At 45.2% G+C, this 72,089-nt stretch overlaps 1 protein-coding gene across 2 annotated transcripts; it reads left to right on the forward strand.

Annotated features, from left to right (window-relative positions):
• The first annotated feature begins 17,967 nt into the window (after positions 1–17,967).
• On the forward strand, positions 17,968–28,012 carry LOC143766342 (uncharacterized). 2 transcript variants are annotated; one of them, XM_077253957.1, is made up of 7 exons: positions 17,968–18,108; positions 23,098–23,247; positions 23,377–23,556; positions 23,630–23,753; positions 23,837–23,934; positions 24,769–24,859; positions 25,744–28,012. In XM_077253957.1, the coding sequence occupies exons 1-7, from the start codon at positions 18,061–18,063 to the stop codon at positions 27,180–27,182; spliced, it is 2,130 nt and encodes a 709-aa protein (XP_077110072.1). In that variant the 5' UTR covers positions 17,968–18,060; the 3' UTR covers positions 27,183–28,012. The 2 variants fall into 2 exon arrangements, with proteins under 2 accessions (XP_077110072.1, XP_077110073.1); XM_077253958.1 differs by lacking the exon at positions 17,968–18,108 and adding an exon at positions 21,753–22,038.
• Positions 28,013–72,089: the final 44,077 nt, after the last annotated feature.

Consider the following 72,089-nt stretch of genomic DNA (forward strand, 5'->3'; position numbering starts at 1 on the left):
GATGTCGGAGCTGTGAACTAGGAAACCGCCAGAGCAGAGAACTCCAAAGCAGACCATCGTGACTTCTGCCCCCGTTGCGTTGTTTATGTGTTTCTGCCACAGCGGAAAGGCATAAAAACGCTTAAAAAACGCATCCCCATGCAATCCTATGGGATTCTGAAGTTTTTGTTTGGCAATGGATTATTCGAGAAATGGAAGAGTGTCAACATCTGCTGAAAAAACCCTCGCCCATGGAATGGTGAGCTAAAGGAGAGGGGGAGGGTAAGGAGGAAGACCGGGCTGCGGGTACCTGTATTGAGCTGTGCCCGGAACTGTCGAGGCTGAGTCCCATGTTGCCCGTGGGAAGGAATAGAGGACCAAACAGACCCCTTGACCCAGGAAAAAGGGGCGTGTTTATGCCAGAAAAAGAGCTAAAAGCGCACGAAGCAAGTTAGTTTCCGCCCCGGCAGCGCGAGCATAAGCAGGCATGCGGTGCGCTCCGCACCGTGACAGACAGTGTGGAGACAAGCCGCGGCAGAGATTAAGTGAGCACTCCAGAGGGACAGTGTGTAGAGAGCGCAGCACGCCCAGTGACAGTAAATACCGTGCATGTACAGAGAAGGGAGGGTCGGTTACAGGACAGTAGGCCACGGTCCTTTCGCCCAGACAGTGCACGTCGGCTTTCGTTTGACCCCAGGATTGCTGCAGCTCTTGTTACTTTAGCTGCACAGGCTCATGGACTAGGGGCACAACAGGAGACCGCCCGTTGCCACTAGAAGTTGGTCCGTCGTCTGTAGGACCCCATCTGTGGATACTACCCTGGTTGTCGCCAGTACTACAACCCCCAACGGAACATCTGCGGTGGAGGAACATAAGGACAGGATAATTTTAATAATTGGACTCCTGTTATCTTACATTTTCTCATTTCAATTTAACTGTTTATCTCCCTGCGAGGAGTTAATCTTTTGTGTCAATCAAATTGTTATATTGTTAACCTCTGCTCTGCCTCCTTTGCGTCACTGCATCCCGCAACCTGCTTACAACCTCACGATATTCCTCTATGAAAATCGCATTCTCTCAAGAAGATTCTTTAACCCCTTCACCCCAAAGCCTGTTTTAACCTTCCTGAACTGGTAATTTTTTACAATTCTGAGCACTATCACTTTATGAGGTCATAACTCTGGAATGCTTCAACGGATCCCGATGATTCTGAGATGGTTTTCTCATGACATATTGTAGTTTATGACAGTGGTAAAATTTCTTTGATATGACTTGCGTTTATTTGTGAAAAAATGGAAATTTGGCAAAAATTTTAAAATTTTTTGCAATTTTCAAACTTTTAACTGTTATACCCTTAAATCAGAGAGTTATGTCACTCAAGATAGTTAATAAATAACATTTCCTTATGTTTACTTTACATCAGCACAACTTTTTTGTTAGGAAGTTATCAGGGTTAAAAGTTGACCAGCGATTTCTCATTTTTACAACACAAGTTGCAAAACCATTTTTTTAGGGACCACCTCACATTTGAAATGACTTTGGGGGGCCTATATAACAGAAAACACCCAAAAATGACGCTATTCTAAAAACTGCACCATTCAAGGTACTCAAAACCACATTCAAGAAGTTTATTAACCCTTCAAGTGCTTCACATGAATTTTTGGAATGTGGAAGGAAAAAATAAACATTTACTTTTCTTTCACAAAAAATTTCTTTTAGACCTATTTTTTCACTTTTGCAAGTGAGTGTAACAGGAGAAAATGGACCATACATTTTGTTGTGCAATTTCTCCTGAGCATGCCGATACCCCATATGGGGGGAAATCTACTGTTTGGGCACACAGCAGGGCTCAGAAGGGAAGGAGCGCCATTTCACTTTTTGAATGTAAAATATGCTGGAATAATTAGCAGTTGCCATATCACGTTTGGAGAGCCCCTGATGTGCCTAAACAGTGGAAATCCCCAACAAGTGACACCATTTTGAAAACTAGACCCATTAGGGAACTTATTTAGATGTATATTGAGCACCTTGAACCCACAGGTGCTTCACAGAAGTTTATAAGGTTAATCCGTGAAAATAAAAAAAATGACATTTTTCTCACCAAAATCTTTTTTAGCTACAAATTTTTTAATTTTAACAAGTGCAAAAAGAAAAAATGGACTCAAAAGTTTGTTGTGAAATTTCTCCTGAGTTCATTGAGACCCCATATGTGGTTGAAAACTACTTTTGAGGCACAGTGCAAAGCTCAGAATGGAAGTAGCGACATATTACAGTGCAGATTTCGCTGCACTTGTTTGAGGGTGCCATGTTACACTGACAGAGCCCCTGAGGTGCCAGAACTGCAGAACCCCCTATAAGTTACCCCATTTTACAAACCAAACCTCTCAATTAATTCATCTAGTGGTGCAGTGATTATATTGACACCACAGGTGTGTCACAGACATTTATACCATTGGGCAGTGAAGAAAAAATAATTTACATTTTTGCCACCAAGATTGTGTGTTAGCCCCAAGTTTTACATTTTCACACTGGAAAATGGGTAAAAATGGCACCAGAATTTGTCCCACAATTTCTACTGAATGTAGAAATGCCCCGTACGTTGCTGTACAGTACTACTTTGCCATACGGATTGACTTGGTAGGGACGAAGCGCTATTTGCCTCCTGGAGCGCAGATTTCCCTAGACTAGTTTGCGGATTCCATATAAAGAGCCCCTACAAAAGTAGAATCCCCCCAAGTGACCACTTTTTGGAAATTATGACCCTTTAGGAATTTATCTACAGTTGTAGTGATGATTTTGACTCCGTGGGTGTTTTCCAGAAACAGACAGCAGTTGATGTTCCGGAGTGAAAATTGCAAACTGCCGTTGTAGTGAGCAGTACGCTGTAGTGACCAGTACTTTGTGCCCAGCTCATACTTCTGGAGACACGCACCTGTAAATTAGGTGGGCTCTCATCACTACAGAAATGGCAAACATATGGGCACTAAATGTGATTTAGGCACATGGGCTCAGAAGGGAGGGGGGGTATTTGCAGGGCTGCCATCAGGGCATTACTACCCTTACTTGTGTAAGGGGCCTGTGAGCAGAGGCAAGGAAGGAGGACCTGGACTGACTGAGACATGCTGGCAGCATGTCTCACACACTTCGGACCCCACCTCTTTTCCTCCTGATAACCGGGTTCCAGGGACAGGGGTGGCACTGTCCTGCTGGTCCTACTGCATCGCTCCTCTCTGATGTGGCTGCACACTGTGCAGCAGACACGATGCCCAAGGTGCTGGGCACTGGCTCATTGCAGAGCTCGGTGCCGCCTCCATCTTCTCTCACCCTCCACCAACTCCTGAAAATGACAGCAGCAGCAAGAGATTGGAGCCAGGAAAGGTCAGCAATTCTGCGATGCTGCCTCCTACTGGCTCCAGAACTAGGGCTTCTCACTGGGCTGCAGGAGGGATCCCCGGGCCCCACTATTCCTGTAGGAGCAAGCTGCCAGCACTGCACTACACTACACTGCCCCCCTAGTACTGGTTTGGAAACTGCTGTGTAGGAAGTCTCCCTGTACTCACATCGCTTGCTGCAGTCGGGACCGGGGTAGGGGGTGACCAAGTGTCTGTGCTGGAAGAGGAAGCAGCCATCATAGTCTTCTGCTGTGCTGGGGCTCAGCCTACTGACATCTGCCCTGGCTGTCTGCTGTCCTGGGATGATGGGACATGTGGTGAAGGCCCGGCAGGATAGGTAAGTATATATAATAGTGTGAGTACGATAGTATGTGTATATAGTGTATGTAATGTATAGTGTGCCGTATATGTATTTTCTTGTTTGTAAATGAGTGTGTATGGGTATACTGCAGATGATCCATGTATATGTAATAGTGAGTGTGTATGGGTATACTGCAGATGATCCATGTATATGTAATAGTGTATGTAATGTACAGTGTACAGTATATATATGATCCTTGTATCTGTAGTATATGTTGTATGTAATGTATAGTGTACAGTATATGTATTTTCCTGTTGATAAATAAGTGTGTGAGCCTATACTGTCTGTGGTTCTAGTGTATATGTTATCAGGCCCAAAGTCATGATTAACCCTTCCTGGCAGATACCCATTGGACCCCTGGTGTACTAGACCCCCCCCTGATAAATGATCCCTGCAGGATGCTGGTATATGTGGTGCTATCAGTGTAGAGTGACTGTAGAGCGGCCATCTGCAGATGAGCGCTGCGCTCTGTGCCCTAATACCAGCACACAACGTGTGTATGTTCATGAATTATCGCTCTCAGAGTCTTATCTTTAATAACGCACCGCACCTATATTGTGTGAGCAGACGTCATATACCGGTATACTGTATGTATATATAAGTGAGCATTTTACAGTAGCCGCAAAATATTTTTTTCTTGCGTTGTGCTTTCTTTTAAAAAATTGCAGCGTGTCAATTCTTCCAGTGTTTTGTTGCATTTCTTTTACCTTTTTAAATGAATGCATCAAAAATGCACATAATGTGCGCAGCATTTTTCAACCAACACGGCATTTTTTTAGCAGAAAACCGGCATCCAAAAAGCAGTACAGGTCCTTCTCAAAAAATTAGCATATAGTGTTAAATTTCATTATTTACCATAATGTAATGATTACAATTAAACTTTCATATATTATAGATTCATTATCCACCAACTGAAATTTGTCAGGTCTTTTATTGTTTTAATACTGATGATTTTGGCATACAACTCCTGATAACCCAAAAAACCTGTCTCAATAAATTAGCATATCAAGAAAAGGTTCTCTAAACGACCTATTACCCTAATCTTCTGAATCAACTAATTAACTCTAAACACATGCAAAAGATACCTGAGGCTTTTAAAAACTCCCTGCCTGGTTCATTACTCAAAACCCCCATCATGGGTAAGACTAGCGACCTGACAGATGTCAAGAAGGCCATCATTGACACCCTCAAGCAAGAGGGTAAGACCCAGAAAGAAATTTCTCAACAAATAGGCTGTTCCCAGAGTGCTGTATCAAGGCACCTCAATGGTAAGTCTGTTGGAAGGAAACAATGTGGCAGAAAACGCTGTACAACGAGAAGAGGTGACCGGACCCTGAGGAAGATTGTGGAGAAGGACCGATTCCAGACCTTGGGGAACCTGAGGAAGCAGTGGACTGAGTCTGGTGTGGAAACATCCAGAGCCACCGTGCACAGGCGTGTGCAGGAAATGGGCTACAGGTGCCGCATTCCCCAGGTAAAGCCACTTTTGAACCATAAACAGCGGCAGAAGCGCCTGACCTGGGCTACAGAGAAGCAGCACTGGACTGTTGCTAAGTGGTCCCAAGTACTTTTTTCTGATGAAAGCAAATTTTGCATGTCATTCGGAAATCAAGGTGCCAGAGTCTAGAGGAAGACTGGGGAGAAGGAAATGCCAAAATGCCTGAAGTCCAGTGTCAAGTACCCACAGTCAGTGATGGTGTGGGGTGCCATGTCAGCTGCTGGTGTTGGTCCACTGTGTTTCATCAAGGGCAGGGTCAATGCAGCTAGCTATCAGGAGATTTTGGAGCACTTCATGCTTCCATCGGCTGAAATGCTTTATGGAGATGAAGATTTCATTTTTCAGCACGACCTGGCACCTGCTCACAGTGCCAAAACCACTGGTAAATGGTTTACTGACCATGGTATTACTGTGCTCAATTGGCCTGCCAACTCTCCTGACCTGAACCCCATAGAGAATCTGTGGGATATTGTGAAGAGAAAGTTGAGAGACGCAAGACCCAACACTCTGGATGAGCTTAAGGCCGCTATTGAAGCATCCTGGGCCTCCATAACATCTCAGCAGTGTCACAGGCTGATTGCCTCCATGCCACGCCGCATTGAAGCAGTCATTTCTGCCAAAGGATTCCCGACCAAGTATTGAGTGCATAACTGAACATTATTATTTGATGGTTTTTTTGTTTGTTATTAAAAAACACTTTTATTTGATTGGACGGGTGAAATATGCTAATTTATTGAGACAGGTTTTTTGGGTTATCAGGAGTTGTATGCCAAAATCATCAGTATTAAAACAATAAAAGACCTGACAAATTTCAGTTGGTGGATAATGAATCTATAATATATGAAAGTTTAATTGTAATCATTACATTATGGTAAATAATGAAATTTAACACTATATGCTAATTTTTTGAGAAGGACCTGTATGTGGATAACTTCAGAGCACAGGCCCGTAGTTCTGCATTCTCATATTTATCATTAACGTCATTATGTAATGGACGGAATAGTCCACACAGTAAAACCACAGTTATTTCACTATATGTAGGCTTAGAGATAAGTGTGGTCAGGGTTCACAGTGATTATCATGTCAGTTTTATAGGGTCACTGAGGTCTCTTTTTATATTTTCAGCAACTATTAGGCTAGGTTCACATTGCGTTAATGGGTGTACGCTAGCGGACTCCGTTACATGGCGAAATTGTCGCAATTAATGCCATGTAACGGGTCCGTTAGCGCACCCAATGACAGCAATGTGCTAACGGGTTGCCAACGCATCGCTAGCGCATGTCATTTTCGGCACGCACTAGCGATGTACCGTTTTTTTCTGATGGACCTCAGACGCTGCTTGCAGCGTCCGAGGTGCGCCCGAGGTCCGTTCCTCACTAGCGGGATTGGCAAACGTGATCCCTATAGATACATAGCGTTAGCACAATCCGCTAGCGCTATGTGCTAAACGGATTGCCCTAACGCAATGTGAACCTAGCCTTAGGGTATGTGCACACGTCAGGATTTCTTCAGGAATTTTTGGGGAATTTCCTGATAAAAACGCTATAATTCTGCATAAAAAACGCATACATTATGCATCCTATCATTTAGAATACATTCCGCATTTTTTGTGCAAATGTTGCATTCAGGAAAAAGAAGCAACATGTTGATTCTTTTTGTGGATTTTTTGCGGATTTCCCATTAAATTGGACTATCCGGAAAAAAACTCAAAAAATCCCCAAATAAACCCGCACAAAACACGCATCAAAAACGTGCAAAAAAAGCGCAAAAAAACGCAAGCAGATTTCTGGCAGAAATGTCCGGATTTTGTCAGGAAAATTTCTGCAAGAAATCCTGACGTGTGCTCATACCCTTAGGGTGTGTTTCCACCGTCAGGAAACGCTTCGTATTGGATGCTGCTTAGAGCCGCAGCGTCCAATCTGCAGCGTCTAGATGTTACAGCATAGTGGAGGGGATTTTATGAAATCCCGTCTCCACTATGTGCGCACGGCCGCGTCCGGCAGCCCTGGGTAATCGGACAGGCGACGCATCTTTATAGACCGCAGCATGTCTGTTTATCTTGTGGAGACGCTCAGTCTCCGCAAGATAAATTACAGTCTATGTATAGGATGCAGTGATTCCGCACGGTTCAATGAACACATGCAGAATCACCGCGTGTACAAAAGCCGGCAGCACTTTGGACGGAGCTGCATCTAAAGCGCTGCCAATCTGTACTGTGGAAACATACCCTCACATGAATGACCCAACACCACACGAGAGCTCCAGGGAGAGCGACTGCCGACACCACAGGAATGACGCCACACAGTAGGGGAGTATAGGCTTTATTATTTTATCGGGGCCGAACATTAACATCAAGAAGGGGTTGTCCTAGTAGTGGACAACCCCATTAATATATAATGCCTGTGGACCCTTTGTTGTGCACATCCTCTGTTGTTACTCCTGGAAATGTGTGTATAGCGCCTGGCCTAAGCAGACACTACCTGACGTTACCTAAAGGGCTACAGCTGCTGTACAAAGCAGTTTACTGCATGCCATACAATTCATAGAACTTCAGCTTTCACTCGATGTGTTAAATCAATCAGTCACATTGCAAAATCTGTACCCCAGGCCTAACTGACAACTAGGGGTCACCAATCACCTCCTAAATAAGATGCGTCCATGCAGTCTGATACTGTCAGCAGTGATCAGCCAAGATTAGACTGGTAGGGACACAGATAAATGGTGTAAACCATTGGTCAGTTTATTCATAGATTTTCAGGAGAAACAGCAGAGGAATTACACAATGCAAAAAAACAGTTCTATAATTGTTTCCAAGTATCCACTATCAAGGACAAGTGAAGACTGCAGAAAGGTCCTTGTTACCTCTCCTAAGAATGGTCTGATCAGTGCTGTAGACTCTTGAAAAGTCCAGAGCGTAAAAATCCTCTGCTGCCTGCACAGACCTGTTATCTGAGCACAATATGGCCTCTTTATGGGGGTAGAATTGGTTATATTAGTGTATACTTATCTCTGACTAAAGTACAGGTGTATGTCTGTATATCTTGACCATGTAATTAGAAAGTTCACTGTCCCATCAGGGATATTTATGGCATATTGATGAGATATATCATCTATGTTACATACATAAATGTCCCACCAAGGTCATTCTGAAATTTTTGGAGTCTCTATAGAAATAAATGGAAAGAGCTGCACAGCCACCGCTGGGTCTCAATTTTTTCCGTTCAACAGTGGAACATTAATCTGACATACACTATATGGTAGATCCTTTTAGTTCGTCATTATTATCCATTCACAATATGGTGGTAATATTTTGTCTGGTCATGGTGTGGTGGTGTTTGTTCCTTTTATGTGGTATTATTTGTTCACTATGTGATGGTAATATGTGGTCTGGCCATGGTGTGGCAGTATTTATTCCTTGTATCTCGTATTATATGTAGTCTGTCCATGGTGTGGTGGTATTTGTCCCTTGTATGTGGTATAATAGGTCATTATGTGGTGAAAATCTGTGGTCCGGCCATGGTGTGGTGGTTGTTCCTTTTGCATGGTATTATTAGGTCACTGTGTGGTGGTAATATGTGGTCCTGCCATGGTGTGATGATATTTGTCCCTTGTATGTGCTATTATTTGGTCACAATGTGGTGGTAATATGTGGTCTGGTCATTGTGTGGTGGTATTTGTTCCTTGTATGTGGTATTATTTGCTCACTATGTGATGGTAATATGTGGACTTGTCATGGTGTGATGGTATTTGTCCCTTGTATATGGTATTATTGATCATTTAAAAAATGTATGTGACATATTGCCTTGAAGAAAAATAAAAAAATATACCTAAAAAGAGTATTGGATATATAAAGACATTTTTAATAGGTTAGAGTATTACCGTCCCAAAAGAGTCTACCTTGTCATGGTGGCAGAAGAAAAATCTTTTTGCCAAAACAAAAGCTGTTGACTACGTATGTGATCTGGTATTCGATGGGAATTGATAATGTGTGATTGGTGAGGACGTGGTGCAGAAGAGGAGTTTTTCCAAGAGTGAGCAGTGAGATTGTGGAAGGTTCGATGGGTGGAGGCGGAGCTGGGGTGGAGCCTGAGCGGAGTCTCAAGGGGGCCCCGAAAATTTTGCCAGTATGGGGGCCTTGAAATTCCTGGTGGCAGCCCTGGGTATTTGGATTTGGGAGCGGAGAATTTGCTGAATTTCTTTTGGCGGGTAAGGAGCCATTTCGCTTTTCCAGAGCCTTTGTAATACTGGTAATGTGGAGGCCCACTATATTTCCATTAACAGATGACAGATCTGAGTGGGGACTTGCTTTTATTGTGGATTAAGTGGAAGCTTTTACATAATGTTTGGGATCACAGTTATCTGGTGTTCTGCGCTGGCCACTTACTTTGGGGTTTCCATCTAAATCTCTGAGTGGCATGCCGTGGCATGCGATTAGGGATCAGCTGACGCCGCACAGTCTGAAGAAGGCAGAGGGAGATGAGTGAGAGGCGAAGATATGCACTGTGCATGCCCATGAATCCCAGCCCCGCAGTATGAATAAAGTCAGAAGGCACTACGGGGTGGGATCTCGGGCTGCGCGGCATCACAGACGCAGTCAGCCTGACATCAAATGATGTCAGAAGATGGGCAGCGCTAACTGCGCATGCCCAAGGGATAACATTACTGAAGAAAACAAAGAAAAAAGAAACAACACCAATTGGGGAACATCCTAAATGTAAATATCCAATGTTAGAGATCAAGAAAGTAGAAAAATATAAATTTTATTTGAGTCCAAAACACACAAAACTAGAATAAAACCATTTAAAAACCATATAACAACATACCCCAATGAGAGGTAAAACCCCCCTGGGCCCCCACATACACAGTAGGTAGTAATGACATATGAACAAGATAGTACTAAATAACGAGGCTATATAAATGCTGAAAAGCAGACCACATAAGATGAGCTTTGAAACAATTACAATTGAGGGCAAATGCTACCTATAACAGTAATTCAACGCTTTCAATAGGTGCACAGTATATCTGTACTATAATAACATAGCTAAATATGACTAAATATGAGTGCCATACCAAGTCTGTAATACCAACAACAGGTTAGGTGCACTAACACAAAGCAGAAAACAAATATTAGTAAAGTACTAGACAAAAGGAAGACCAGCCGGATTTTCCTCCCTATAGTAGTCAAATAGTAGCATGCCCAAAAAAACTTCATGATAAAACGCAGTAATAAAGCTCAAAGGAGGGATAAAGCTATTAGTCCCATGGACAAATAACCCATGTGAGAGAAAATCACATAAGGAGCCTGTCCCAAAGCTGTGTATGTGTGGAAGGAGAAAAAGGGGACCAGAGGGGGTGTCAGAGACCCAACGCGTGTCGCCACAGGAGTGGCTTCATCAGGGGTGAGGGTAGAAGACTCAAACGGTGCTTTATATGCAAAAAACAAAATTGGCCTAAGTGCAAACAGCTGGGAAAGCACATAGCGTACATGTGCAAAGGACGCCATACCTGGAGGAAGCCTGGAGGCAGAACGCGGGGTCCAACAAACATGGATGGCGCTGGCTTAGTGCGCATGTCCAAACAGCGGGGACCCGGAAGTAACAGAAATATAACCGGGTGCCGTGCATTGGCTTCTAAACACTTAGACGCCGGGTATACCAATATGGACGGCGCAAGTATAAATGCGCACGCGCGAACGACAACAAGAATGCAAATAGTTAGTGAACCGCAGCGCTTTAGAGTATGGGCGCAGGGTGTACCAAGATGGCACAGATTAGGATGCGCACGCGCGAGCCCAAGACTGGGACCATTACATTCAGAAAATATGCATAAATATTGGTAAAAGAACAAAATATTAGCTACTTCACATATAGAAGCCAGATGTACGGCGCAAGTATAAGTGCGCATGCGCGAACGCCAACAAGAATGCAAACAGGTAGTAAACCACAGCGCTTTAGAATATAGGGCGAGGGTGTACCAAGATGGCCCAGATTAGGATGCGCACGCGCGAGCCCAAAACTGGGACCAGTACAGTCAAAAAATATGCATCAATATTGATAAAAGACCAAATATTAGCTACTTCACATATAGAAGCCAGGTATACCAATATGCAGCGCAAATAGAGGTGCGAACGGCGAAACCCATGAGACATAAGAGAAATCAAACTGATGGTAAGAGATAGCATTTAAAGACGTAAGCGTAAGGAATACCAGGATGGCGCAGATTAGAAAGCGCATGCGCGAACCCAAAATTAGAACCATTACAGGCAGATGATGTGCACTAATGCTGATAAGAGAACCACGCTAACGCAATGAGATGCCATCAAGTGTTGACCAAATAATATAATAACAATACACACACGTTTGAACAGCAATAAAGGTAGTCAACAGAAAGGACTACATTATGCTCATACCAAAGGGCAAAAAAAACCCTTTGCAGAAAGAAACAATGCAATTTCTGCAGGGGAATAAATGGATAAATTTTGCCCATTATATAGTCTGTTGGTGATAACCATGGTGTCCACATTATAGGCCACAGTCTGTAAAAAGGCTATTTAATATGTGATATTTAGTACATAATAAATTTATTTAAAAATAGCTTAAACAGTTGAGCCGTCAATTACAAAACTAAGTGCCTCAAGAATATAATAAGAGGGCACAAAAAATAACACAGCAGAGGAGGGAAAAAGCAACATACACGTTTGCCCACAGAAGAGAGCCTACCAGGAAGAAATGTGTGTACTGTGTATAAAGAAATAATATGCAGCACGCCCCAAAGGAACAATCCGGCTGGTCATGAACCCACTTTGGATAAAACACAATGAATATTATGTGCCAAGAGCTGTTTAAATAACACGTTCATAGGGATAGGTAAGACTGATAATGCCCAAAAAGAATCAGTCCATGGAGTGGTGCTGGGAAAAAAAACTAAAAAAAAAACACAACACACTACAATTGCTTATAAAATCCAGTAAAGAGAAATTCTTCGTTGAGGCCTTTAGGTGAAAGGCTTTGCAAGGTGAAGATCCACTTCGTTTCACAATGGAGCAGGCAATTATGTATATCGCCTCCCCTAATGTTCATCTTAACAGATTCAAGTCCCATGACCCTAAAACTGGAGGGTCTACCACGATGTTGATCCAGAAAATGTTGGGCGACTGATGTAAGAGGCTTGTTTTTTTCTTTATCCCTCCGAGCTGTCGAGATATTTGAAAGATGTTGCTGTGTCCTTCTCCTTATTTCCTGTGTCGTCTGGCCGACATAGACCATTGGGCAATCACAAAGGATGGCGTAAACCACATTGTGCGATCTACAGTTAAAGAATTCTCTTGGACGGATCTGAAATGAGAGAGTTGAAATAGAACAACCATCCTGAGCGATCATATACTGGCAAACATTACAATTCCCGCAAGGATATGTTCCGAAAGTAATGTGGCCACAATTGAGTCTCACTGTTGGATGCTGGTAGTGGCTATGGCATAAGTTATCTCTCAAGTTTTTGGCCCTTCTGGCAACCAAACAAGGGGAGTGTGAGACAAATGGAATAGTCCTCTTGTCACTCATGAGAATGCCCCAATTTTGGTCCAAGATTCCCCGAATATCTGACCACTCCCACTTCTGGAGTGTGGCACATTTGACTGATATTTAAAATCGGTATTGTTCATACAACTTTTTATAAGTTTTGTTGGCTTTATTGCAATTACCTAAGTGGCATGGATCTCTCTACTAGAGAAACGGCTTGGAGTAACAGAGCTTTGGGTCTATTTGACAATGTATCAAATACTACACTGGCTGGTCCAAATAGGGAGTCTGATTTCCATATGGTGTCTTCTAAAATTACAGATCTCCATAAGAATTTAACCAAAATCTGGTGGAACATTAGTAGCCTTGAAGAATATAAAAAAGCGGGGTTTATACCCCGCGGGCTACGTGTACAGATATTCCCTGCTTGGGAGGTAACCCCAGACTTTCGCAAAATATGGGAATCAGGGCTTGCTAAATGCTCCACCATCTTGATTGACATGTTGATTGAGCATGATCAGGTTCTGTTGAGTAAAACTAAAGATGAGATTAAAATTCTTGAAACTAAACTTAATGATTTTGACAAAGACACCTTGGTTACCCCTTTCCAGCTTAAACTAAAAACTATTATTGACACCTTTGAAAAGGATATAATTTCCCGTAAAAGGAATAAATTTCACAGGGATAAATCGGACTTTCAGAGTGGCAGAGCCTATAAGTGGGTACACCATGGTAATCGACGACCTTTCTTTGAGAACTCTGGTGATATAAGGACCACTGCGCCTAGAGAAGAAACAGCGTCCAGTGATTTTTTATCTTCAGACCCCAGCGACGCAGAAGGCGCCAGCGGAGGGGTTACAGAAAACATCACTCAGTACCGAAAGAAGGGCAGAGTCTACAGGAATTGGTCTCCAACATACAGGAGGGAAACCAGGTCCAACAACAGAAAACGTTGAATAATGCTTCTGATGGTAAGAATATGGAAGCTAATTTACAAATTATTAACCTCTCTACACATGTTTTATCGGTTCCCGAGCAGTCTGTTCTTTCTAGAGGCTTATCCTTCTCCCCTATGAATCCTCTTAATAAATTCATTTTGATTAAGGACCTTTATCTCTTCTGCCGCCAGCTTACTTTTAAACTTCTTTACCATCAACCATCTCTCATAGATACTCTTCCGGATAATGAGAAACAAACTTTCTGTGACCTTTTGGATTTGCTGGAAGAAAATGAGTCACAAGGTAGCAGCGGCAGATTAACCAGGCGACTTCCATCTCAAGCTACCCCGTCCTTCTCCTTATTTCCTGTGGTACAGATCTTTTTTGATAAGGTCTGTAATGATATTGAGAAACTCAAGTTGGATCATCTCAGGGGCAACAATTTGGGTAAGGAGGAAAGAGAGGCATTACATAACTTAAAAAGCAATGGGGCATTTGTCATACGTGAAGCCGATAAGGGGGGGAATGTTGTGTTATGGCCACATGAACAGTACTGTAAGGAAATTAGTCGCCAACTTAATAACGGCCACTGTTATACAATATTACCCTCAGATCCCACTATTTTTTTCAAGGGACAATTGGACCATGTGATCCAGACAGCTCTACATGATAATGTCATCACAAAAAAAGAAGCTACCTTCCTCACCACCCCTACTCCGGTGGTTCCCACTTTTTATGCACTCCCTAAAGTGCATAAGTCTGTGACTGAACCACCTGGCAGACCTATAGTCTCCGGTATTGGCAGCATATTTGAACGTCCATGCATCTATGTAGATCACTTCTTGCAGCCATTAGGGACCTCTCTTAAATCTTTCACCAGAGACTCATCTCATCTCATGCAGTTTGTCGAGGAATTGGTAATTCCAGAAGGATCTTTCCTTGTCTGCATGGACGTCGAATCCTTGTACACAAGCATTTCCCACCAAGCAGGTATGCAGGCTGTCAATTATTTCCTTGACAAATTCTCGGACCAGTCTCAGGCATTCGATAGCTTCCTCTTAAAGCTGTTGTACTTTACACTAGACAAAAACTATTTTGTTTTCGACAGAAAGTTCTACCGCCAGATTTCGGGTACGGCTATGGGGGCGCGTTGCGCGCCCTCATATGCCAACCTTTTTCTTGGATGGTGGGAGGAGACTATCGTCTATAACCATTCTGCCAGACAACACAGGAAATAAGGAGAAGGACACAGCAACATCTTTCAAATATCTCGACAGCTCGGAGGGATAAAGAAAAAAACAAGCCTCTTACATCAGTCGCCCAACATTTTCTGGATCAACATCGTGGTAGACCCTCCAGTTTTAGGGTCATGGGACTTGAATCTGTTAAGATGAACATTAGGGGGGGCGATATACATAATTGCCTGCTCCGTTGTGAAACCAAGTGGATCTTCACCTTGCAAAGCCTTTCACCTAAAGGCCTCAACAAGGAATTTCTCTTTACTGGATATTATAAGCAATTGTAGTGTGTTGTGTTTTTTTTTGTTTTTTTTTTCCCAGCACCACTCCATGGACTGATTCTTTTCGGGCATTATCAGTCTTACCTATCCCTATGAACGTGTTATTTAAACAGCTCTTGGCACATAATATTCATTGTGTTTTATCCAAAGTGGGTTCATGACCAGCCGGATTGTTCCTTTGGGGCGTGCTGCATATTATTTCTTTATACACAGTACACACATTTCTTCCTGGTAGGCTCTCTTCTGTGGGCAAACGTGTATGTTGCTTTTTCCCTCCTCTGCTGTGTTATTTTTTGTGCCCTCTTATTATATTCTTGAGGCACCTAGTTTTGTAATTGACGGCTCAACTGTTTAAGCTATTTTTAAATAAATTTATTATGTACTAAATATCACATATTAAATAGCCTTTTTACAGACTGTGGCCTATAATGTGGACACCATGGTTATCACCAACAGACTATATAATGGGCAAAATTTATCCATTTATTCCCCTGCAGAAATTGCATTGTTTCTTTCTGCAAAGGGGTTTTTTTGCCCTTTGGTATGAGCATAATGTAGTCCTTTCTGTTGACTACCTTTATTGCTGTTCAAACGTGTGTGTATTGTTATTATATTATTTGGTCAACACTTGATGGCATCTCATTGCGTTAGCGTGGTTCTCTTATCAGCATTAGTGCACATCATCTGCCTGTAATGGTTCTAATTTTGGGTTCGCGCATGCGCTTTCTAATCTGCGCCATCCTGGTATTCCTTACGCTTACGTCTTTAAATGCTATCTCTTATCATCAGTTTGATTTCTCTTATGTCTCATGGGTTTCGCCGTTCGCACCTCTATTTGCGCTGCATATTGGTATACCTGGCTTCTATATGTGAAGTAGCTAATATTTGGTTCTTTTATCAATATTGATGCATATTTTTTGACTGTAAGGCTACTTTCACACTAGCGTCGGGAACAACCCGTCGCTGTGCGTCGGGCCGAGGTTCCCGACGCTAGCGTGGTCTCCGCCGCACAACGGGGGCAGCGGATGCATTTTTCCAGCGCATCCGCTGCCCCATTGTGAGGTGCGGGGAGGTGGGGGCGGAGTTCCGGCCGCGCATGCGCGGTCGGAAAAGACGTTTACGACGGAGCAAAAAACGTTGCAAGCAACGTTTTTTGCTCCCGACGGTCCGCCACTGCACGACGGGTGCGACGTGTGGCAATCCGTCACAATGCGTCGCTTAATGTTAATCAATGGCGAAAAAACGCATCCTGCAAACACTTTTGCAGGATGCGTTTTTTCGGCAAAACGACGCATTGTGACGGAATGCAGTTAACGCTAGTGTGAAAGTAGCCTAATGGTCCCAGTTTTGGGCTCGCGCGTGCGCATCCTAATCTGGGCCATCTTGGTACACCCTGCGCCTATATTCTAAAGCGCTGTGGTTTACTACCTGTTTGCATTCTTGTTGGCGTTCGCGCATGCGCACTTATACTTGCGCCGTACATCTGGCTTCTATATGTGAAGTAGCTAATATTTTGTTCTTTTACCAATATTTATGCATATTTTCTGAATGTAATGGTCCCAGTCTTGGGCTCGCGCGTGCGCATCCTAATCTGTGCCATCTTGGTACACCCTGCGCCCATACTCTAAAGCGCTGCGGTTCACTAACTATTTGCATTCTTGTTGTCGTTCGCGCATGCGCATTTATACTTGCGCCGTCCATATTGGTATACCCGGCGTCTAAGTGTTTAGAAGCCAATGCACGGCACCAGGTTATATTTCTGTTACTTCCGGGTCCCCGCTGTTTGGACATGCGAACTCAGCCAGCGCCATCCATGTTTGTTGGACCCGGCGTTCTGCCTCCAGGCTTCCTCCAGGTATGGCGTCCTTTGCACATGTACGCTATGTGCTTTCCCAGCTGTTTGCACTTAGGCCAATTTTGTTTTTTGCATATAAAGCACCGTTTGAGTCTTCTACCCTCACCCCTGATGAAGCCACTCCTGTGGCGACACGCGTTGGGTCTCTGACCCCCCCCCTGGTCCCCTTTTTCTCCTTCCACACATACACAGCTTTGGGACAGGCTCCTTATGTGATTTTCTCTCACATGGGTAATTTGTCCATGGGACTAATAGCTTTATCCCTCCTTTGAGCTTTATTACTGCGTTTTATCATGAAGTTTTTTGGGCATGCTACTATTTGACTACTATAGGGAGGAAAATCCGGCTGGTCTTCCTTTTGTCTAGTACTTTACTAATATTTGTTTTCTGCTTTGTGTTAGTGCACCTAACCTGTTGTTGGTATTACAGACTTGGTATGGCACTCATATTTAGTCATATTTAGCTATGTTATTATAGTACAGATATACTGTGCACCTATTGAAAGCGTTGAATTACTGTTATAAGTAGCATTTGCCCTCAATTGTAATTGTTTCAAAGCTCATCTTATGTGGTCTGCTTTTCAGCATTTATATAGCCTCGTTATTTAGTACTATCTTGTTCATATGTCATTACTACCTACTGTGTATGTGGGGGCCCAGGGGGGTTTTACCTCTCATTGGGGTATGTTGTTATATGGTATTTAAATGGTTTTATTCTAGTTTTGTGTGTTTTGGACTCAAATAAAATTTATATTTTTCTACTTTCTTGATCTCTAACATTGGATATTTACATTTAGGATGTTCCCCAATTGGTGTTGTTTCTTTTTTCTTTGTTTTCTTCAGTGTACAATTTGACACACCTTGGGTTGATTGCCCTCTATTTTATGATATATTATGGGTGGTGCCCTCCATTCCCTTCCAGTTGCCCAAGGGATAACATTACAGCGCAGGCTCCGGGACAGATTCAAACAACGCTGAGGAGGCGGCGCCAAGGGGGTATGAATGACGACTGCGCTGCGTCTGATTAGGAAGGAAAGTCCCACCTTCCTGGTAATTTCACGGTATGAGGGGGCACATTTTATAAGTTTTTATTTCAGCGTGTGCAAGGAGCATAACTAAAAGAGCCACCTTGTCCAAATGCAGCATTAGTGCTGCACAAGGTGGCTCTTTTAGTTACAAACGCCTGGGGGGGGGGGGGGGTGACAGGTTCCCTTTAAAGTTTATTTGGCATCCCCTGGCTGCCAGATGGGGAGTGTCATGCCTTTATACAAATACATATAATCAGTTTACAATGCTTTGTAATATTGAATTGTAGTGTATTGATAACATTGAATCACTGTATTGTGATAACTTATCCAACAGTGCCATATGTTGACATTGTTCTCATTACAGCTTTACTTCCTGTTTCATTTAACCCCTTAGAGACAGAGCCAATTTGCAGCTTAATGACCGGGCCAATTTTTACAATTCTGACCAATGTCCCTTTTTGAGGATATAACTCTGGAACGCTTTAACGGATCCTAGCGGTTTTGAGAATGTTTTTTCGTGACATATTGTACTTCATGTTATTGGTAAAATTTGTTCGATAGTACTTGGGTTTATTTATGAAAAAATGGAAATATGGCGAAAATGTTTAACATTTAGCAATTTTCAAACTTTGAATTTTTAAATCAGAGATATGTCACAAAATACTTAATGAATAACATTTCCCACATGTCTACTTTACATCAGCACAATTTTGGAAACAAAATTATGTTTTTGTTAAGAAGTTATAAGGGTTAAAAGTTGACCAGCGATTTCTCATTTTTACAACAAAATTTACAAAACCATTTTTTTAAGGACCATCTCACATTTAAAATCACTTTGAGGGATGTATATGACAGAAAATACCCCAAAAGTGACACCATTCTAAAAACTACACCCCTCAAGATGCTCAAGACCACATTCAAGCAGTTTATTAAACCTTTACGTGCTTCACAGGAACTGAAGCAATGTGGAAGGAAAAAATTAACATTTAACTTTTTAGTTTCAGAAGTGTAAAAAGAGAAAATGAACCACAAAATTTGTTGTGCAATTTCTCCCGAATTCGCTGATACCCCCATATGTGGGGGTAAACCACTGTTTTGGCACAAGCCAGAGAAGGAGTGCTGTTTGACTTTTTCAATGCAGAATTAGCTGGAATTGTCGCGTTTGGAGAGCCGCTGATAAAAAAATCATTTTTAGCCCGCATTTTTTTATTGTCACAAGGGTAACAGGAGAAATTGGACCAAAAAGTTGTTGTCCAGTGTGTCCTGATTATGCTGATACCCCATACGTGGGGGGACCACTGTTTGGGCACACATCGGGGCTCGGAAAGGACGTAGTGACATTTTAAAATGCAGACTTTGATGGAATAGTCTGTGGGAGTCATGTTGCATTTGCAGGGCCCCTGATGTACTTAAACATTAGAAACCCCCCACAAGTGACACCATTTTGGAAACTAGAACCCCCAAGGAGCTTATCTAGGTGAGTGGTGAGCACTATGAACCCCCAGATGCTTCACGGAAGTTTATAATGTAGAGCCGTGAAAATAAATAATTATATTTTTTCTACAAAAATGATATTTTTATTTTCACAAGGGTAACAGGAGAAATTGGACTATAAAAGCTGTTGTGCAACTTGTGCTGAGTACGCTGCTACACCATATGTGGGAGGGACCGTTGTTTGGGCGCATGGTAGAGCTCGGAATGGAAAGAGCGCTGTTTTGGAATGTAGACTTTGATAGAATTGTCTGCGGGCGTCATGTTGCATTTGCAGAGCCCCTACTGTGCCTAAACAGTAGAAATCTCACACAAGTGACCCCATTTTGGAACCTAGACCCCCAAGTAACTTAACTAGATGTGTTGTGTAAACTTTGAACTTCCAAGTGCTTCACAGATGTTTATAATGCAGAGCCATGAAAATAAAAAATCTTTTTTTTTTCCACAAAAATGATTTTTAGCCCGCAATTTTTTTGTTTGTTTGTTCGCACGGCAGAGCTCAGAAGGGAGGGAGGGAGCACCATTTGATTTTTTGAACGTCAAGTTGGCTGGAATCGATGGTGGCGCCATGTCACTATAGGATGTACCTAAACAGTGGAAACCCCCCAATTCTAACGCTAACCCCAACACACCCCTAACCCTAATCCCAATCCTAACCATAATCATAATCAAAACCCTAACCCCAGCACACCCCTAACCCTAATCCCAACCCTAACCCCAACACACCCCTAACCCTAATCACAACCCTAACCATAACCCTAATCACAACCCTAAACACAAGACACCCCTAACTCTAATCCCAACCCTAATCCCAACACACCCCTAACCCTAACTATGACCCTAATCCCAAACCTAACCCTAATACCAAACGTAATCCTAATTCCAACCCTAACCTTAACCCTAGTCCCAACCCTAATCCCAACCATAACCCTAATCCCAACCCTAACCCTAACTTTAGCCACAACCCTAACCCTAACTTTATCCCAACTCACTTTAGCCCAACTGTAACCCTTAATTGGAAAATGGAAATAAATACATTTTATTTTATTGTTTTTCCCTAACTAAAGGGGTGATAAAGGGGGGGTTATATACTTTTTTTATTTTGCTCACTGTGATAGGGTCTATCACAGTGACCAAAATGAACCAATAGGAAAAGTCTTCCTGTTGTTGCTGGGTGGCGGTCGGCAGATCTCGGCGAGTGCACTGCGCATACGCCCGCCATTTTCTTACCGGAAGAAGATGCCAGAGGCTGTGGGGGAAAGTAGGATGATCCAGGGACACCGGGAGACACTGGTAAGTATCAGGGGGCGATCGGAGACCACATCGGAGGACAGAGAAATTAAATGGCAAATAGCACTTCTTTTGCGGTCTCCGTTATATGGTTAATAACGGCTATCGTAACTTGGGGGTCGGTAAAAACCGACCCGAATCATGTCCTCTAGGGTCTCGGCTACCTCCGGCAGCTGAGACCTCAGAGAAAATCCTACTCTGGGGAGAGCTATACACTTTTTTCACAGCGCCCATCTGGTTTTTACCTCCACGTAGCACAGTAGGTGAGTTATTTTCCCCTTGTTCACCATATATTGTATTATGTAGCTACTCTGTTCTGCATGTTTTATATCAAATCTATACAAGTAGTGCTTAAGCACAGCACATACTGTGTAACCCATGGTGGAGGTGGTGTAATGGCGCAGGCATGCATGGCTTCCAATGGCGCTAGGCCAATAGTGTTCATTGATGATGTGACTGAAGACAGAAGCAGCTCGATGAATTCTGGAGTGTACAGGGCAATACCTTCTGTTCAGATTGAACCAAGTGCAGTAAGGATGATTGGACGACACTTCTCAATTCAGATGAACGATGACCCAAAACATACTGCGAAAGCAGAGAAGTGGAATATTCTGCAATGGCCGAGTCACCACCAGATCTCAACCCCATCGAGCTGCATTTCACAGACTGAAGGCAGAAAGATCCACAAACAAGGAACTGAAGTCACTGCAGTAAAGTTCTATACACATACAGCTCCGCTCCGTACACCTCGTACACACACGGCTCCGCTCCGTACACCTCATACACACGGCTCCGCTCCGTACACCTCGTACACACGGCTCTGCTACATCCACACTGTAAACAGCTCCTGACCCCACACATAAACTTCCCCTCATCCAGCACCATGACAACCAGCACAGCAGAGTGCTGCATACACTGAGGCCCCTGATCATGTGACCCCTGACTCCTCCCCTCCTGTGACCTCATCACAGGTCCTGTGTGCAGAGCAGCCATGTATGTGGAGGGTTGAGCCTTTGCTAAGTCAGGAAATGCCCTCACCCCAGTATGACACACGGAAATGACGTCACACCTGGAAGGAGCCCATACCGTCTGCGGGTGCAGGTCGGTGCTGGAGGCTCCATTATTCTCTATGTGGAGTGTGGGTGGAGGGTCCACACCAGAACTGTAGCAGGTAAAGACCCCAATACCCACAGGTGTCCCTTCTAATTGGGGGGAAACTATCCCCTCTAATAATCCTCGGACAGTTCTGACAAACATGGAAAAGTGCCCCTTTATGGAGGTGACAGAAAGTCTGTTCACTCACTTTAGCTTCATAGTATCAGCTCTAATCCAATGGTGAGAGAGCGATTTACCCTGAAGAGTCACAGATTGTGGGGCTGTTATAAAATGTTATATTTAGGGGGTTTGTGTTGTCTCCTTATAAGAATCACAATGGTTTTGTTCCTTTTCCGCTGATAGATACAAATGACCCAACTATGAAAGACGGGAACCAAGGAAACCTGTATTACTCTTATACTATGGGGCTCCCACACAGTATAATGTTCGCATAGTACTGCCATCTTCAGTTTTATTCTGTTACTTTTAAATACCTGTTTTTGTTGTTTTTCATTTAATATATGGAAGCCTACTGGAAAATGCTAAAAATACATCATATGCAGATTGAAAAAAACACTGTACATGGAGACTTTGGCATCACATAACTCCTCCTGTCTTGTTGTTCCTACAAACAAGCTTTTCTAAAAGCCTCAAACTTCTGTGTGTGAATCAGACCTGAGATCTAACGTGATAGAAGATTACAGTGCGGGGAAGACGGGAAACATTCATATAGACGGCCGGTGGTGATGGAGTCAGTGACGGACTCTGGCCAAATATGCTTCTAGAGCCGTAGTAGTAGATGATGTCGTCCTCATCATGAAGTAGTTATTTCTCCTGTCACGTGTAATGAATATCTCCTGCAGTATTGCTAATGCCGATTCCAGTGTCGGTAAATGAGACGAGAATTAGCGTTATGGAAGATGAGTCTATGAGAAACGTATTCAGCTGCCGACTCCGAGGAAGAAACTGCTTGTTGTCTGTGGCCTAAATATATAGGTTTTATTAGTAGATGTAAAGAAAAAAACTAAATACTGTAAAATAATAAATTTCCTCATATGTTTCCCTTATTATCTCCAGTAATTGTATTATTACACAGGATTTTTTTTATGTTACATCGGCTCATCTTCTCATTCAGGTCTCTACAATATCGGATCCTCTCAGTGAAGATCTTCTATATAAGAGAATTTTCCTGATTTACCCATCACAGAAGGATATGGACAGAGACAAGATGGCGGAGAGGATATTACACCTCACCCTAGAGATCCTCTTCCGGCTTACTGGAGAGGTGAGAGATACTGATGATGTCACATTACATCATTCTTATCTATGGGAATAACAGATGGACAGAACTGGAGAGGTGAGGACTCTGGAAATGTCTGTAGTGAGATTTATTAATGTGTCTCTCCATAACCAGGATTACACAGTGGTGAAGAAGACCTCTAGTGAGCACTGTCAGGAACCTGTGTTTGAGGGATGCGAAAAACCGCTGAACTTAATCGCAGGGCCTTCACCTCACCCCCTGATACATGAGGACATCAATGACCAGAAGATCCTAGAACTCGCCTACAAGATGATTGAGCTGCTGACTGGAGAGGTGGGAATGCTGGGACATTAAACAGTAATGCTATGAAGGTATCCGGGGATGACATTGTCATTGTATGTGTCAGGTTCCTATAAGGTGTCAGGATGTCGCTGTCTATTTCTCCATGGAGGAGTGGGAGTATTTAGAAGGACACAAAGATCTGTACGAGGACATCATGATGGAGGTTCCCCAGTCTCTCACATCACCAGGTAATAAACAGGACTAAATTCACACAGCTTATAATTATCTGTATGTAAAGAATGAATTCAGTCCCTGTATATGTTTCCTCCAGTTCTATCCAGTATGAGGACAACACCAGAAAGATGTCCCCGCCCTCTTCTTCCACAGGACTGTAAACAAGAAGATCCCAGTGTTCCTAAGGATCATCAGGTAGATGGAGGGAAGGTGTCATTAGATTTCCCCTATGATGTGTAGACGGCTGTGAAGGTCTTGTGCTCAGTCTTGTTTTATTCACCAGTATTATATGTTTTATATGTAATGAGAACAATGCAGATGGCAGGCAGGGCTGCCACCAGGAATTTCAAGGCCTCATACTGGCAAAACTTTTGTGCCCCCTTGGGACTTCACCCAGGCTACACCCCAGCTCCGCCTCCATCCCTCAAACCTTCCACAGTCCCATTTGCCCACTCATAGAGAAACTCCACATCTGTATCTGTATATTTCATCCCATTATACTGCTATATAGGACAATGTCATATATAGTTGAATAATGCAGCCACATAGCAGTATAATGCATCTCATAGTATAATGCAGTCCCATAGTAGTATAATGCACTCTGTAGTATAATGCACCCCCATAGCAGTACATTGTACCCCATAGTAGGATAATGCAGCTTCACACTGTGGCTTTACAAAAACAATATATCCTAACCTGGCTGAGGTCCTGCGGTGTCCTCCACTTGATACATCTGAGTCACGTACCATTGTATGAGAGTGACATCATACACCGGCAACGTGACCATTGACATCAGCTGCCAGCTTGTTATCTCCCGCAAGGCAACAGATTTTAACTGGCCGTATGTCTGATGACACACAATCAGTTGAGCTGCTGGGGCCCGCAGAGGAAAGGCAACCTGCTGCGGGCCCCCTTTGCTCATCAGGCCCTATGCGCCAGTAAGGGCAGTAATACTCTGATGGTAGGATTAGAGCTGATCATAGATGTGACTTCTCCATCTGTCTATAACTTTTACAATGTTTGTTTCAGGGTGAAGATCTGACCCATATTAATACTACAGAGACATTTGGGAGGGGTGATGAGCGGTGTAAAGAGGAGATTCCTACATATGACTACCCAGGTGAGTAGTAACCACTAAATGCAGAGAAGTCACAGATTCTTCTCAGTCACTGGCTGTGGCTGCTTTATCTGTGATGTAGTCTGGCCATATCACAATCGAGTGATCACCATTTTGCCTCTAGACCTCAGCATTCGCCTCCATCCAAACTTTGACACATCAGCTCTACACTATTATAAAAAAAATTCTTTGAATATCTAATATTTCTTCTTATGAATAATTCTGGAGACAATAGCGCAAAATAGCGTCTTATCCAAAACAACTAAGGTTAATACAATTAGATTGTTCTCACTAGTAAGAGCTATTATTATAGCATATAGGATTATCCACTGCAGCAGAACCACAGGTCCAAAAAAGACCAGACATTGGAAAACACATGGGTGAGCATGGGTATAATCTGCACCTCTGAATAACTGAAAGTCCGGATGTGTTCACATAAAGAAGTTTGGTTTATTCTACGCGTTTCCAAGTTCTATGACTTTTTCATCAGGGTCCAGGAGTACCACAAACATACAAGTACAGACACATTACATTTTTAAATAGACAAAAAATTCAAATCTCAGCCCCAATTTTATTGTTTTATTTTTATTCTTTTATTCTCTTGCTACAAGAAAGAAAAAAAGAAAATTAATACCATGTATCAATAACATTTTTATTCTGTCACTTTTTTTCTGGTTAAACTGTGAATGCATCTTGTCTATAAACTTTGACATTGTTTGTTTGTCAGGTGATCACATTGGCGCTGAGATATGATTTTATTTGTCTATTTATTTTTAATTACGTATGTAACATAACTTGTCATGTTATGGACAGTTTACGTAGAAATGTTAACATATGTAACATTCAAGTATTTTTTTATGAAAACTAATTAGGTTTATTTTTAACAGATGACTGCAGAAGGAGATCAGACGGACAGCTGACATCTTCAGTTTTTAAATCAGATCATCCTGAGATCCCACAAGATACAATTGAAGTCAATGCAATTACTCCAGATAAACCATCATCCCTTTACAGCAAAGATCTATCATATGATCTTTTGAAACAGGTCCGTTCTTCTGATTCATTACTGACTACTAAGGAAAATCAAAGTCACAAAATAAGCATTAAAAAACCAATTGCTCCTGAGGTAAAGAAGACATTTTCTCTTTTAGAACATGGAAATAGTTTTCCCCTCAAAGAATATTTTGTTAAGCATCAAAAATTTCACACAGAGAATAGATTTTCTTGTCCCAAGTTTGGGAGATGTTTTAACCAGAAGTCAAATCTTGTTAGTCACCAGAAAAGTCACACCGGGGAGAAAACATTTTCATGTTCAGAATGTGGTAAATATTTTACACACAAATCAAATTTTGTTAAGCATCAGAGAACTCACACAGGGGAGAAACTTTTTTCCTGTTCAGAATGTGGGAAATGTTTTATCTGGAAAGCACATCTTAATATCCACCAGAGAATCCACACAGGGGAGAAGCCTTTTTCATGTTCGGAGTGTGGGAAATGTTTTAACCGGAAAGCATATCTTAATGGCCACCAGAGAATCCACACAGGGGAGAAGCCTTTTTCATGTTCAGAATGTGGTAAATGTTTTATCTTGAAAGCGCATCTTGATAGCCACTTGAGAACCCACACAGAAGAGAAGCCTTTTTCGTGTTCAGAATGTGGGAAATGTTTTAATCGGAAATCAGATCTTGTTAGGCACCAAAGAACCCACACAGGGGAGAAGCCTTTTTCTTGTTCAGAATGTGGGAAATGTTTTAACCAGAAATCAGTTTTGGTTACGCACCAGAAAACCCACACAGGGGAGAAGCCTTTTTCGTGTTCAGAATGTGGGAAATGCTTCAATCGGAAATCAGATCTTATTAGGCACCGAAGAACCCACACAGGGGAGAAGCCTTTTTCGTGTTCAGAATGTGGGAAATGTTTTAACCAGAAATCAGTTCTGGTTGCGCACCAGAAAACCCACACAGGGGAGAAGCCTTTTTCCTGTTCAGAATGTGGGAAATGTTTTAACCAGAAATCAGATTTGGTTAAGCATCAGAGAACCCACACAAGTGAGAAGCCGTTTTCATGTTCAGAATGTGGGAAATGTTTTAACCGTAAAGTGCAGCTTAATAGCCACCAGAGAATCCACACAGGGGAGAAGCCTTTTTCTTGTTCAGAATGTGGGAAATGTTTTAACCAGAAATCCATTTTGGTTACGCACCAGAAAACCCACACAAGGGAGAAGCCTTTTTCGTGTTTAGAATGTGGGAAATGTTTTAGACAGAAATCCGTTTTGGTTACGCACCAGAAAACCCACACAGGGGAGAAGCCTTTATCCTGTTCCTAATGTGGCAAATGTTTTACATGGAATTCAACTCTTTAATAAACATCAGAGAAGCGGCACAGGGAAGAAGCCTTTTTAATGTTCAGAATGTTGGAAATATTTTAACCAAAAATTGTAACTTCTTAAAACAGTTGTCTACTACTAGGACAACACCTTGTCATTCCCTATGTTTGGCCTCGTTGAAGCAAAAATACTTATACTCAGCTCCCTTGCCAGTGCCAATTCAGCAGTGTCTGGACTCATGTGAGGTTGTTACAGTATACAAGCACTGCGCACAATCAGTGCCGGCTTCACTGACCCCGCCTTCGGAAGTATTAAACATAAACAGGAAACCAGAGCTGCAGCTGCTCTCGGACTTCCTCCTATTGTTCAATTTGAAGTTGGGGACAGTGACATCAACACTGATTGGGTGCAGGGCTCACATGACATAACAAACTCACATGAGCTTCGTGAACGCAAGTGCTGACACTACTGGAACTGCATCGTCATGGAAGATTTGAATAGTTATTTTTATTTTAATAGGACCAGACATAAGGATTGAGAAAGAATTGTCCAAGTAGAGAACAACCCTTTTAAACATAAAAAAAATCCCACACAGCGAGAAGTCATTATCATACCTAGAGTGTAAAGAATGAATTACTTTAAAATTGTATTTTGTTGACTGTCAAAAATAGCTCTGACCTGGAGAAAATATATACAATGGGGAAAATAAGTGTTTGTTAGTATGCCGATCCTGCAAGGTTTTTCCAGCTGCAAAGAATGAAGAAGTCTGTAATTTTTTTTTGTAGGTACACTTCAACTGTGAGAGACATAATCTAAAAATAAAAACCAGGAAATCACATTGTATTTTGTTTGCATAATTAAATTGCATTTTATTGCATGAAAGGCCGTATTTCCAGGACGTCCCCCTGACAGCACACTGGAGGACGTCCTCCTCCTCCTTGCAGGGACAGGAAAAACAACACGAGAGGATAAAAGGTCCCACTCCACCCCCTTTCCTTCAGTGTTTTTCCTGTCCCTGAATAGAGGGACACACGAGAGCAGTGCAGCGCAGAAGATTACCGATCCGGAGAGCTCGGGGGGGATCGTGCGGCTGGGCCAATATCCTTCCCCCCACGATAATAGCCCAGGGCAGAAACTTCCCAGTGGGGAGTCCCTCTGCCCAGAGACCAGTCGAGCGGACGAGCTCCTGGGTTGAGCCGCTTCCTCCCGGTGGGGGGGCTCTCGGCTCAGTCGCCATGGCAGGACAAGAGGCGCCACATAGAAATGCAGGAGTATCCGGCAGCAGCAGGCTCAGCGTGCGTTCCACAAGGTGGAACGCGGAAGTAAGTGAGTCAGATATCTAAAACGTCACTTCCAGTGACGTCGCGGAGGTAGGTCTTCATCATATCCGGTGTCGGCGGCGTCTCAATGTGCGTTCCACCTCGTGGAGCGCGGAAGAAGGTTTAATAACAGGTGCAGACCCTGGGGTGCCGCAATATTTTGCCCAGCGTTCTGCAGAGCGAGGGACGTGGAAGGCGCCAGGATTCGAATACCTTGGCGATTTTCCGACTGCAGGGCACAAAATTATCGTGGGGCAGTCTGTGCTGGCCGAGCACATAGCTGATACGGATGCCAGAAACTAAGGGTGAGTGCAGCAGAAGCTGCTATACCCTTTATTTGTTTGTAGAGATTACACATTCACCCTGGGTGTCTCTCAACAGAGGATATGGAGGTCAGAAGTGAGGAGGCAGGGGCAAGTATGCAGAGTTACATACATACTTCCACACACACACTGAGCAGTTCCTATTCTTATGTTAAGGATAAGGAGGTCACTCAGACACCCCTCCCTCCGACAAAAAAGCCTGGCAAGGTGTCATCAAAGTCTGCTCGGTGCTCCATATGTCACGTGAAGCTTCCAGAATCATACAAAAAAGCTCTCTGCAGCTCTTGTATTTCCAAGATTGTCAGAGATGAGCAACCAACTTTATCAGAGATGAGAAGTTTAATCCGGGAGGAGGTTCAAAGTTCTTTGGCCTCAATGTCTCAACGGGGCTCGTCCAGTCCGGGTCCGGTTCGTAAGAGACCAAGAAGGGATCCAGACCAAGAGGATCCGGATGCTTCCTCAAATGGAGAATCGGAGTTTGAAGGTTCAGACCAGGAAGAAGGAGAGTTGCCGCTGGAAGAGCAAGAACAAGGAAGAAGGTATTGCTTTCCAGTGGAAGACACGGAAGAGTTGGTTCAAGCAGTAAGAAATACTATGCAGATTAAGGAAGAACCATGTCCAAAATCTAGACAAGATCTGATGTTCGAAGGTCTCACATCTCAAAAACAGACAGTGTTCCCAGTGAGCGAACACATTAGATTGATATCACAGGAATGGAAGGATGCGGTAGATTGGTGATGTCTCGAGAGTTTAAGAACCGTCTAACGTTTGACCCAGAAGAGATCAAAACTTGGGAGGAAATTCCTAAAGTGGATGTTCCTATAGCCAAGGTTACAAAGAAGACATCCATCCCCTTTGAGGATTCATCCAGCCTCAAAGATGCAATGGATCGCAAAGCAGATATCTTTTTACGTCGAGCCTGGGAAACTTCAGCGGCCCTAATAAAGACTAACATAGCAGCCACGTCTGTGGCAAGGTCCATGTTCCTGTGGATGGGACAATTGGAAGAACATTTAATTAATAAGACCCCGCCGGCAGATATAATTGCTTTCCTGCCTATTATAAAGTCGGCCACGGCTTTCATGGCTGACACTTCAGCTGAGTCGGTTAGATTTGCAGCTAGAAATAGCTCTTTATCTAATGCAACCCACAGGGCTATTTGGCTTAGATCTTAGTCAGGAGATAACGCCTCTAAAAATATACTGTGTGCCATTCCATTCACAGGTTCCAGAATATTTGGTCAGGCTTTAGATGACATTTTAGAATTTGCGTCAGATAATAAAAAAGGGTTCCCTGAGGATAAACCTAGGAAATTTCAGCCCTTTCGAAGAAGGCCTCCTCCTCCCCCTCCCACCCGCAGACAACCTGACTATAGAGAACAATGGGGATCCAACAGGGGGACCTTTAAAGGTTCCTACCCTCAGAATAGAAGGGGAAGAAGTTCCCTTTTTGGATCAAGTTCTAGACCGAAAAGACAATGACGCCATAGGTATAGGGGGGAGACTAAGCCTCTTTCTAGACAACTGAGTCTGATCTCGGACAACAGTTATGTCCTCAATATAATATCAGAGGTTTACAAAATAGAGCTGGTATCTCGCGCACCACAAAGGTATATCTCACCAACAGTAGTAACTCCAGACTCCCCAATGTTCTCAGACCTTCACAAACTGTTCAGCTCCCAGGTAATAGTGCGGGTTCCCACTCCAGAAATAGGCGCAGGTCACTATTCCTCTCTATTCTCAATCCCAAAATCGTCAGGGGAAACCCGTACAATAATAAATCTAAAACCTTTGAATGTATACGTCAAATACAAAAGATTCAGAATGGAATCGATAAGGTCAACTATACACCTTTTAAACAAAAATTTGGTAATGTGCACTCTCGATCTGAAGAGTGCGTATTATCAGGTTCCAATCCATTCATCATCTCAGGAGCTGCTGAGGTTCTCGGTGAGAGTTCCGGACCAAACCTGCCACTTCCAGTTTCAATGCCTCCCATTTGGTCTAGCATCAGCTCCAAGAATATTCACGAAATTGGTAGCAGAGGTAGTGGCTTACCTAAGAAACCAAGGAATAACAATAATTCCATATTTAGATGATTTTCTCCTGGTAGCACAAACAGAGGACATTTTGCTGCAGCACAGAGATCGAGTCATAGCAGTATTGGAACATCTAGGATGGATGGTAAACTGAAAAAAGTCACGCCTAAGACCTGAATCCCGAAAGATATTCCTGGGAGTACTCTTGGATTTTACAGCCAATTTTACAGACAATCCTTTTTGCCAAAAGACAAACAGATCTCGATAAAAAGATTATTTTAGAGTTCCTGAGGAGTCCAGTTACTATAAGATCAGCCATGGAAATTTTTGGGAAGATGATGGCCTGCATCCCTTGTGTCAGGTGGGCCCAGGCTCACTCAAGGCCATTACAAAACCAAGTCCTCACGGTATGGGATCGTCGTCGATCATCGCTGGACAGAAAGATACAGCTATCAACAACTGTAAGGTCTCTACGATGGTGGACTCAATACAGCAACCTGAGAATAGGTGTACCTTGGATCTCAACCACTTGTGTGGTAATCACCACGGACGCAAGTCAGTGGGGATGGGGAGCACACTTGGGAGGAAGATTCTTTCAGGGCAAGTGGCCCGAAGATATCAGTCATATGTCATCAAATTACAGAGAACTTTACGCGGTTTGGGAAACTCTCAGAAGAAACCGTTCCCGTCTAAAGAACAAACACGTAAAAATCTTATCAGACAACGTGACAGCAGTATCCTTTTTGAGACACCAAAGAGGCCCCAGACACAATGCACTTCAAGATCTAGCGCAAACAATATTTGCTTGGGCAGAAAACACAGTTCTGTCAATTACGGCAGTGCATCTAGAAGGATCTCAGAATATTCTGGCCGACTACTTGAGCAGAAGGAAGGATTGTCCAACAGAATGGGAACTAAATCAGGAAGTTTTTCAAATACTATGTCATCGTTGGGGAACTCCCAGGATAGATCTGTTCGCCACAAGAAAAAAATTCGAAGGTGCCCAGATTCTATTCCCTCAACCCTTCAGACATGCCAGAAGCAGTCGAAGCTTTAAGTCAAACATGGAACGAACCTCTCTCTTATGTGTTTCCCCCAATAGCGCTCATTCCAGTAGTGCTGTCCATTATTTGGAGCCATGACAACGGAGAACCCTATCAAGCTTCCGTTATGGAAGGACATCATTCACCAAGAGCCTGTATTACACCAAGATCCGGGAAGATTACACCTATCAGCATGGATCCTGAGAGGGACATTTTGAAAGCCCGAGGTCTATCTGATTAAGTAATTACAACCATCCAGGCTAGTAGGAAACCTGTGACTGCAGCCATCTACCACAAGATCTGGAAGAAGTTTTGTACGGAGAGTGGCAGGTCGGCCATGATGCCGGGAGCCTTGGATGTTCCTAGAGTTTTGAATTTTCCTCAATCCGGCTTTAACATGGGGCTTAGGCTACTTTCACACTAGCATCGTGCGCTGCACGTCACTATGCGACGTTGCGGCGCACCGACGCTAGCTGTGGAAGCGCCGCACAACGGGGGCAGCGGATGCTGTTTTTCAACGCATCCGCTGCCCCATTGTGAGGTGCGGGGAGGCGGGGCGGAGTTCTGGCCGAGCATGCGCGGTCGGAAATGCTGTAGACGACGCACCAAAAAACGTTACATATAACGTTTTTGGTGGAGACGGTCCGACGCAATGCGTCGCACTGCGTCGTTAATAAAAGTCTATGGAGAAAAAACGCATCCTGCAAACACTTTTGCAGGATGCGTTTTTTCTCCAAAACGATGCATAGCGACGTGCAGTGCACGAAGCTAGTGTGAAAGTAGCCTTAGGCCGAGTACTCTTAAAGTTCAGATCTCAGCCCTCAGTACTTTCTTAAGGTACCGTCACATTAAGCGACGCTGCAGCGATATAGGCAATGATGCCGATCGCTGCAGCGTCGCTGTTTCGTCGTTGTGTGGTCGCTGGAGAGCTGTCACACAGACAGCTCTCCAGCGACCAACGATGCCGAAGTCCCCGGGTAACCAGGGTAAACATCGGGTTACTAAGCACAGGGCCGCGCTTAGTAACCCGATGTTTACCCTGGTTACCAGTGTAAATGTAAAAAAAACAAACACTACATACTTACATTCCGGCGTCCGCTTCCCTGCACTGTGTAAGCGCCGGCCCAAAAGCAGAGCGGTGACGTCACCGCTGTGCTCTGCCTTACGGCCGGCACTGACACATTCAGTGCAGGAGGCTCTGAGCAGCAGCGCGGACGCCGGGGGACGTGACAGACATCAGAAGGTGAGTATGTAGTGTTTTTTTTTTTACTTTTACAATGGTAACCAGGGTAAATATCGGGTTACTAAGCGCGGCCCTGCGCTCAGTAACCCAATATTTACCCTGGTTACCATTGTAAAACATTGCTGGCATCGTTGCTTTTGCTGTCAAACACAACGATACATGCCGATCTGACGACCAAATAAAGTTCTGGACTTCTAGCTCCGACCAGCGATATCACAGCAGGATCCAGATCGCTGCTGCGTGTCAAACACAACGATATCGCTATCCAGGACGCTGCAACGTCACGGATCGCTATCGTTATCGTTGTTAAGTTGTTCAGTGTGAAGGTACCTTTAAGGTACCTTCACACTAAACGATATCGCTAGCGATCCATGATGTTGCAGCGTCCTGGCTAGCGATATCGTTGAGTGTGACAGGCCGCAGCGATCAGGATCCTGCTGTGATATCGCTGGTCGTTAGTAAAAACAAACAAACAGTACATACTCACCTTCGCGTCCCCCGGCGTCCGCTTCCTGCACTGACTGAGCGCCGGCCGTAAAGTGAAAGTACAGCACAGCGGTGACGTCACCGTTCTGCTGTTAGGGCCGGCACTCAGTCAGTGCAGGGAAGCGGACGCCGGGGGACGCGAAGGTGAGTATGTACTGTTTGTTATTTTACATTTTACACTGGTAACCAGGGTAAACATCGGGTTACTAAGCGCGGCCCTGCGCTTAGCAACCCGATGTTTACCCTGGTTACCCGGGGACTTCGGCATCGTTGGTCGCTGGAGAGCGGTCTGTGTGACAGCTCTCCAGCGACCAAACAGCGACGCTGCAGCGATCGGGATCGTTGTCTGTATCGCTGCAGCGTCGCTAAAGGCCCCGTCACACATAGCGAGATCGCTAGCGAGATCGCTGCTGAGTCACAAGTTTTGTGACGCAACAGCGACCTCAGTAGCGATCTCGCTATGTGTGACACGTACCAGCGACCCGGCCCCTGCTGCGAGATCGCTGGTCTTGTCGGAATGGCCTGGACCTTTTTTTGGTCGTTGAGGTCCCGCTGACATCGCTGAATCGGTGTGTGTGACACCGATCCAGCGATGTCTTCACTGGTAACCAGGGTAAACATCGGGTTACTAAGCGCAGGGCCGCGCTTAGTAACCCGATGTTTACCCTGGTTACCAGCGTAAATGTAAAAAAAACCAAACAGTACATACTCACCATCTGATGTCCGTCAGGTCCCTTGCCGTCTGCTTCCTGCTCTGACTGAGTGCCGCCGTACAGTGAGAGCACAGCACAGCAGTGACGTCATCGCTGCGCTCTGCTCTCACTGTACGGCGGCACTCAGTCAGAGCAGGAAGCAGACGGCAAGGGACCTGACGGACATCAGATGGTGAGTATGTACTGTTTGTTTTTTTTTACATTTACGCTGGTAACCAGGGTAAACATCGGGTTACTAAGCGCGGCCCTGCGCTTAGTAACCCGATGTTTACCCTGGTTACCCGGGTGCTGCAGGGGGACTTCGGCATCGTTGAAGACAGTTTCAACGATGCCGAAGTCGTTCCCCTGATCGTTGGTCGCTGGAGAGAGCTGTCTGTGTGACAGCTCCCCAGCGACCACACAGCGACTTACCAACGATCACGGCCAGGTCGTATCGCTGGTCGTGATCGTTGGTAAATCGCTATGTGTGACGGGGCCTTAAGTGTGAAGGTACCTTTAGATTATCCATTGGCCTCCCACCCTTGGATAATTAGATTTGTGAAAGCCATTCAGAGATTACGTCCTACTTTAAGACAGTTAGCACCTACATGGGACTTAAATCTGGTCCTCAGGGCTCTATGTAAAAGCCCTTATACTCTTGAGGAGGACATGCCTATTTCAATATGTACTTGGAAGACGGCCTTTTTAGTAGCAATTACAACGACTAAACGCGTGGGCGAAATTCAAGCTCTGTCAATTAAAGATCCATACCTTCAGGTCCATGATGACCGTATAGTACTAAAATTATATCCATCATTTATCCCTAAAGTAGCCTCAGTAAAAAAACGAAACCAAGAGATAATTTTACCCTCCTTTTGTGAAAACCCTTCTAATATAAAGGAACAAGCGTTACATTCCTTGGATGTCAGACAGGCAGTATTAAACAATCTAGAGGCCACTAGTTCCTGGAGGAAGGATTCTAACCTTTTTGTTTTGTTTGGGGGTAAGAATAGGGGTAAAAAAAACTTCCAAAGCTTCAATAGCTAGATGGATAACGACTGTAATTTCAAAAGCCTACTCATCAGAAGGGGTAGACTGTCCAACAGGGATTAAAGCTCATTCTACTAGGGCTATCTCAGCATCATGGGCTGAATGGGCAGGGGCATCCCTAGATCAGATTTGCAAGGCCGCAACTTGGGCCAGGGTAAACACCATCTGCAAGCATTATAAACCTGACATATTAGCAGCCCAGCAGACATCATTTGGGAAAAAAGTTCTCCAAGCAGTTGTCCCACCCTAAAGGAGATTTCTTGGGTATTCTCCAGTGTGCTGTCAGGGGGACGTCCTGGAAAATGGGTATTATACCTACCGATAATTCGGTTTCCAGGAGTCCATCCTGACAGCACCGTTATTTCCCCCCCTATGTATACTATTTCATGTACGGTAATATGTTGGTTAAAGGGCCACTGTCACCCCCCTCCAGCCGTTATAAACTAAAAGAGCCACCTTGTGCAGCAGTAATGCTGCATTCTAACAAGGTGGCTCTTTCAGTTTTAAGTTCAAGTATACCCCCCAAAAAACGATTTGATACTTAGCCATAATTGGTGTCTCTAGCCACGTAGGCTGGTCCTCCCTCCCCAGCTCGAAACGCTCCTCTGCCGTCACTCACATCTTCTTGGTCTTTCTGCGCCGCCCCCTCAGCACTGTTTACGTTTTCAAACCGGCGCCTGCGCTGTGTAGTACTGTTCTGCGCAGGCGCAGTAAGCTCTGGCCGTCTGCCGTCCAAGCCAGGCTTTCACACTGCGCCTGCGTGGGCAGTGCGGCCCCCACCTTTGGAATCCCAGCCCGCACTGTGTTATGCATTATGCACAGTGCGGGGCTGGGATTCCTGGGCATGCGCACAGCGTGTTGCATCCTGTCAGCCCGGTCCCCCGCCTTACTGCTTCTGGATACAATATACAGATCGTGCCTCCTCCTCCTCTAGCAATCGCCGGGCAAGAAGCAACTTTGGAAACTTGCAGGCACAGTGTGAATTGTGAAAGCCTGGCTTGGACGGCAGACGGCCAGAGCTTACTGCGCCTGCGCAGAACAGTACTACACAGGGCAGGCGCCGGTTTGAAAACATAAACAGCGCTGAGGGGGCGGCGCAGAAAGACCAAGAAGATGTGAGTGACGGCAGAGGAGCGTTTCGAGCTGGGGAGGGAGGACCAGCCTACGTGGCTAGAGACACCAATTATGGCTAAGTATCAAATCATTTTTTTGGGAGTATACTTGAACCTAAAACTAAAAGAGCCACCTTGTTAGATTGCAGCATTACTGCTGCACAAGGTGGCTCTTTTAGTTTATAACGGCTGGAGGGGGGTGACAGTGGCCCTTTAATAAAGATTTTAATTTGCATCTATCCATGGTGTGGTACTTGTTAAAACACTGAAGGAAAGGGGGCGGAGTGGGACCTTTTAAGCTCGTGTTGTTTTTCCTGTCCCTGCAAGGAGGAGGAGGACGTCCTCCAGTGTGCTGTCAGGATGGACTCCTGGAAACCGAATTATCGGTAGGTATAATACCCATTTTTCAGACTAAAAGATGCACCTAGGTTTTAGAGGAGGAAATAAAGGAAAAAAAATTGAAGCAAAAATTGTGGTAAATTTTTTTACTTAACCCCTTCACCCCCAAGGGTGGTTTGCACGTTATGGACCGGGCCAATTTTTACAATTCTGACCACTGTCCCTTTATGAGGTTATAACTCTGGAACGCTTCAACGGATCCTGGTGGTTCTGACATTGTTTTCTCGTGACATATTGTACTTCATGATAGTGGTAAAATTTCTTTGATATTACCTGTGTTTATTTGTGAAAAAAATGGAAATTTGGCTAAAATTTTTAAAATTTCGCAATTTTCCAAATTTGAATTTTTATGCAATTAAATCACAGTGATATGTCACACAAAATACTTAATAAGTAACATTTCCCACGTGTCTACTTTACATCAGCACCATTTTGGAACCAAAAATTTTTTTGTTAGGGAGTTATAAGGGTTAAAAGTTGACCAGCAATTTCTCATTTTTACAACACCATTTTTTTTTAGGGACCACATCTGATTTGAAGTCATTTTGAGGGGTCTATATGATAGAAAATACCCAAGTGTGACACCATTCTAAAAACTGCACCCCTCAAGGTGCTCAAAACCACATTCAAAAAGTTTATTAACCCTTCAGGTGTTTCACAGGAATTTTTGGAATGTTTAAATAAAAATGAACATTTAACTTTTTTTCACACAAAATTTACTTCAGCTCCAATTTGTTTTATTTTACCAAGGGTAACAGGAGTAAATGGACCCCAAAAGATGTTATACAATTTGTCCTGAGTACGCCGATACCCCATATGTGGGGGTAAACCACTGTTTGCATGACAGAGCTCGGAAGCGAAGGAGCGCCATTTGACTTTTCACTGCAAAATTGACAGGAATTGAGATGGGACACCATGTTGCGTTTGGAGAGCCACTGATGTGCCTAAACATTGAAACCCCCCACAAGTGACACCATTTTGGAAAGTAGACCCCCTAAGTCACTTATCTAGATGTGTGGTGAGCACTTTGACCCACCAAGTGCTTCACAGAAGTTTATAATGCAGAACCGTAAAAATAAAAAATCATATTTTTTCACAAAAATGATCTTTTCGCCCCAATTTTTTATTTTCCCAAGGGTAAGAGAAGAAATTGGACCCCAAAAGTTGTTGTACAATTTGTCCTGAGTACGCTGATACCCCATATGTGGGGGTAAACCACTGTTTGGGCGCATGGGAGAGCTCGGAAGGGAAGGAGCGCCGTTTGACTTTTCACTGCAAAATTGACAGGAATTGAGATGGGACGCCATGTTGCGTTTGGAGAGCCACTGATGTGCCTAAACATTGAAACCCCCCACAAGTGACACCATTTTGGAAAGTAGACCCCCTAAGGAACTTATCTAGAGGTGTGGTGAGCACTTTGACCCACCAAGTGCTTCACAGAAGTTTATAATGCAGAGCCGTAAAAATAAAACTAAAATTTTTTCCCACAAAAATAATTTTTTAGCCCCCAGTTTTGTATTTTCCCGAGGGTAACAGGAGAAATTGGACCCCAAAAGTTGTTGTCCAATTTGTCCTGAGTACGCTGATACCCCATATGTGGGGGGGAACCATCGTTTGGGCGCATGGGAGGGCTCGGAAGGGATGGAGCGCCATTTGGAATGCAGACTTAGATGGAATGGTCTGCAGGCATCACATTGCGTTTGCAAAGCCCCTAATGTACCTAAACAGTAAAAAACCCCCACAAGTGACACCATTTTGGAAAGTAGACGCCCTAAGGAACTCATCTAGATGTGTTGTGAGAGCTTTGAACCCCCAAGTGTTTCACTACAGTTTATAACGCAGAGCCATGCAAATAAAAAATATTTTTTTTTCCACAAAAATTATTTTTTAGCCCCTAGTTTTGTATTTTCCCAAGGGTAACAGGAGAAATTGGACCCCAAAAGTTGTTCTCCAATGTGTTCCGAGTACGCTGATACCCCATATGTTGGGGTAAACCCCTGTTTGGGCGCACGGGAGAGCTTGGAAGGGAAGGAGCACTGTTTTACTTTTTCAACGCAGAATTGGCTGGAATTGAAATCGGACGCCATGTCACGTTTGGAGAGCCCCTGATGTGCCTAAACAGTGGAAACCCCCCAATTATAACTGAAAATCTAATCCAAACACACCCCTAACCCTAATGCCAACCGTAACCCTAACCACACCTCTAACCCAGACACACCCCTAACCCTAATCCCAACCGTAAATGTCATCCAAACCCTAACCCTAACTTTAGCCCCAACCCTAACCCTAACTTTAGCCCCAACCCTAAATGTAGCCTTAACCCTAGCCCCAACCCTAACCCTCACCATAGCCCTAACCCTAACCCTAGCCCTAACCCTAGCCCTAACGGGAAAATGGAAATAAATACATTTTTTAAATTTTTTTAATTTTTCGCTAACTAAGCGGGTGATGAAGGGGGGTTTGATTTACTTTTATAGCAGGTTATTTAGCGGATTTTTATGATTGGCAGCCGTCACACACTGAAAGACGCTTTTTATTGCAAAAAATATTTTTTGCGTTACCACATTTTGAGAGCTATAATTTTTCCATATTTGAGTCCACAGAGTCATGTGAGGTCTTGTTTTTTGCGGGACGAGTTGACGTTTTTATTGGTAACATGTTCGGGCACGGGAGATTCTTTGGTTGCTTTTTATTCCGATTTTTGTGAGGCAGAATGACCAAAAACCAGCTATTCATTAATTTCTTTTGCGGGAGGCGTTTATACCGTTCCGCGTTTGGTAAAATTGATAAAGCAGTTTTATTCTTCGGGTCAGTACGATTACAGTGATATCTCATTTATATCTTTTTTTTATGTTTTGGCGCTTTTATACGATAAAAGCTATTTTATAGAAAAAATAATTATTTTGGCATCGCTTTATTCTGAGGACTATAACTTTTTTATTTTTTCGCTGATGATGGTGCATCGTGGCTCGTTTTTTGCGGGACAAGATGACGTTTTCAGCGGTACCATGGTTATTTATATCCGTCTTTTTGATCGCGTGTTATTCCACTTTTTGTTTGGCGGTATGAGAATAAAGCGTTGTTTTTTGCCTCGTTTTTTTTTTTTTTTTTTTTTTTTTACGGTGTTCACTGAAGGGGTTAACTAGTGATATAGTTTTATAGGTGGGGTCGTTACGGACGCGGCGATACTAAATATGTGTACTTTTATTGTTTGATTTTTTTTTATTTAGATAAAGAAATGTATTTATGGGAATAATATTTTTTTTTTATTTATTTATTTAGGATTTTTTTTTTTTTTTTTTTTTTTACACATGTGGACATTTTTTTTAACTTTTTTACTTTGTCCCAGGGGGGGACATTACAGATCGATGATTTGACAGTGTGTACAGCACTCTGTCAGATCTGCGATCTGCTGTGCAGGGCTGCAGGTTTACCAGCGCCTGCTCTGAGCAGGCACTCGGTGAGCCACCTCCCTCCCTGCAGGACCCGGATGCCGCGGCCATCTTGGATCCGGGACCTGCAGCGAGGAAGGCGGTAGGAGACCCTCGGAGCAATGCGATCACATCGCGTTGCTCCGGGGGTCTCAGGGAAGCACGCAGGGAGCCCCCTCCCTGCGCGATGCTTCCCTATACCGCCGGCACACCGCGATCATGTTTGATCGCGGTGTGCCGGGGGTTAATGTGCCGGGGGCGGTCCGTGACCGCTCCTGGCACATAGTGCCGGATGTCAGCTGCGATAGTCAGCTGACACCCAGCCGCGCTCCCCCCGTGAGCGCGGCCGATCGTGCTGGACGTACTATTCCGTCCTTGGGAAGTAGGGCCAACCCCACATGGACGGAATAGTACGTCCAATGACAGAAAGGGGTTAATATCCCCTATGCTGGTACATATGGTCCCCTCATCCCCTTCCTGATACGCATGGTCCCCTCATCCCTTTCTTGATTTGCATGAATCCCTCATCCCTATCATGGTATGCATAGCCCCCTCATCCCTATCCTGGTAGGAATGGTCCCTCCCATCCCTATCCTGGCAGGAATGATCGCCCTCACATTCCTATCCTGGTATGCAGGGCCCCCATCTCATCCTAGTATCGTTGGCTCCCATCCTTATCCTGGTATTCAGGGCTCCCCATCTCGTCCTAGTATGTATGGCTCCTCATCCCTATCCTGGTAGGCATGGCCCCCTCATTCCTATCCTTGTATGCATGGCCCATCCCTATCTTGGTATGCATGGCCCCCATCTCATCCTAGTATGCATTGCTTTAATCCTTATCCTGGTATGCAGGGCCCCATCTCGTTCTAGTGTGCATGGCCCCAACTCTATCCTGGTATGCAGGGCCTCCATCTCGTCCTTGTATCCATGGCCCCATCGATATTCTGGTATGCAGGGCCCCCATCTCGTTCTAGTGTGCATGGCCCCAACTCTATCCTGGTATGCAGGGCCTCCATCTCGTCCTTGTTTCCATGGCCCCATCGATATCCTGGTGTGCAGGGCCCCCGTCTCGTCCTAGTATGCAAGTCCCCATCCTTATTCTGGTATGATTGGCCCCCTGTTATGGACCTGGTGGTTAGGAGCACCTGGAATGACCTGATAGTCAAACTGCAAAAATAGAGCGAGCTCTGGGAAGTGGGAGCTCTGCTGACCGCAACCCTAATCCTATTATCACACACTAGAAATAGCCGTGGATCGTACCTGACTCTGCCTAGACGACTCTTCACAGCCTGAGAGGTAACTACCCCTAAAGAGAAATATAGCCTCACCTTGCCTCAGAGAAATTTCCCAAAGGAAAAGGGCAGCCCCACACATATATTGACTGTGAGTTAAGAGGAAGGCACAAACATAGGAATGAGACAGGTTTCAGCACAGGAGGCCCGACTTACTAAATAGACAGAAGATAGATAAAGGGATCTTTGCGGTCAGCACAAAAAACTACAAAAAGCCACGCAGAGTGAGCGAAAAACCACTGCACCGACTCACGGTGCGGTAGGTGCCACTCTGCAACCCAGAGCTTCCAGCTAGCGAGACAATATCATGATAACTAGCTGGACAGAAACTTAGCAGGTACTCTGAAATATATTAGCACACAAATGAACAACAAAATGAGCTTAGCAGGGACTTAGCTTCTGCTGAAGTAGACAGGTCATCAGGAGATCCAAGTGAGATCTGAACCAGTACTGATACATTGACAGCCGGCATCAAGTAACGATCTGAGCAGAGTTAAATAGAGGAACCAGCCCAGTCCCAAACGATGCAGCTGAGGAAGCCACTTCCAGACCAGCAGCTCCACTTTCAGCCACCAGAGGGAACCCACAAACAGAACTCACAGAAATACCATTCCTGACCACAGGAGGGAGTGCGAGAACAGAGTTCACAACAGTACCCCCCCTTGAGGAGGGGTCACCGAACCCTCACCAGAACCCCCCCGGCCAATTAGGACGAGCCAGATGAAAGGCACGAACCAAATCGGCAGCATGGACATCGGAGGCAAGAACCCAGGAATTATCTTCCTGACCATAGCCCTTCCATTTGACCAGATACTGAAGTTTCCATCTCGAGATACGAGAATCCAAGATCTTCACCACATACTCCAATTCTCCCTCGACCAACACCGGAGCAGGAGGGTCAACAGAAGGAACCATAGGTGCCATATATCTCTGCAACAATGACCTATGGAACACATTATGGATGGCAAAAGAAGCTGGAAGGTCCAAACGGAATGACACAGGATTGAGGATCTCAGAAATCCTATAAGGCCCAATAAAACGAGGCTTAAACTTAGGAGAAGAAACCTTCATAGGAACATAATGAGATGACAACCAAACCAGATCCCCAACACGAAGTCGAGGACCAACACGGCGACGGCGGTTAGCGAAACGTTGAGCCTTCTCCTGTGACAATGTCAAATTGTCCACTACATGAGTCCAAATTTGCTGCAACCTGTCCACCACAGAATCCACACCAGGACAGTCCGAAGGCTCAACCTGCCCAGAAGAGAAACGAGGATGGAAACCAGAATTACAATAAAAAGGTGAAACCAAAGTAGCCGAACTGGCCCGATTATTAAGAGCGAACTCAGCCAATGGCAAGAAGGTCATCCAATCATCCTGATCAGCAGAAACAAAGCATCTCAGATAGGTCTCCAAAGTCTGATTGGTTCGTTCAGTTTGGCCATTTGTCTGAGGATGGAAAGCAGAAGAAAAAGACAAATCAATGCCCATCTTAGCACAAAAGGACCGCCAAAACCTCGAAACAAACTGGGAACCTCTGTCCGACACAATGTTCTCCGGAATGCCATGCAAACGAACCACATGCTGGAAAAACAACGGAACCAAATCAGAGGATGAAGGCAACTTAGGCAAGGGTACCAAATGGACCATCTTAGAGAAGCGATCACAAACCACCCAGATGACCGACATCCTTTGAGAGACAGGGAGATCTGAAATAAAATCCATGGAAACATGCGTCCAGGGCCTCTTCGGGACCGGCAAGGGCAAAAGCAACCCACTGGCACGAGAACAGCAGGGCTTCGCCCGAGCACAAGTCCCACAGGACTGCACAAAAGCACGCACATCCCGCGACAAGGAAGGCCACCAAAAGGACCTAGCCACCAAATCTCTGGTACCAAAAATTCCAGGATGTCCAGCCAACACTGAACAATGAACCTCCGAGATAACCCTACTAGTCCATCTATCAGGGACAAACAGTCTCTCTGCAGGACAGCGGTCAGGTCTATCCGCCTGAAACTCCTGTAGAACCCGCCGCAAATCAGGGGAGATGGCAGACAAAATTACCCCCTCTTTGAGAATACCAGCCGGCTCAGAAACTCCCGGAGAATCAGGCACAAAACTCCTTGAAAGGGCATCAGTCTTCACATTCTTAGAACCCGGAAGGTATGAAACCATGAAATCGAAACGGGAGAAAAACAGTGACCATCGAGCCTGTCTAGGGTTCAACCGCTTGGCAGACTCAAGATAAGTCAGATTCTTGTGATCCGTCAAGACCACCACGCGATGCTTGGCGCCCTCAAGCCAATGTCGCCACTCCTCGAATGCCCACTTCATGGCCAACAACTCCCGATTGCCAACATCATAATTACACTCAGCAGGCGAAAACTTTCTAGAAAAGAAAGCACATGGCTTCATCACAGAGCCATCAGAACTTCTCTGAGACAAAACAGCCCCTGCTCCAATCTCAGAAGCATCAACCTCGACCTGAAAAGGGAGCGAAACATCTGGCTGACACAACACAGGGGCCGAAGAAAAACGACGTTTCAGCTCCTGAAACGCCTCAACGGCCGCAGAGGACCAATTCACCACATCCGCACCTTTCTTGGTCAAATCAGTCAGTGGTTTGACAACACTAGAAAAGTTAGCGATAAAGCGACGGTAAAAATTTGCAAAGCCCAGGAATTTCTGAAGGCTCTTTACAGATGTAGGCTGAGTCCAATCATAAATGGCCTGGACTTTAACTGGATCCATCTCGATAGTAGAAGGGGAAAAAATTAAGCCCAAAAAGGAAACCTTCTGAACTCCGAAGAGACACTTAGACCCCTTCACAAACAAGGAATTAGCACGAAGGACTTGGAACACCATTCTGACCTGCTTCACATGAGACTCCCAATCATCCGAAAAGACCAAAATATCATCCAAATATACTATCATGAATCTATCCAGGTACTTTCGGAAGATGTCATGCATAAAGGACTGGTATACGGATGGCGCATTAGAAAGCCCGAATGGCATCACCAGATACTCAAAATGGCCCTTGGGCGTATTAAACGCGGTTTTCCATTCATCACCCCGCTTAATACGCACAAGATTATACGCTCCTCGAAGATCTATCTTGGTAAACCAACTAGCCCCCTTAATCCGAGTAAACAAATCAGACAATAGAGGCAAAGGGTACTGAAATTTGACCGTGATTTTATTAAGAAGGCGGTAATCTATACAAGGTCTCAGAGAACCATCCCTCTTGGCCACAAAAAAGAACCCTGCTCCTAACGGTGATGACGACGGGCGAATATGCCCTTTCTCCAAGGACTCCTTTATATAGCTCCGCATAGCGGCATGCTCTGGCATAGATAGATTGAAAAGTCGGCCTTTAGGAAACTTACTACCAGGAATCAAATTAATAGCACAATCACAATCCCTATGCGGAGGCAGGGCACTGGACTTGGGCTCATCAAATACATCCTGGTAATCCGACAAAAACTCAGGTACTTCAGAAGGAGTGGAAGAAGAAATTGACAACGCTGGAACATCACCATGGGCCCCTTGACAACCCCAACTGGACACAGACATTGATTTCCAGTCCAATACTGGATTATGGACCTGCAGCCATGGCAAACCCAACACGACCACATCATGCAAATTATGCAACACCAAAAAGCGAATATCTTCCCGATGTGCAGGAGCCATGCAAATGGTCAACTGGGTCCAGTACTGAGGCTTATTCCTGGCCAAAGGCGTAGCATCAATTCCCCTTAATGGAATAGGATGCTGCAAGGGCTCCAAGAAAAAACCACAGCACCTGGCATACTCTAAGTCCATCAAATTCAGGGCTGCGCCTGAATCCACAAACGCCATAACAGAGTAGGATGACAAAGAGCAAATCAAAGTAATGGACAAAATAAATTTAGGCTGTATAGTACCAATGGTGACAGACCTAGCGGACCGCTTAGTGCGCTTGGGACAATCAGAGATAGCATGAGTGGAGTCACCACAGTAAAAACACAGCCCATTCCAACGTCTATGCTCTTGCCGTTCAGCTCTGGTCAAGGTCCTATCACATTGCATAGGCTCAGGCCTCTGCTCAGAGGACACCGCCATATGGTGCACAACTTTCCGCTCCCGCAAACGCCGATCGATCTGAATAGCCAAAGACATTGATTCATTCAGACCAGCAGGCGTGGGGAACCCCACCATAACATCCTTAAGGCCCTCAGAAAGACCCTTTCTGAAAATAGCTGCCAGGGCACACTCATTCCATTGAGTAAGCACAGACCACTTTCTAAACTTCTGACAATACATTTCAGCATCATCCTGACCCTGACATAGAGCCAACAAGATTTTCTCTGCTTGATCCACAGAATTTGGTTCGTCATAGAGCAATCCAAGCGCCAGAAAAAACGCATCTACATTAAGCAATGCAGGATCTCCTGGCGCAAGGGAGAATGCCCAGTCTTGAGGGTCATCACGCAACAAGGAAATAATGATTTTTACTTGCTGACTAGGGTCACCAGAGGAGCGAGGTTTCAGAGCAAGAAAAAGTTTACAATTATTCTTGAAATTCAGAAACTCAGATCTATCCCCAGAAAACAAATCAGGAATTGGGATTTTAGGCTCTAACATAGGATTCTGAACTACATAATCCTGAATGCTTTATACCCTTGCTGTGAGATGATCCACACATGAGGACAGACCTTGAATGTCCATATCTACACCTGAGTCCTGAACCACCCAGAGGTTTAGGGGGAAAAAAAAAGACAAAACACACTGCAGAAAAAAAAATGGTCTCAGAACTTCTCTTATCCCTCTATTGAGATGCATTAACACTTTCTGGCCGGCTGTACTGTTATGGACCTGGTGGTTAGGAGCACCTGGAATGACCTGATAGTCAAACTGCAAAAATAGAGCGAGCTCTGGGAAGTGGGAGCTCTGCTGACCGCAACCCTAATCCTATTATCACACACACTAGAATTAGCCGTGGATCGTACCTGACTCTGCCTAGACGACTCTTCACAGCCTGAGAGGTAACTACCCCTAAAGAGAAATATAGCCTCACCTTGCCTCAGAGAAATTCCCCAAAGAAAAAGGGCAGCCCCACACATATATTGACGGTGAGTTAAGAGAAAGGCACAAACATAGGAATGAGACAGGTTTCAGCACAGGAGGCCCGACTTACTAAATAGACAGAAGATAGATAAAGGGATCTTTGCGGTCAGCACAAAATACTACAAAAAGCCACGCAGAGTGAGCAAAAACCACTGCACCGACTCACGGTGCGGTAGGTGCCACTCTGCAACCCAGAGCTTCCAGCTAGCGAGACAATATCATGATAACTAGCTGGACAGAAACTTAGCAGGTACTCTGAAATATATTAGCACACAAATGAACAACAAAATGAGCTTAGCAGGGACTTAGCTTCTGCTGAAGTAGACAGGTCATCAGGAGATCCAAGTGAGATCTGAACCAGTACTGATACATTGACAGCCGGCATCAAGTAACGATCTGAGCAGAGTTAAATAGAGGAACCAGCCCAGTCCCAAATGATGCAGCTGAGGAAGCCACTTCCAGACCAGCAGCTCCACTTTCAGCCACCAGAGGGAACCCACGGACAGAACTCACAGAAATACCATTCCTGACCACAGGAGGGAGTGCGAGAACAGAGTTCACAACAGCCCCCGTCCTTATGATTGGCCCCACCCCCCTTCCTATTATGCATGGCCCCATCAGAAAACATAAAAAACCCCAAAAAATTATTACACTTACCTTCCCGGCGCCCCCTCGCAGCATCTTGTTCCGGTGCCAGCAGTTGCATTATGCTTGTAAGCAACGCATGGTAGGGACATCATGCTCTGCTCACAAGCAGAGGACAGCTGCCAGAATACTCAATGCTCTGCATGCCGGAGCTGTGTGCGCAAAGAGCAGTGAGTATTCATTGCTCTTCAGTAGCACGCACAGTGTCAGCCAGAGCCTTTGTGCTGCTGCCAGCGGTCAAGTGTGCCCTTCTTAAGAGAAATGAATATTCACTTATCTGGGCATGGAAAGAGGTGAAAATTCATTTCTCTTAAGTAGCGGCACACGTGACTACCTGGCAACAACAGAAAGCCGGTGGCTGACACTGCGTGCTACTGAAGAGCAATGAATACTCACTGCCCTCCACGAACATAGTCCTGGCATGCAGAGCAGGGAGTCTTTCGGCTTGCAAGCAGAACATGACATCCCTGCCATTCTCTGCTTACAAGCATAAAGCAGCAGCTGGCATCGGAACAAGATGCTGCGAGGGAGTGCGGGAAGGTAAGTGTAATATTATTACTATTTTTCTCTTTCACCCATGACGGCATTATGGAGAAAGGGATCCGCTCTCAGGGACAGGAAACCTACAGGTGAAAAAGGCGGTATCTCTCTCGCACATCAGTTCGGTTTCCTATCCCTGACGGGGAACCTGCAGCATACCTGATTGTCGTGGGATGCCGGGGGTCCATCGGGCCAATCTAGGCAGCGGGGAGCCCTGCCTCTGACCTCGTGGCCACGATTCTGGGGTTGGAGGGCTCCGCGCGTGGGCAGAGGGAGAGGCAGTGAAGCATGATCCAGTCTGCCTCTCCCTTAGAGACTGCTATGGCCGGTAATAGGTGGCGGCGGTCACCTGGCAGTATGACGCCGGTCCACCTATGGCCAGGAGAAGATGGTTGCGGCGGCTACCTACATGGAAGCACCGCGGCTAACGGGGCATCAGCGGCTGCCCCGGTGCTTCCGACGCTCCCTCCTGAAGGCTGGACGCCGGGAAAGTGAGCCACGCGCATCAGCCGCAAAGCATCTCTGGGAAATCCAGAGTGCACAGGCATGGGAGGGGGTGTTTCCGGGGCAGCGCGCTGCATTACTGGGTAATTGGCGCTGTGGCGCGCATGGAGGCCATTAACCCCTTCCCTTTCGGGTGAAAGGGTTAACTCCAATTTCACCCGACCAGGGCCGGACTGGCCATAGGGCACTTCTGGCAAATGCCAGAAGGGTCGGTGCCAGTGGTGGGCCGCTCAATCCGCCGCCCCCGCCGTCGCATTCAACTATACCGGCGTATAGACGCCGGTACAGTTGAATGCAATGATGGAGGAGAGAGCGTCTAGAGACGCTCCTCTCCCATCATTCCCCGCTCTGCCTCTGACACTGCGGGTGCCCGATGATGTCATATCATCGCGCACCTGCTGTGTCCCGGGCAGACTGCAGCTGCTGAGACAGGAGCAGGAACCAGGAAGCAACGCTGGGCACGAGGAGAGGTGAGGAGAGTTTTTTTTTTTTCTGGACTGTGGGGCCATTCTCGGAGGAGGTGAGGGGAGGAAGAGAAGAGATGTGGGCTGTATATAGTTCTCTGTGGGCTGTGCTCTGTGCTGTATACTGCTGTGGGCTGTATATAGTTCTCTGTGGGCTGTGCTCTGTGCTGTATACTACTGTGGGCTGTATATAGTACTCTGTGGGCTGTTCTCTGTGCTGTATACTGCTGTGGGCTGTATATAGTTCTCTGTGGGCTGTGCTCTGTGCTGTATACTACTGTGGGCTGTATATAGTTCTCTGTGGGCTGTGCTCTGTGCTGTATACTGCTGTGGGCTGTATATAGTTCTCTGTGGGCTGTGCTCTGTGCTGTATACTGCTGTGGGCTGTATATAGTTCTCTGTGGGCTGTGCTCTGTGCTGTATACTACTGTGGGCTGTATATAGTACTCTGTGGGCTGTGCTCTGTGCTGTATACTGCTGTGGGCTGTATATAGTTCTCTGTGGGCTGTGCTCTGTGCTGTATACTGCTGTGGGCTGTATATAGTTCTCTGTGGGCTGTGCTCTGTGCTGTATACTACTGTGGGCTGTATATAGTTCTCTGTGGGCTGTGCTCTGTGCTGTATACTGCTGTGGGCTGTATATAGCTCTCTGTGGGCTGTGCTCTGTGCTGTATACTACTGTGTGCTCTGTGCTACATATAGTTCTCTGTGGGCTGTGCTCTGTGCTGTATACTGCTGTGGGCTGTATATAGTTCTCTGTGGGCTGTGCTCTGTGCTGTATACTGCTGTGGGCTGTATATAGTTCTCTGTGGGCTGTGCTCTGTGCTGTATACTGCTGTGGGCTGTATATAGCTCTCTGTGGGCTGTGCTCTGTGCTGTATACTACTGTGTGCTCTGTGCTATATATAGTTCTCTGTGGGCTGTGCTCTGTGCTGTATACTGCTGTGGGCTGTATATAGTTCTCTGTGGGCTGTGCTCTGTGCTGTATACTGCTGTGGGCTGTATATAGTTCTCTGTGGGCTGTGCTCTGTGCTGTATACTACTGTGTGCTGTATATAGTTCTCTGTGGGCTGTGCTGTATATAGTACTCTGTGGGCTGTGCTGTATATAGTACTCTGTGGCCTGTGCTGTATATAGTACTCTGTGGGCTGTGCTGTATATAGTACTCTGTGGGCTGTGCTGTGTATAGTACTCTGTGGGCTGTGCTGTATATAGTACTCTGTGGGCTGTGCTGTATATAGTACTCTGTGGGCTGTGCTGTATATAGTACTCTCTGGGCTGTGCTGTATATAGTACTCTCTGGGCTGTGCTTTATATAGTACTCTGGGCTGTGCTGTATATAGTACTCTGGGCTGTGCTTTATATAGTTCTCTGTGGGCTGTGCTGTATATAGTTCTCTGTGGGCTGTGCTGTATATAGTTCTCTGTGGGCTGTGCTGTATATATTACTTTGTGGGCTGTGCTGTATATATTACTTTGTGGGCTGTGCTGTATATATTACTCTGTGGGCTGTGCTGTATACTACTGTGTGGACTGTGCTGTATACTTCTACGTGGGCTGTGCTGTATACTACTGTGTGGTCTGTGCTGTATACTACTGTGTGGTCTGTGCTGAATACTGCTGTGTGGGCTGTGTTATCTACTACGCGAGCTGTGCTATAGTATGCAGGCTGTGCTGTATACTATGCGGTTTGTGCTATATAATATGCGGGCTTTGCTATATACTATGGGGAGTATATTATATTCTATGGGGGAGGCCATGTTATGTACTATGTGGCTGTGTTATATACTATTGTGGGGGTATATTATATTCTATGGGGGAGGCTGCGTTATATTCTATGGGGGGCTACATTATATATTATGGGGAGGTGGGCTGTATTATATTCTATGGGGGTTACATACTCTGTGGGGTGGCTGCATTATACTCTGGGGTGGCTGCATTATACTCTGGGGTGGCTGCATTATACTCTGGGGTGGCTGCATTATACTCTGGGGTGGCTGCATTATACTATATGTGGGCTGCATTATACTGTATCGAGGACTATGGGGAATATGTTATACTATATGAAGAACTATGGGGTGCATTATACTATGGGAAGTGAATTGTACTACATGGATGACTGTGGCGGTGCATTATACTATATGGAGCACTATGAGGATTGTATTATGCTATATGGAGGACTATGAGGATTGTATTATGCTATATGGAGGACTATGAGGAGTGTATTATACTATGTGGAGGACTGAGCAGTGTATTTTAATATATGGAGGACTATAGGGAGTGTATTATACTATATGGAGGACTATGGAGCACATTATAATATATGGAGGACTATGGGGTGTATTTTACTAAACAAGTAAAATGCTGCATATTCGGATTGTTTTTGCTGGAACAAAAAGCCTTGTTGTCAGCAGCACATTGCCAGTGTAAACTGTAGATGTGCTGCTGAAAACATGATACTGTATGGTGATCTATTAGTGATCGTTCTGTCTCATCATTATTCCTCAGCTGGTGGAAAGAGGCCGGGAAACAAGCGTTGAACAACTTCAGTATTGTCGATCAAACTCGTTTAGCGGCCTGAACTCAGCGCACGTAAATACAACAGAAAGGCTTCTGTGTGATGTGCAATATGTTAGCATTTGGGGACCCATTTTAAACTTTGCCTAGGGCCCCACTTTGCCTAAAACCGGCCCTGCCTACAAGTGTACAAAGATATTATACAGTCACCATGTGACAAGTGGGCCTGTGTAACTTCAAATGCCAGGGCTGAATTTTAGTCCCAGTCCGGCCCTGCACCCGACCTACAGGGACTACGTGGCTACGATCGATCTGATTGGCTGTTGAAAGTGAAACAGCCAATCAGAGCAATTTGTAATATTTCACCTATGAAAAGTGGTGAAATATTATAATCCAGCCATGGCCGATGCTGCAATATCATCGGCCATGGCTGGAAACCCTGATCTGCCCCCGCCACCACCACCGATCTCCTCCCCAGTCCTCCGTCCTGTCCTGTACACTGCTCCGCTCCCCTCTGTCCTCTTGTCCGCTCCCCCCTGTACTCCGATCCACCCCCCGTGCTCCGATCCCACCCCTCATACTCATCAAGCCTCCCTGTGTCCATCCGTCTTGTCCATGGGCGCCGCCATGTTCCAAAATGGTGGGCGCATGCGCAGTGCGCCCGCCGAATCTGCCGGCCAGCAGATTCGTTACAGGTGGGTTTTATCACAGTGATCAAAATGTATCAGTGATCAAAATAAAAAAAAATAGTAAATGAACCCCCCCCCTTTATCACCCCCATAGGTAGGGACAATAATAAAATAAAGAAAATATATTTACTTTTATTTTTCTCCTAGGGTTAGAACTAGGGTTAGGGTTAGAATTCGGCTATGTGCACATGGTGTGGATTTGGCTGCGGATCCGCAGCGGATTCGTAGCAGTTTTCCATCAGGTTTACAGTACCATGTAAACCTATGGAAAACCAAATCCGCTGTGCCCATGGTGCGGAAACTACTGCGCGGAAACACTGCGTTGTATTTTCCGCAGCATGTCGATTCTTTGTGCGGATTCCACAGCGGTTTACACCTGTTCCTCAATAGGAATCCGCAGTTGAAATCCACACAAAAAACACTGGTAATCCACAGGTTAAACGCAATGCCTTTTACCTGCGGATTTTTCAAAAATGGTGCGGAAAAATCTCACACGAATCCGCAACGTTGGCACATAGCCTTAGTGTTAGGGTTAGAATTAGGGCTAGGGTTGGAAATAGGGTTAAGATTAGGCTTGTGGTTAGAGTTATGGTTAGGGGTGTGTTGGGGTTAGGGTTGGGATTAGGGTTAGGGTTGGGATTAGGGTTGTGATTAGGGTTATGGCTAGAGTTGGGATTAGGGTTAGGGGTGTGTTGGGGTTAGTGTTTGAGTTGGAATTGAGGGGTTTCCACTGTTTAGGCACATCAGGGGTCTCCAAACGCAAAATGGCGCCACCATTGATTCCAGCCAATCTTGCGTTCAAAAAGTCAAATGGTGCTCCCTCCCTTCCGAGCCCCGACGTGCGCCCAAACAGTAGTTTACCCCCACATATGGGGTACCAGCATACACAGGAAAATCTGGGCAACAAATATTGGGGTCAAATTTCTCCTGTTACCCTTGTGAAAATAAAAAATGGCTTTCTAAAACAATTTTTGAGGAAAGAAAAATTATTTTTTATTTTCACGGCTCTGCGTTGTAAACTTCTGTGAAGCACTGGGGGGTTCAAAGTGCTCACCACATATCTAGATAAGTTCCTTGCGGGATCTAGTTTCCAAAATGGGGTCACTTGTGGGGGGGTTTCTACTGTTTAGGCACATCAGGGGCTCTGCAAATGCAACGTGACGCCCGCAGACAATTCCATCAAACTCTGCATTTCAAAACGTCACTACTTCCCTTCCGAGCCCCGACGTGTGTGATTTACCCCCACACATGGGGTATCAGCGTACTCAGGACAAACTGGGCAACAAATATTGGGGTCCAATTTCTCCTGTTACCCTTGTGAAAATAAAATATTGCTTGCTAAAACATAATTTTTGAGGAAAGAAAAATTATTTTTTATTTTCACAGCTCTGCGTTGTAAACTTCTGTGAAGCACTTGGGGGTTCAAAGTGCTCGCCACACATCTAGATAAGTTCCTTGGGGGGTCTAGTTTCCAAAATGGGGTAACTTGTGGGGGGTTTCTACTGTTTAGGCACATCAGGGGCTCTTCAAACGCAACATGATGCCCGCAGACCATTCCATCAAAGTCTGCATTCCAAAATGTCACTACTTCCCTTCTGAGCCCCGACGTGTGCCCAAACAGTGGTTCCCCCCCACATATGGCATATCAGCAGACTCAGGACAAACTGGACAATAACTTTTGGGGTCCAAATTCTCCTGATACTATTGTGAACATAAAAAATTGCTTGCTAAAAAATAATTTTTGAGGAAAGAAAAATGATTTTTTTTATTTTCACGGCTCTGCGTTATAAACTTCTGTGAAGCACTTGGGGGTTTAAAGTGCTCACCACACATCTAGGTTAGTTCCATGGCAGGTCTATTTTCAAAAATAGGGTCACTTGTGGGGGCGCTCAAATGTTTAGGCACACAGGGGCTCTCCAAATGCGACATGGTGTCCGCTATCGATTGAAGCTAATTTTTTCATTCAAAAAGTCAAATGGCGTTCCTTCCCTTCCGAGCCCTGCCGTGTGCCCAAACAGTAGTTTACCCCCACATGTGAGGTATCAGTGTACTCAGGAGAAATTGCCCAATAAATTTTAAGATCCATTTTATAATGTTGCCCATGGGAAAATGAACAAATTGAGGCTAAAATAAATTTCTTGTGAAAAAAAAGTACTTTTTCATTTTTACGGATCAATTTGTGAAGCACCTGGGGGTTCAAAGTGCTCACTATGCATCTAGATAAGTTCCTTGGGGGGTCTAGTTTCTAAAATGAGGTCAATTGTGGGGGATCTTCATTGTTTAGGCACACGGGCTCTCCAAACGCGACATGGAGTCCGCTAACGATTGGAGCTAATTTTTCATTCAAAAGTCAAATGGCGCTCCTTCCCTTCCAAGCCTTGCCGTGTGCACAAACAGTGGTTTGTGACCACATATGAGGTATCGGTGTACTCAGGAGAAATTGCCCAACTCATTTTAGGATCCATTTTATCCCGTTGCCCATGTGAAAATGAAAAAATTGAGGCTAAAAGAAATTTTTTGTGGAAAAAAAGTAATTTTTCAATTTTACGGATCAATTTGTGAAGCACCTGGGGGTTCAAAGTGCTCACAGTGCATCTAGATAAGCTCCTTGGGGGGTTTAGTTTCCAAAATGCGGTCACTTGTGGGGGAGCTCCAATGTTTAGGCCCACAGGGGCTCTCCAAACGCTACATGGTGTCTCCGCTAAAGATTGGAGCTAATTTTTCATTGAAAAAGTCAAATGGCGCTCCTTCCCTTCCGAGCCCTGTCATGCGGCCAAACAGTGGTTCCCCCACATATGGGGTATTGGCGCACTCAGAACAAATTGTACAATAACTTTTGGGGTCCAGTTTCTCCTTTTACCCTTGGGAAAATAAAAAAATTGTTGCTAAAAGATCATTTTTGTGACTAAAAAGTTAAATGTTCATTTTTTCCTTCCATGTTGCTTCTGCTACTGTGAAGCACATGAAGGATTAATAAACTTTTTGAATGTGGTTTTGAGCACCTTGAGGGGTGCAGTTTTTAGAATGGTGTAACTTTTGGGTATTTTCAGCCATATAGACCCCTTAAATGGACTTCAACTTTGAGGTGGTCCCTAAAAAAATGGTTTTGTAAATTTCGTTGTAAAAATGAGAAATCGCTGGTCAAATTTTAACCCTTATAACTTCCTAGCAAAAAAAATGTTGCTTCCAAAATTGTGCTGATGTAAAGTAGATATGTGGGTAATGTTATTTATTAACTATTTTGTGTCACATAACTCTCTCGTTTAACAGAATAAAAATTCAAAATTTGAAAATTGCAAAATTTTCACCAAATTTCCATTTTTTTCACAAATAAACGCAAAAATTATCGACCTAATTTACCACTATCATGAAGCCAAATATGTCACCAAAAAAACAGTTTCAGAACCGCTAGGATCCGTTGAAGCGTTCCTGAGTTATTACCTCATAAAGGGACACTGGTCAGAATTGAAAAAAACGGCCAGGTCATTAAGGTCAAAATAGGCTGGGTCATGAAGGGGTTAAAGGACGGGCATTTGCGGGATCCGGTCCTCGATTTCACCATGAGTGAGCAAGAGCAACCGGCTGAGCAGGCCCTGCAGTCCCCTCCAAAGAAGCACCACCAACAGCAGCCCCATCGCCTGCAGCAGCGACAGCAGCAAGGGGATGCCTCCTCCCAGCATCGCAGTTCAGGATCCCAGCACAGCAGAGTATTCCCCTTACAGCAGGAGGGTGAGTGACCTCCGTGAAAGTTCACCTTCTAAATGGGGTTTATGGTGTCTTCTTAGGGAAAGAAGTGTACCGCAAAAACCAGGCACAGAGTATGTGCGATCTGTTCTGTGGAGCTACCCACTATGTGGGTGAAAAAGCTCTGTACTGTGTGCATAGAAAATACCATTTGTGAAGAGTCCCCAAGATTTGCATCTGACTTAAAAGAGCTGATTAAAACCCATGTGGAAGACGCGCTCAAATGGGTTAAAAGCTCAAAAGGAAAACGTAAATCCAGGCATAGATCCCCGGCATTAAGTTCCAGTGAGGAAGATAGCGACTGTTCCAGTTCAAACAGTTCACTCTCTTCACCCTTATCCTCTTCATCCTCAGAGGGGGGGTCGCAATTGCTTCCCTATTGAAGAAACGGATGCCTTAGTAAAGGCAGTTAGAGCAACAATGGGGCTGGTAGATTCTCGGACCAAAAAAAACGGCACAAGACTTGATGTTTTGTGGCCTAGAGCAAAGGAAACTGAGAGCGTTTCCATTAAACGAGAAAATACAATCTTTAATAAAAAAGGAACTTTAAAAGGCCAGATAAAAAAGTCTTCTTAACCCCAAAGAGAAAATACCCCTTCGATAATCCTGTCTTTCTTTCTGGGGAAAAGCACCAAAACTAGATGTTGCTATTGCAAAAGCGTCTAAAAAATTTGCCTTGCCTTTTGAAGACATGGGGGACCCTGAAGGTATTTTTAAAAGGCTCTTGGGAGGCTGCCGGGGGAGGATTGAAAGCAGCCATAGCCGCTACGTGCACTGCCAGAGTCTTAATGGTGTGGCTAGACCACCTAGAGTCACAGTTAAAACATAAATCTCCCAGAGAATCAATGTTGGACTCTGTCTCAATAACAAAAGGAGCAGCTGCGTTCCTAGCGGATGCCTCTATAGACTCAGTTAAACTAACGGCAAGGTCTGCTTCTGTTTCAAATGCAGCAAGAAGGGCTTTATGGCTCAAGAGCTGGCCGGGAGACCTACAAACAAAATCCAAGCTATGCTCCATTCCCAGTGAAGGGGAATTCTTATTTGGGCCAACCCTAGATGACATTCTTGAAAAGGCAGGGGATAAGAAAAGGCCTTCCTGGGGTTTCCCAACCAGTCCTATAGACGGCCCTTTTGGGGCAGAAGATTTATATGCAGGAAGCCCCCTAAAAATAAAAAGGAGGGGTGGGAGGACAAAAGATATAAGGGAAAAGGCTTCATGTTCAACAAACCTGAAAACAAAAAACAACCCCACTGAGGGTGTGCCCTAGGTGGGAGGGAGGTTAACCTACTTTCTTCCAGCCTGGGAAAAAATAGCGGGGAGTGCATGGATATTAAACACAATAAGAACAGGGCTAAAGCTAAAATTCCACACTGTCCCATCCCATCACTTTGTCATAACCCCACAATGGAATGTAGAGGCCGAACAGCTAGCCCTCCAGAAAGAAGTACAGAATCTTTTAATGAAGAACGTCCTGCAGGAAGTCCCACAGTAGGAGAGAGGCATGGGGTTTTACTCCCCTCTGTTTCTCCGGACAAAACCGGATGGAACTTACAGAACAATCATAAATTTGAAAAAACTGAACAAATTCTTGGTGACGGAAAGTTTCAAAATGGAGACAATAAAAACGTGTGAGAACACTTTATCCGCCTTGTTTCATGACTGTCATCGATTTAAAGCCATGTGTCCATCCATTTAGATCACCAGAGATTCCTCAGGGTGGTGGTAATGATGCAAGGGGAGATAAAACATTACCAATTCAGAGCCCTCCCCTTTGGCTTAGTCATAGCCCCGAGGGTTTTTACGAATCTAATGGCAGAGGTCATGGCTCACATAAGAGAGCAAAATATACTAATAGTGCCATATCTGTACGACCTCCTGGTAATGGGCGAGTCCTCTCTCCATTGCAGTCAACAGTTGGACAAAGTGATAACATTCCTGACAAATCTAGGTTGGATGTTGAAAAGAGCCAAGTCCAGAATTACCCCAACCCAAGTACAACAGTACTTAGGGATAACTATTGACTCAATCAGACAAGAATGCCCTCTCCCGGGGGGAGGGAATTTCGAACATAACACAGTGAGCAGCACAACTGAGGGGATCCCCAGTCATCACCTTGCGCAAAGCAATGTCCATTCTAGGATCAATGACAGCCTCTATTCCAGCAGTCCAATGGGCCCAAAGTCATACCAGGGATCATCAATGGGAGATACTAGAAGCAGAGTCTCGCTTAAAGTGAGATTTAGAAAAGCACTTAAAAATCTCCTCAAAAACAATATGTTTCTAGCTTGTTGGGTGGATCCGGGCAACCTAGCAAGGGGCGTCCCTTGGGTATGGCTAATATCAATAACACTGACCACAGACGCGAGCTCCTGGGGCTGGGGGTCTCATCGAGACAATCAGGTTGCTCAGGGTCCTTTGTCGAAGAGCAAAAACTCGTCTCCTCAAATATGAAAGAACTACTGGCGGTGGAATGTGCTGTCAACCACTTTCTAGACTCCCTCCAATCCCATCACATAAGAGTGCTCTGACAACAAGGTAGTGGTAGCATATTTGAATCGCCAGGGGGTTACTAGGTCTTGGGCATTGATGGAAGTAATGAGAACCATCATGCTGTCAGCAGAGTCCAATCTAGCCTCATTATCGGCCCTTCATATCAGGGGCACGGAAAATCGAGCCACAGATTTTCTAAGCCGAACACAGCTGAGGCAAGGGGAGTGGGAATTGAACCAGGAACTTTTAAACCATATAGAACAGCTTTGGGGCCTCCCAGGGATAGACTTGTTCACAAACACTCTAAACTGGAAAACTCGCGCCTTCTATTCAATCGACCCTTGGGTGAGCCCAGGAACTCTAGACGTCTTTTCAATTCCCTGGGATTTTCATCTAGCCTATGCCTTTCCCCCAATAGCGTTAATTCCCTTAGTGTTGAGGAAGATTCGGGAGGACGGAGCAAGGGTAATTATGATAGCCCCCTTTTGGCTGAAAAGAACATGGTTTTCGTGGCTACGGATAATGTCCATAACAGACCCTTGGATTCTTCCAGACATTCCGAACCTTCTGTCTCAGGGGCCGGTGAATCATCCGCAGGTAAAAAACTTACATATCATGGCCTGGAATTTGAAAGGGAGCTTTTGATTAAGAAGGGATTCTCTTCAAACCTAGTTTCTACTCTTCTTTCAAGTAGGAAACCTGTGACTACTAGGGCGTACGGGAAGGTTTGCAGAAGATTTTTGTCTGTCCCAGATGCCAGTTTATCCGGGGAGATTCCAATTAACGAAGTGCTGGAGTTCCTTCAGAAAGGATTGGAAAAGGAGTTAGCAACAAGCACACTTAAAGTTCAAGTAGCAGCTTTAGGAGCCCTTTACAACTGTGACTTAGCGGGAAATCGCTGCGTAATGAGGTTTATTAGAGCCTCAAGTAGATCTAGACCCATATTCCACGGCACTACACCTCCCTGGGATCTAAACTTGACCAGAGCACCCTTGGAGATGTTGTAACAAGCCTCTCTAAAAATTGTATCCCTCAAAACCTCTCTGCTCGTAGCACTAACATCAGCTCGCAGAATTAGTGATATACAGGCTTTATCAGCATACCCGCCTCTGTCATCTAGTATCTGAGTTAGAGAAGTCCTTAAGACCGACCCATCCTATCTTTCTAAAGTGGCGTCACGTCTCCATAGATCACCGGAAATCTCTTTGCCCTTTTTCTGTCCCAACCCCAGAAATAGAAAGGAAGAACTCCTACACACACTAGATGTTAAAAGATGCTTAACCCAATATCTGTCAGCCACGAGGGAGTGTAGGAAGGATAGGTCTCTGTTTTCTTTCAGGGTCCAAAGAAGGGACATAAAGCATCAAAAGCCACACTGCCGAGATGGATAAGAGATGCTATCCTCCTTTCATATTCCTCTGAAATTCTCTCCGTGGTGCCGTCATGGGGGAAAGAGAAAATCGTAGTTACTTACCGATAATAATATTTCTCTGATCCCATGATGGCACCCTTACATTCCCTCCCTTCACATGTGGGTGTGCACACTAGGATTAATTATTAATATTTAGTCATGCGGTGCCTCTTATAAGCTTAAAATTAAAATATTTTTGTTTAGTTTAACCGTTTAAGTTACAGCTAAAGTTCTCTTAAGGCTCTGTAAACCAACTGATGTGGGAGAGAGGTACCGCCTTTTTCACCTGTAGGTTTCCTGTCCCTGAGGGCGGATCCCTTTCTCTGTGGTGCCGTCATGAGATCAGAGAAATACCGTTATTGGTAAGTAACAACAATTTTTTTTATGTTTTCTGATGGGGCCATGCATACCAGGATCAGGATGGGGGCCAATCATACCAAAATAAGGATGGGGCCATGCATACTAGGACGAGATGGGGGCCCTGCATACCAGGATAAGGATGGGGGCCATGCATATCAGGACTGGGGTTGGGGGGCCAATCATACCAATACGCTATTAAGTAGAAATTAATATTCATTGCCCTCGCAGTGAATATTTATTTCTCTTTAGCAGCGGGCACAGGAGTTAGCTACAGCAGCCGACTCCAGCCTCCTGTGACCAGGCGCTCCTCCAATGCTGCTCACCCATCTCCCCAGCACAACAAGAGCCAGCACATCTGGACTATGACCCCCCCCCCATTTTACTCCATGTTTTTGGAGGTAAAAGTGCATCTTATAGTCTGAAAAATACGGTAAGTATTTAATCACTTACCAACCAGCAAGAATTCTGTCTTTCACAGACCTGTTAGAGAGTCACAGACTCTCCTACGCTGCACTCATTACCTGTATTAATTGCACCTATTTGAACTCATTACCTGTATAAAAGACACTTGTCTCCATGCTCAATCACAGTCCAAGCTCTCCACCATGGCCAAGAACAAAAAACTGTCTAAGGACACCAGGGACAAAATTGAAGACCTGCACAAGACTGGGATGGGCTCCAAGACAGTAGGGAAGCTGCTTGGTGAGAAGGCAACAACTCTTGTTGCAATGATTATAAAATAGAAGAAACACAAGATGACTGTCAATCTTCCTCGATCTGGGGCTCCATGAAAGATCTATTTTTGATGGGTAAGTATGATTCTAAGAAAGGTCAGAATCAGCCCAGAACTAAAAGAGAGGACCTGGTGAAAGACCTGAAGAGAGCTGGGACTACAGTCTCCAAAATTACTGTAACATACTACACTGTCATGGATTAAAATCCTCCTGGGCATGCAAGTTCCCTCTGCTCACTCCGGCACATGTCCAGGCCTGTTTGAAATCCATCAGTCACCATCTGGATGATCCAGAGGAAGCATGGGAGAAGGTCATGTGGTCAGATGAGAATAACATATACCTTTAAGGTATTAACTCCACTCTCCGTGTTTTGAGTAAGAAGGATGAGTACATCCCAACCGTGAAGCATGATGGGGGAAACCTCATAGTTTGATGGTGCTTTTCTGTGAAGGAAACCAGATGACTGCACCATATTGAAGGGAGGATGGATGGGGTCATGTATCATGAGATTATGGCCAACAACCTCTTTTCGTCAGTAAGCAAATTGAAGGTGGGTCATGGCTGTGTCTGCCAGCACGACATTGACCCCAAACACACAGCCAGGGCAACTAAAAAGTGGCTCTGTAAGAAGCATTTCAAATCCTGGAGTGGCCTAACCAGTCTCCAGAAAATCTTTGGAGGGAGCTGAAATTTCATGTTGCCCAGTGACAGCACTGAAAACTGAAATAACTGTAGATCTGTAATGAGTGGGCCGGAATCCCTGTTGCAGTGTAAGTAAACTTGATCACAAACTAATGGGGAACATCTGACCTCTCTAATTTGAAACAAAGGTTTCTGTACCAAATATTAAGTTCTGTTTGACATGAAATCCTCACCAGAATGTTGCACAAAAACATCTCATGATGGGTAAAACCAGTGAGCTATCTTAAGACCTTTTCAACCTTATTGTTGCAAAATATACCCATGGGATTGGTTACAGGAACAGTTCTAAACTACTGAATGTTCTAGTGAGTACTGTTGCAGCAATAGTCTGGTAATTGAAAGAACATTATTTTACCATAAACCGGCCATGACCAGGTTTTAGACAAAAAAAATTTCCAATAGCCAAGGATTACCTGAGGAGAGCTACAGAAAGACCTGGAATCAGAAGCTACAATTGTTTCAAAGAAAACTGTAAGGCATGCACTCAATCTCCATGGTCTGTATGCATGCTTACCACTCAAGGCTCCATTGCTGAACAAAAAGCATTTTTTTAAATGCTTTTTATTGACTTTTAGCATCTATAATTATATAATGAAATTGTATACACTTAGTTTACAAGCTCTCAGATTTAGTTTCCTTTCTTCCATTTTCAAAATGAAACGATCCCAAATAGAGTAATTGAGAAAGAAAATAAGCAAACATATAATTCCCCAACTCCCCTCCCTCTACCCAGACATTCAGGGTATACTATTTATATTTCCAGTTTTAACGTCTATCCTATCATTCTCTTGACCACAGTAACCCCTCGGATATTGCACTCCCTAATTTAATCTACACAATGTTCTGTTAGCTGGTATCTCTCCCCCCTTTTCCCTCCACATTCGGATCAAATATTTTTAAGTTCCCCAATGTTCCACCTAAGTCTTCCAGTAAATGCCAATGGTCTGGTCAAAGGGCCTCGTGATTTTATGAAGTTTCTCCTTTGTATAATATCTGAGTAAAAAGTCTTTTCATTTTATCATAAGCAATTTTTCCATATCTCTCCTTATCACATTCTGCTTTCATCCTTTCCATGTGGAATATGGCGGTCACTTGGCCAATTTGGAATAGATTCAGATAACCAATGTTGTATCAGGCTTGTTTTGGCTATTACACAGAGTGTATGGAATATTGGGGTTAGTTTTTCTTCTCTTTGTATTACACCTTCCTCACTCCTCCAGTAATGGAAAAGAAATGGTAACAGATATAGAGGAACACCTTTAACACCTGTATTTTCCAATATACGTTTTATGTCTTTCCAGAATTCTTGTACTTAAGGGAAACTCCACAATCCATGTAGAAAGTCGGAATCTTTAAGTTTGCATTTTGGACAATGTGTTAGATGATTTCTCATATTTTTGGATATTGGTATATTAAAGGCCAAGATTGCTCTATGCATGATCCTAAACTGTGTCCCTCCAAACCTCACTGAAAATGTTCTTCTGTACTACCTTCTAACCTTCTAGGATTTTTCCACCAATTTCTCTATTTGCCTATCCCATGACCAAAATACAGTAGCGTTCAAAATAATAGCAGTGTGTTCAAAAACATGAGTTAATCACAAAATCTCTCTACTAGTTTTTATTTCCAGCATTGGGAACATTGCACAATTTTCTAATTCAAAACATGAAGAGAAATTTAGATAATGTTTAACTACTTTACAGAAAATAAAAAAAAATGAACATTGCTAAAGATTGCTCATGTGATCTTAATATACTTGTTCTTTCCCTCTGGTCTCTCACTAGTATGATACCTAAGGGCGACACTTACCATAAGGTACCGTCACACTAGACGATATCGCGATCCGTGACGTTGCAGCGTCCTGGCTAGCGATATCGTTTAGTTTGACACGCAGCAGCGATCAGGATCCTGCTGTGATGTCGCTGGTCGTTGAAGAAAGTTCAGAACTTTATTTGGTCGTCAGACCGGCGTTTATCGTCAGGTTTGACACCAAAAGCAAGGATACCAGCGATGTTTTACGCTGGTAACCAGGGTAAACATCGGGTTGCTAAGCGCAGGGCCGCGTAAAAGTAAAAAAAACAAACAGTACATACTCACCTGCGCGTCCCCCGGCGTCCGCTTCCTGCACTGACTGAGCGCCGGGACCGGAAAGTGAAAGTACAGCACAGCGGTGACGTCACCGCTCTGCTGTTAGGGCCGGCACTCAGTCAGTGCAGGAAGTGGACGCCGGGGGACGCGCAGGTGAGTATGTACTGTTTGTTTTTTTTACTTTTACGATGGTAACCAGGGTAAACATCGGGTTACTAAGTGCGGCCCTGCGCTTAGCAACCCGATGTTTACCCTGGTTACCCGGGGACCTCGGCATCGTTGGTCGCTGGAGAGCGGTCTGTGTGACAGCTCTCCAGCGACCAAACAGCGACGCTGCAGCGATCGACATCGTTGTCTGTATCGCTGCAGCGTCGCTTAGTGTGACGGTACCTATTGTTTAGGTCACCATTGATGATCTATACATGCTAATAATATGTAAACAAACATAGAAACAATATAACAGCAGGAAATGTTACTTGTTCCCCACCAATATGGCGCACAGAGGCGACATCTGTCTTCTGTTACGGAACTGCAACACAGAACTAGGATGGAAGGGGCAAAAACTGACCCTGCACTGAGACTAGGCTGATACCCTACGATGGAGTGTGTGACCCATTCCTTGCGAATAGACCCACCGATGATCCTAGGTTAATCTCAAGCAAATACCTATAGATAGGGGGAAGGAGGTCCCCAAAAGATCTAAGGGCTGGGTATAAAAACAGGTCACCTCCTAATAGAAAATACAGAGAAGGCTACAGAAACTAAGGATAGCAGAACTGGGGGTCCCGAACTGCACAATATCAAACACAGAAAGCTATCAAAGAACCTAGCCAGAACTCTAGTGGATTAACACTGTTGTCCAGCTAGGTCACCTGACCTAAGACAACCCAGCACCAGGGGAAAAGGAACAGCAGCCAGAAAACCACAACAAGATGGTGGATGGTCAAAAACAAAACAGATTCTAACAGTACCTCCCTTTTACGAGGATCCTCTGGATCCTCTTGGCCGAGCCTTATTCGGAAATCTGTGAAAAGCCTTAATCAGCCTTGAGGCCAAGACATCCTTAGCTTTCGCCCAGGAATTATCCATGGGACCGAAACCCTTTCAGAACACGAGATACTGCAACCTTCATCTGTGCCAGCTGGAATCTAAAATGCGTGAAATCTCAAACTCGCCGTCCTCATCAACTGGAGGAACAGTCAGCATCGCCTCCTTATCTGGTGTGTCAACTTTCTTCAGTAAAGATACATGAAAAACTGAATTCTCCAGGACGAGGGGATGTCTAATCTCACCGCTGCCGAGTTGACATCCTGAACCACTTTGAAGGGTCCTATAAACTTAGGCCCCAGTTGTTTAGAAGGGATCTTCAAACGCAGATTCCTAGTGAACAACCAGACCATGTCCCCAATTGCAAACAATCCCTCCCTTCTTTTCTTGTCAAAATATTTCTTTGACCTCCTATTTGCCTCTTTCAGATTATGGCATACATTGGTCTAAGTTTCCAGAAAAACTCTCCTTAGGCAACGCTGGCCCAATCTTTGAAAATGGACCGAAAGATGGATGCCACCCTGTACAGTAAAAAAAAAAAGAACACCCAGCCGAGGAAGACATATGATTATTAAGAGCAAACTCAGCTAGTGGTAGATATTCCGACCACATCCCCTGATTGTCTGCTACAAAACATCTCAAAAACTGCTCGACGTCCTGGTTCTTACTTTCGGTCTGTCCATTGGACTCTGGATGATAACCTGACATAGATGACAAATGAACCTTTAATCTGTCACAAAAAGCACGCCAAAAGGAGCCACAAACTGTGGCCCTCTATCGGAAACAATGTCCGTGGGGACCCCATGGAGCCTGATAATCTCTTTCACAAATGCTTTAGCTAGAGTCTTGTCGCAGGGTAATTTATTCAACGGGACCAGATGACACATCTTACTAAACTGGTCCACAACAACCCAGATGACAGAAAAACCCTCAGAGACTGGCAGATCAGTGATAAAATCAATTGCAAGATGTGACCATGGCGAACTAGGAACCTCAAAAGGGCACAGCAACCCTGCTGCCGGGGCATGCGAGGCCTTCGACCTAGGGCACTCAGAACACTGACGCACCCACTTGATGATTTCTCTTTGCCATTCTGGCCACCAGAAACTTCGAGCAATCGACTTTCTATTTTCTGAAATCCCTGGATGACCAGCCAACCGAGACTCATGACATTCAGCAAACAAAGCTCTCCGCAAGGTTCTAGGCACAAATAATAATTTACCATACGGAGTGTTAGTTGGTGCAGCATTCTGGGCCTCTAGGATGCTACTCTCCAACTCAGAACTCAGAACCCAATGCCACCACTAGTGTTGAGCATTCCGATACTGCAAGTATCGGGTATCGGCCGATACTTGCTGTATCGGAATTTCCGATACCGAGATCCGATACTTTTGTGGTATCGGGTATCGCAACAACATTAATGTAATAATGTGTAAAAAAGAGAATTAAAATAAAAAATATCGCTATACTCACCTGTCCGACGCAGCCGGGACCTCAGCGAGGGAAGCGGCAGCGTTCTTTGTTTAAATTTCGCGCTTTTACTTGGTTACGTGAAGTCCCGGCTTGTGATTGGTCAGGGCGGCCATGTTGCCGGGACGCGGACCAATCACAGCAAGCCGTGACGAAATTACGTCACGGCTTGCTGTGATTGGTCCGCGTCCCGGCAACATGGCCGCCATTAACCAATCACAAGCCGTGACGTCACGGGAGGCTGGACATGCGCGTATTTTGAAAAGCGCGCGTGTCCAGCCTCCAGTGACGTCCCGGCAACATGGCCGCCATTAACCAATCACAAGCCGGGACGTCACGGGAGGCTGGACATGCGCGTATTTTGAAAAGCGCGCGTGTCCAGCCTCCCGTGACGTCACGGCTTGTGATTGGTCAGGGCGGCCATGTTGCCGGGACGCGGACCAATCACAGCAAGCCGTGACGAAATTACGTCACGGCTTGCTGTGATTGGTCCGCGTCCCGGCAACATGGCCGCCATTAACCAATCACAAGCCGTGACGTCACGGGAGGCTGGACATGCGCGTATTTTGAAAAGCGCGCGTGTCCAGCCTCCAGTGACGTCCCGGCAACATGGCCGCCATTAACCAATCACAAGCCGGGATGTCACGGGAGGCTGGACATGCGCGTATTTTGAAAAGCGCGCGTGTCCAGCCTCCCGTGACGTCACGGCTTGTGATTGGTCAGGGCGGCCATGTTGCCGGGACGCGGACCAATCACAGCAAGCCGTGACGTAATTTCGTCACGGCTTGCTGTGATTGGTCCGCGTCCCGGCAACATGGCCGCCCTGACCAATCACAAGCCGGGACCTCACGTAACCAAGTAAAAGCGCGAATTTTAAACAAACAACGCTGCCGGTTCCCTCGCTGAGGTCCCGGCTGCGTCGGACAGGTGAGTATAGCGATATTTTTTATTTTAATTCTTTCTTTTACACATTAATATGGTTCCCAGGGCCTGAAGGAGAGTTTCCTCTCCTTCAGACCCTGGGAACCATCAGGAATACCGTCCGATACCTGAGTCCCATTGACTTGTATTGGTATCGGGTATCGGTATCGGATTGGATCCGATACTTTGCCGGTATCGGCCGATACTTTCCGATACCGATACTTTCAAGTATCGGACGGTATCGCTCAACACTAGCCACCACCCCTTTCTGCCAAATACATTCCTCCTTCTCATTATTAACTGCTGGAGAGAAACTACGAGACAAAGCATCCGCTCTAACATTCTTTGTACCAGGGATACTGTATATGTTACGGAGAAATGAAACCGGGCAAAAAACAGTGCCCGCCTAGCTTTACGGGCATTCAAATGTTTGGCAGCATCCAGATATATCAGATTTTTATGATCAGTAAAAACCTGTATCAGATGTCTAGCCCCCTCCAAAAAATGTCGCCAATGCTCAAACACCAGTTAAATAGCCAGCAAGTCTCTGTTCCCAACATCATAGTTGAGCTCAGTCTTCAAAAATGTTTTAGAAAAGAAAGCACAGGGATGCACCCCATCCTCTCCCTCCTGGGACAGAACTGCCCCCACCCCTACTGAAGAGACATCAACCTCTACCAGAAATAGCTTGGTCTCATCTGTCTGGATCAAAACAGGAGCAGAGCTAAACCTCTCCTTGAGATGCTCAAAAGCCTTAACAGCCTCAGAGGACCATTGGACAGTATTAGAACCCTTCTTGGTGAGATCACTTATAGGTTTAGCGATCACAGAAAAATTCTTTATGAATTTTCTGTAATAATTAGCAAACCCTAAAAATCTCTGAACCGACTTCAAACATTCAGGCCTAGGCCACTCCAGCACTGCCTGAACCTTCACCGGGTCCATCTCAAACCCATCACTTGAGACCAGGTACCCCAAAAAACTCATTTTCTGTACTGCAAACTTGCATTTCTCCAATTTAGCAAAGAGTGAGTTTTCGCTCAAAATCTGTAGAACTTTGCAGACTCTCTGCCAATGCGACTCCAGATCAGGTGATTAGATCAAATTATCATCCAGATAAACAATAACACTCCTACCAGTCAACGCCCTCAGAATGTCATTAATGAAATTTTGAAAAAATGCAAGCGCATTGGTAAGGCTAAAAGGCATCACCAGACACTCAAAATGGCCTTCCGGGGTATTAAAGGCTGTCTTCCATTCATCGCCCTCCTTCACCCGCAGCAAATTATATGCCCCACAGAGGTCAATCTTAGAGAACCACTTCGCTCTGGTTAGTTAGTTAAACAAATCCGGAATTAGCAGCAACAGGTAAGGATTGCGTACAGTGATCTTATTAATCTCCCAAAAACCCAGACACGGTCTAAGGCCCCCATCCTTCTTTTTGACAAAAAAGAATCTTACAGACACAGGGGACTTAGAGGTTCTTATATGACCTGCAGATAAACTAGTCTGTAGGCAGGGCATTACAGCCATTACTGCTGTATGGGGCCCAGTCAGCAGCAGTACACAGAGGGGCCCGCAGATCCGGGGCCCCACTGTTGTGCTTCTACTGATCGGGCCCCATCGTGCACTAAAATACTGTGCACTGCGGCGCACATGTCGACCCTGGGGCCCGGGAGCCGTTTTGGAGCTGTGCACGGCCGTCTTACCTAGTCGGCTGCGCAGCTCCTGCTCGGCTGTAGCTAGAATGTATGGTAGTGATGTGTCGTTCGCGAACGAGCCGACACAAAGAGCCGGCTCCCTGCTGTGAATGATGGGAGCCGGCACACCAGTGAGAGCCACTAAAATCCCTTAATGGCTCTCACTGGGCGTAAAATCCCGGACTTTGGGAGGCGTAACTCCACCCACCTGAGCAAAACCCCTCCCACTCTTCAATTTAATTGGCTCTCTAAGAAGTGGGCGGAGTTTCTGTGGTAGGTGGGCGGAGTTTCGGACTCCTGAAGATATATTCAATAGGGCTCTAATAGGATAGTAAAAGAGCCAGTTCACGAGCCGAAAGAGCCGGCTCTTTTTGGTGAGCGGAGCCATGAGAGCCGGATCACCAAAAAGAGCCGGACTGTCCATCACTAATGTATGGGCTCCCAGCAGGTCCTGACAACAGCCCATCCATTCTAGCCAGTAGCGTAGGGGGGGGGGGCAGAGGGGGCCATCGCCCGGGCCCTGTCACATGAAGGGGCCCACGGGGAGCCAGGGCAGGGCCACTTCTGTGAGGAGGCAGAACACCGTATAGGAGCAGAGCAGTATAACGTCTGCTCCCGTCTGACAAGCTGCACGCTGGCTACTAGCACAGTGGCCGGCTGCAGTCTCCCCCCTGCAGTGAATGGTTTCGCCCGTCTGACCTGATCATGAAGCTTTTCCTGGCTGCAGTTTTTCTTCACTCTGTGCACGCTGGGATTGGCTCAGGCACGCTGGGTCCTAGTGCCCACACCCTACATTTCACTGACACTTCCTGGTCCTGCAGTGCAAACTTTATCAGTAAGTGGGGATGGGACATTTTAGGTTTATTAAATTCAGGTATGTCACTATGAGACCCTTGGGGTATTGTGGGGGCTGAAAGTGGGTGAGGGGGGACAGGGTACTGGGGGGTGAATGTGAGCCCATGGGGGTATTGTGGGGGAGGGGAGACAGGGCACTGGGGGGTGAATGTGAGACCATGGGGGTGTTGTGGGGGCTGAAGGTGGGTGAGGTGGGACAGGGCACTGAGGGGTGGATGTGAGACGATGGGGGTATTGTGGGGGAGGGGGACAGGTCACTGGGGGCTGAATATTATAATGTTATGTTATGATAGTATATGTACGGGGAGGCTGGAGATGGGGGGTAGGGGGCCTTTGATACGTACCACCTGGATATTTTATGAGTGTTAGTATAAGGAGCCCCCATACAGTAACCAAGAGCTGCATCACATTTACAGCACCACTTCCAAGTGCTGAAAATCCACGTCCCCTGCCCCCTGTCTGATACTCACCTTCTGGCGTTTTCATCTGTTTTAGTCTCCGCTCGGCTCTGTCTCCTGCAGTTTGTGTCCTATCCAAGGCTCCAGTGTTTCATGGAGCAGCGCAGAGGTCACTAATCAGTGGGAGTCTGTGGGAGCCTCGTTCTGGCCTCGTTCTCACTCTCAGGCTATGTGCACATGGTGCGGATTGGCCGCTGCGGATCTGCAGCAGTTTTCCATCTGGTTTACAGTACCACTTAAACCTATGGAAAACCAAATCCACAGTGCACATGGTGCGGAAACGCTGCATTGTATTTTCCGTAGCATGTCAATTCTATTTGCAGATTCCGCAGCATTTTACACCTGCTCCTGTATAGGATTCCACAGGTGGTAAAACGCAGGTGAAATCTGCACAAAAAAACACAGGAAATCCGCAGTAAATCCGCAACAAAGTGCACATAGCCTCATAGTCTTACATTGAGCGCTTGTGACATAGCTTCTAACTTCTGGCCTGTCAGAAGCTGTGTTCACAAGTTTGAGCAGCGGCACTGCAGCAGTGCCACAAAATACTGAATACGCCGGAGGATGAGTAAATGTCCATCATACTGTGTATAAGGGAGCTGCGGGTCCATCATACTGTGTATATGGAAGCTGCGGGTCCATCATACTGTGTATACGGGAGCTGCGGGTCCATCATACTGTGTATACGGGAGCTGCGGGTCCATCATACTGTGTATAAGGGAGCTGCGGGCCCATCATACTATGTATACGGGAGCTGCGGGCCCATCATACTGTGTATACGGGAGCTGTGGCCCCATCACACTGTGTATAAGGGAGCTGCGGGCCCATCACACTGTGTATAAGGGAGCTGTGAGTCCATCATACTGTGTATAAGGGAGCTGTGGGCCCATCATACTGTGTATAAGGGAGCTGCGGGCCAATCATACTGTGTATACGGGAGCTGCGGGACCATCATACTGTGTATACGGGAGCTGCGGGCCCATCATAATGTGTATAAGGGAGCTGCGGGCCCATCATACTGTGTATAAGGGAGCTGCGGGCCCATCATACTGTGTATACGGGAGCTGCAGGCCAATCATACTATGTATAAGGGAGCTGTGGGCCCATCACGCTGTGTATAAGGGAGCTGCGGGCCCATCATACTGTATATATGGGTGCTGCGGGCCCATCATACTATATATAAGGGAGCTGCGGGCCCATCATACTGTGTATACGGGAGCTGCGGGCCCATCATACTGTGTATAAGGAAGCTGTGGGCCCATCATACTGTGTATAAGGAAGCTGTGGGCCCATCATACTGTGTATAAGGGAGCTGTGGGCCCATCACACTGTGTATAAGGGAGCTGCGGGCCCATCATACTGTATATATGGGAGCTGCGGGCCCATCATACTATATATAAGGGAGCTGCGAGCCCATCATACTGTGTATACAGGAGCTGCGGGCCCATCATACTGTGTATAAGGAAGCTGTGGGCCCATCATACTGTGTATAAGGAAGCTGTGGGCCCATCATACTGTGTACAGGGGAACTGTGAGGGACATCATACTGTTTGACGGGAGCTGCCGGCCCATCATACTGGGTATAGGAAACTGTGAAGGCATATTGTGCATATGGGAGCTGTTGGCCCATTACACTGTATATAGGGGAGCTCTGGGGGGCATTATACTTTCTATAGTGGAGTTCTGTCAGCATTATACTGTGTATAAGGGGGCATTGGGCTCATACTAGCTATAGGGGAGCAGTGGGAACATCATACTGTGTAAATAGGGGAGCAGTGGGAACATCATACTGTGTATAGGGAGTTATAGAATCATCATACTGTGTATAAGGGAGCTGTGGGGCCTTAGACTGTGTATAGGGAAGCTTTAAGCTCACCATACTGTGTATAATGGAGCAGTACATGGGGGAACTTAGGGGACATTATTAAATGTTAAGTGGGCACTTAAGCATCATTGTTATAGGGGCACTCGGAGTATTGTGACCATCAAAGTTGCATATGGTCACAATATGGCGGTAAAGTCAATGTTCGTT

This window comes from Ranitomeya variabilis, chromosome 4 (assembly GCF_051348905.1).
Source record: "Ranitomeya variabilis isolate aRanVar5 chromosome 4, aRanVar5.hap1, whole genome shotgun sequence".
In the NCBI taxonomy this organism is placed as follows: Eukaryota; Metazoa; Chordata; class Amphibia; order Anura; family Dendrobatidae; genus Ranitomeya; species Ranitomeya variabilis.

Bases quoted from the DNA above. Each gene is read 5' to 3' on its own strand.
- LOC143766342 (XM_077253957.1), top strand. From the start codon at position 18,061: ATGACGACTGCGCTGCGTCTGATTAGGAAGGAAAGTCCCACCTTCCTG. The intron at 23,557-23,629 runs GTGGGAATGCTG...TGTATGTGTCAG, and splicing joins TTGAGCTGCTGACTGGAGAG to GTTCCTATAAGGTGTCAGGA. The intron at 23,754-23,836 runs GTAATAAACAGG...TGTTTCCTCCAG, and splicing joins CCAGTCTCTCACATCACCAG to TTCTATCCAGTATGAGGACA.